The sequence below is a fragment of the Taudactylus pleione genome, unplaced genomic scaffold, assembly GCF_031769625.1.
Source record: "Taudactylus pleione unplaced genomic scaffold, aTauple2 ptg000512l, whole genome shotgun sequence".
Taxonomy (NCBI): domain Eukaryota; kingdom Metazoa; phylum Chordata; class Amphibia; order Anura; family Myobatrachidae; genus Taudactylus; species Taudactylus pleione.
In genome coordinates, this window is record NW_028284914.1 from 2,222,546 (window position 1) to 2,294,634 (window position 72,089).

At 46.0% G+C, this 72,089-nt stretch overlaps 2 protein-coding genes across 2 annotated transcripts in view; one reads left to right on the top strand and one right to left on the bottom strand.

Annotated features, from left to right (window-relative positions):
• Positions 1 to 24,133: 24,133 nt before the first annotated feature.
• On the top strand, positions 24,134 to 57,389 carry CFAP100 (cilia and flagella associated protein 100). Its single transcript, XM_088450208.1, has 16 exons — positions 24,134 to 24,221; positions 26,476 to 26,618; positions 26,890 to 26,976; positions 27,062 to 27,162; positions 33,989 to 34,172; positions 37,250 to 37,317; positions 38,330 to 38,493; positions 39,938 to 40,018; positions 41,038 to 41,237; positions 42,403 to 42,508; positions 43,696 to 43,765; positions 45,337 to 45,488; positions 47,191 to 47,326; positions 47,818 to 48,020; positions 55,638 to 55,731; positions 57,265 to 57,389. The coding sequence occupies exons 2-16, from the start codon at positions 26,552 to 26,554 to the stop codon at positions 57,376 to 57,378; spliced, it is 1,827 nt and encodes a 608-aa protein (XP_088306334.1). The 5' UTR covers positions 24,134 to 24,221; positions 26,476 to 26,551; the 3' UTR covers positions 57,379 to 57,389.
• Positions 57,390 to 70,200: 12,811 nt separating this feature from the next.
• Positions 70,201 to 72,089, bottom strand: part of LOC148501602 (zinc finger protein ZXDC-like) — a 15,484-nt gene continuing 13,595 nt past the window's right edge. Inside the window, exon 10 of the mRNA XM_088450231.1 lies at positions 70,201 to 71,082. Within this exon, the coding sequence (XP_088306357.1) occupies positions 70,996 to 71,082 (87 nt within the window). The 3' untranslated portion in view covers positions 70,201 to 70,995. The remainder of the gene's footprint in view (positions 71,083 to 72,089) is intronic.

Sequence of the window (72,089 nt, forward strand, 5' to 3'; positions counted from 1 at the left end):
CTGGGCAGCTTATAAGGGCATATTACTGGGCATCACTGCTGGCATATTAATTGGACAAACATCTATTAGCATATAAGAACTATCGCTGGCATATTACTGGGCATTGCAGCTAGTATATTACTAGGCAGTTACTACTGGTATATTACTAGGCAGCTACTACTGGCATATTATCCGGCATTACAGCTGGTATATTACTAGACAGCTACTACTGGTATATTACTGGGCATTACAGCTGGCATATTAATTGGGCAAACATCTATTAGCATATAAGAAGTATCTCTGGCATATTACTGGGCTTTGCAGCTGGTATATTACTAGGCAGCTACAACTGGTATATTACTGGGCATTACAGCTGGTATATTACTAGTCAGCTACTACTGGCATATTACTGGGCATTACAGCTGGTATATTACTAGGCAGCTATGTACAGGCATATTACTGGGCATTACAGCTGGTATATTACTAGGCAGCTACTACTGGTATATTACAGGGCATTACAGCTGGTATATTACTAGGCAGCTACGTACAGGCATATTACTGGGCATTACAGCTGGTATATTACTAGGCAGCTACTACTGGTATATTACTGGGCATTACAGCTGGTATATTATTAGGCAGCTACTACTGGTATATTACTGGGCATTACAGCTGGTATATTACTAGGCAGCTACTACTGGTATATTACTGGGCATTACAGCTGGTATATTAGTAGGCAGCTACTACAGGCATATAACTGGGCATTACAGCTGGTATGTTACTAGACAGCTACTACAGGCATATTACTGGGCATTACAGCTGGTATATTACTAGGCAGCTACTACTGGTATATTACTGGGCATTACAGCTGGTATATTACTAGGCAGCTACTACTGGTATATTACTGGGCATTACAGCTGGTATATTACTAGGCAGCTACTACAGGCATGTTACTGGGCATTACTGCTGGTATGTTACTATGTAGCTACTACTAGTATATTACTGGGCATTACAGCTGGTAAATTACTAGGCAGCTACTACTGGCATATTACTGGGCATTACAGCTGGTATATTACTAGGCAGCTACTACTGGTATATTACTGGGCATTACAGCTGGTATATTACTAGGCAGCTACTACTGGTATATTACTGGGCATTACAGCTGGTATATTACTAGGCAGCTACTACTGGTATATTACAGGGCATTACAGCTGGTAAATTACTAGGCAGCTACAACTGGTATATTACTGGGCATTGCTGCTGGTATATTACTAGGCAGCGACTACTGGCATATTACTGGGCATTACAGCTGGTATGTTACTAGGCAGCTACTACTGGTATATTACTGGGCATTACAGCTGGTATATTACTAGGCAGCTACTTCTGGTATATTACTGGGCATTACAGCTGGTATATTACTAGACAGCTATTACTGGTATATTAATGGGCATTACAGCTGGTATATTACTAGGCAGCTACTTCTGGTATATTACTGGGCATTACAGCTGGTATATTACTAGGCAGCTACTACAGGCATGTTACTGGGCATTACAGCTGGTATGTTACTAGGCAGCTACTTCTGGTATATTACTGGGCATTACAGCTGGTATATTACTAGGCAGCTACTTCTGGTATATTACTGGGCATTACAGCTGGTATATTACTAGACAGCTATTACTGGTATATTACTGGGCATTACAGCTGGTATATTACTAGGCAGCTACTACTGGTATATTAATGGGCATTACAGCTGGTAAATTACTAGGCAGCTACTACAGGCATATAACTGGGCATTACAGCTGGTATATTACTGGGCATTACTGATGGCATATTGCTGGGCATTACTGATGGCATATTGCTGGGCATTACTGCTGGCATATTACTGGGCATTACTGCTGGTATATTACTGAGCATTACTGCTGGTATATTACTGAGCATTACTGATGGCATATTGCTGGGCATTACTGATGGCATATTGCTGGGCATTACTGATGGCATATTGCTGGGCACTACTGCTGGCATATTACTGAGCATTACTGATGGCATATTACTGGGCATTACTGCTGGCATATTACTGAGCATTACTGCTGGCATATTACTGAGAATTAGTGATGGCATATTACTGGGCATTACTGCTGGCATATTACTGAGCATTACTGATGGCATATTGCTGGACAACTACTACTGACAATAATGGGCATCACTGCTGGCTTATTACTGGGAAATTACTACTGATATATTACTGGGCATAACAGCTGGCATTTTACTGGGCATTACTGTTGGCATATTACTGGGCAGCTTATAAGGGCATATTACTGGGCATCACTGCTGGCATATTAATTGGACAAACATCTATTAGCATATAAGAACTATCGCTGGCATATTACTGGGCATTGCAGCTAGTATATTACTAGGCAGTTACTACTGGTATATTACTAGGCAGCTACTACTGGCATATTATCCGGCATTACAGCTGGTATATTACTAGACAGCTACTACTGGTATATTACTGGGCATTACAGCTGGCATATTAATTGGGCAAACATCTATTAGCATATAAGAAGTATCTCTGGCATATTACTGGGCTTTGCAGCTGGTATATTACTAGGCAGCTACAACTGGTATATTACTGGGCATTACAGCTGGTATATTACTAGTCAGCTACTACTGGCATATTACTGGGCATTACAGCTGGTATATTACTAGGCAGCTATGTACAGGCATATTACTGGGCATTACAGCTGGTATATTACTAGGCAGCTACTACTGGTATATTACAGGGCATTACAGCTGGTATATTACTAGGCAGCTACGTACAGGCATATTACTGGGCATTACAGCTGGTATATTACTAGGCAGCTACTACTGGTATATTACTGGGCATTACAGCTGGTATATTATTAGGCAGCTACTACTGGTATATTACTGGGCATTACAGCTGGTATATTACTAGGCAGCTACTACTGGTATATTACTGGGCATTACAGCTGGTATATTAGTAGGCAGCTACTACAGGCATATAACTGGGCATTACAGCTGGTATGTTACTAGACAGCTACTACAGGCATATTACTGGGCATTACAGCTGGTATATTACTAGGCAGCTACTACTGGTATATTACTGGGCATTACAGCTGGTATATTACTAGGCAGCTACTACTGGTATATTACTGGGCATTACAGCTGGTATATTACTAGGCAGCTACTACAGGCATGTTACTGGGCATTACTGCTGGTATGTTACTATGTAGCTACTACTAGTATATTACTGGGCATTACAGCTGGTAAATTACTAGGCAGCTACTACTGGCATATTACTGGGCATTACAGCTGGTATATTACTAGGCAGCTACTACTGGTATATTACTGGGCATTACAGCTGGTATATTACTAGGCAGCTACTACTGGTATATTACTGGGCATTACAGCTGGTATATTACTAGGCAGCTACTACTGGTATATTACAGGGCATTACAGCTGGTAAATTACTAGGCAGCTACAACTGGTATATTACTGGGCATTGCTGCTGGTATATTACTAGGCAGCTACTACTGGCATATTACTGGGCATTACAGCTGGTATGTTACTAGGCAGCTACTACTGGTATATTACTGGGCATTACAGCTGGTATATTACTAGGCAGCTACTTCTGGTATATTACTGGGCATTACAGCTGGTATATTACTAGACAGCTATTACTGGTATATTAATGGGCATTACAGCTGGTATATTACTAGGCAGCTACTTCTGGTATATTACTGGGCATTACAGCTGGTATATTACTAGACAGCTACTACAGGTATATTACTGGGCATTACAGCTGGTATATTACTAGGCAGCTACTACTGGTATATTACTGGGCATTACAGCTGGTATATTACTAGGCAGCTACTACTGGTATATTACAGGGCATTACAGCTGGTAAATTACTAGGCAGCTACAACTGGTATATTACTGGGCATTGCTGCTGGTATATTACTAGGCAGCTACTACTGGTATATTACTGGGCATTACAGCTGGTAAATTGCTAGGCAGCTACTACTGGTATATTACTCGGAATTACAGCTGGTATATTACTAGACAGCTACTATTGGTATATTACTGGGCATTACAGCTGGTATATTACTAGACAGCTACTACTGGTGTATTACTGGGCATTACAGCTGGTATATTACAAGGCAGCTACTACTGGTATATTACTGGGCATTACAGCTGGTATATTACTAGGCAGCTACTACTGGTATATTACTGGGCATTACAGCTGGTATATTACTAGGCAGCTACTACTGGTATATTACAGGGCATTACAGCTGGTAAATTACTAGGCAGCTACTACTTGTATATTACTGGGCATTGCTGCTGGTATATTACTAGGCAGCTACTACTGGTATATTACTGGGCATTACAGCTGGTAAATTGCTAGGCAGCTACTACTGGTATGATACTCGGCATTACAGCTGGTATATTACTAGACAGCTACTACTGGTATATTAATGGGCATTACAGCTGGTATATTATTAGGCAGCTACTACAGGCATATTACTGGGCATTACAGCTGGTATATTACTAGGCAGCTACTACTGGTATATTACTGGGCATTACAGCTGGTATATTACTAGGCAGCTACTACTGGTATATTACTGGACGTTACAGCTGGTATATTACTAGACATCTACTACTGGCATATTCCTGGGCATTACAGCTGGTATATTACTAGGCAGCTACTACTGGTATATTACAGGGCATTACAGCTGGTATATTACTAGGCAGCTACTACAGGCATATTACTGGCATTACAGCTGGTATATTAGTAGGCAGCTAATACTGGTATATTAATGGGCATTACAGCTGGTATATTACTAGGCAGCTACTACTGATATATTACTGGGCAATACAGCTGGTATGTTACTATGCAGCTACTACTGGTATATTACTGGGCATTACAGCTGGTATATTACTAGGCAGCTACTACTGGTATATTACTGGGCATTACAGCTGGTATATTACCAGGCAGCTACTACAGGCATATTACTGGGCATTACAGCAGGTATATTACTAGGCAGCTACTACAGGCATATTACTGGGCATTACAGCTGGTATTTTAATAGGCAGCTACTTCTGGTATATTACTGGGCATTACAGCTGGTAAATTACTAGGCAGCTACTACTGGTATATTACTGGGCATTACAGCTGGTAAATTACTAGGCAGCTACTACTGGTATATTACTGGGCATTACAGCTGGTATATTACTAGGCAGCTACTACAGGCATATTACTGGGCATTACAGCTGGTATGTTACTAGGCAGCTACTACTGGTATATTACTGGGCATTACAGCTTGTATATTACTAGGCAGCTACTTCTGGTATATTTCTGGGCATTACAGCTGGTATATTACTAGACAGCTACTACTGGTATATTACTGGGCATTACAGCTGGTATATTACAATGCAACTACTACTGGTATATTAATAGGCATTACAGCTGGTATATTACTAGGCAGCTACTACAGGCATATTACTGGGCATTACAGCTGGTATATTACTAGACAGCCACTACTGGTATTTTACTGGGCATTACAACTGGTATATTACTAGGCAGCTACTTCTGGTATATTACTGGGCATTACAGCTGGTATGTTACTAGGCAGCTACTACTGGAATATCACTGGGCATTACAGCTGGCATATTACTAGGCAGCTACTACTGGTATATTACTGGCATTACAGCTGGTATATTACTAGGCAGCTACTACAGGTATATTACTGGGCATTACAGCTGGTATATTACTAGGCAGCTACTACAGGCATATTACTGGGCATTACAGCTGGTATATTACTAGGCAGCTACTACAGGCATATTACTGGGCATTACAGCTGGTATATTACTAGGCAGCTACTACTGGTATATTACTGGGCATTACAGCTGGTATATTACTAGACAGCTATTACTGGTATATTAATGGGCATTACAGCTGGTATATTACTGGGCAGCTAATACTGGTATATTACTGGGCATTACAGCTGGTATATTACTAGGCAGCTACTACTGGTATATTACTGGGCATTACAGCTGGTAAATTACTAGGCAGCTACTACTGGTATGTTACTGGGCATTGCTGCTGGTATATTACTAGGCAGCTACTACAGCCATATTACTGGGCATTACAGCTGGTATATTACTAGGCAGCTACTACTGGTATATTACTGGGCATTGCTGCTGGTACATTACTAGGCAGCTACTACAGGCATATTACTGGGCATTACAGCTGGTATATTACTAGGCGGCTACTACTGGTATATTACTGGGCATTACAGCTGGTATATTACTAGGCAGCTACTACTGGTATATTACTGGGCATAACAGCTGGTATATTACTAGGCAGCTACTACTGGTATATTACTGGGCATTGCTGCTGGTATATTACTAGGCAGCTACTACTGGCATATTACTGGGCATTACAGCTGGTATATTACTAGGCAGCTACTACTGGTATATTACTGGGCATTACAGCTGGTATATTACAAGGCAGCTACTACTGGTATATTAATGGGCATTACAGCTGGTAAATTACTAGGCAGCTACTACTGGTATATTACTCGGCATTACAGCTGGTATATTACTAGACAGCTACTACTGGTATATTAATGGGCATTACAGCTGGTATATTACTTGGCAGCTACTACAGGCATATTACTGGGCATTACAGCTGGTATATTACTAGGCAGCTACTACTGGTATATTACTGGGCATTACAGCTGGTATATTACTAGGCAGCTACTACGGGTATATTACTGGGCATTGCTGCTGGTACATTACTAGGCAGCTACTACTGGCATATTACTGGGCGGGGGCATTACAGCTGGTATATTACTAGGCAGCTACTACTGGCATATTACTGGCATTACAGCTGGTATATTACTAGGCAGCTAATACTGCTATATTACTGGGCATTACAGCTGGTATATTATTAGGCAGCTACTACTGGTATATTACTGGGCATTGCTACTGGTACATTACTAGGCAGCTACTACTGGCTTATTACTGGGCATTACAGCTGGTATATTACTAGGCAGCTACTACTGGTATATTACTGGGCATTACAGCTGGTATATTACTAGGCCGCTACTACAGGCATATTACTGGCATTACCGCTGGTATATTACTAGGCAGCTAATACTGGTATATTACTGGGCATTACAGCTGGTATATTACTAGGCAGCTACTACTGGTATATTACTTGGCATTACAGCTGGTATGTTTCTATGAGCTACTACTGGTATATTAATGGGCATTACAGCTGGTATATTACTAGGCAGCTACTACTGGTATATTACTGGGCATTACAGCTGCTATATTACTAGGCAGCTACTACTGGTATATTACTGGGCATTACAGCTGCTATATTACTAGGCAGCTACTACTGGTATATTACTGGGCATGACAGCTGGTAAATTACTAGGCAGCTACTACTGGTATATTACTGGGCATTAAAGCTGGTATATTACTAGGCAGCTACTACTGGTATATTACTGGGCTTTGCAGCTAGTATAGTACTAGACAGCTACTACTGGTATATTATTGGGCATTACAGCTGGTATATTACTAGGCAGCTACTACAGGCATATTACTGTGCATTACAGCTGGTATATTACGAGGCAGCTACTACTGGTATATTACTGGGCATTACAGCTGGTATGTTACTAGGCAGCTACTACTGGTATATTAATGGGCATTACAGCTGGTATATTTCTAGGCAGCTACTACTGGTATATTACTGGGCATTACAGCTGGTATATTATTAGACAGCTATTACTGGTATAATAATGGGCATTACAGCTGGTATATTACTAGGCAGCTACTACTGGTATATTACTGGGCATTGCTGCTGGTATATTACTAGGCAGCTACTACTGGTATATTACTGGGCATTACAGCTGGTATATTACTAGGCAGCTACTACTGGTATATTACTGGGCATTGCTGCTGGTACATTACTAGGCAGCTACTACTGGCATTTTACTGGGCATTACAGCTGGTATATTACTAGGCAGCTACTACAGGCATATTACTGGGCATTACAGCTGGTATGTTACTAGGCAGCTACTATTGGTATATTACTGGGCATTACAGCTGGTATATTACTAGACAGCTATTACTGGTATATTAATGGGCATTACAGCTGGTATATTACTAGGCAGCTACTACTGGTATATTACTGGGCATTACAGCTGGTATATTACTAGACAGCTACTACAGGTATATTACTGGGCATTGCTGCTGGTATATTACTATGGAGCTACTACTGGTATATTACTGGGCATTACAGCTGGTATATTACTAGGCAGCTACTACTGGTATATTACTGGGTATTACAGCTGGTAAAGTACTAGGCAGCTACTACTGCTATATAACTGGGCATTACAGCTGGTAAATTACTAGGCAGCTACTACTGGTATATTACTCGGCATTACAGCTGGTATATTACTAGGCAGCTACTACTGGTATATTAATGGGCATTACAGCTGGTATATTACTAGGCAGCTACTACAGGCATATTACTGGGCATTACAGCTGGTATATTACTAGGCAGCTACTACTGGTATATTACTGGGCATTACAGCTGGTATATTACTAGGCAGCTACTACTGGTATATTACTGGACCTTGTTGCTGGTACATTACTAGGCAGCTACTACTGGCATATTACTGGGCATTACAGCTGGTATATTAATAGGCATCTACTACTGGCAAATTACTGGGCATTACAGCTGATATATTACTAGGCAGCTACTACTGGTATATTACTGGGCATTACAGCTGGTATATTACTAGGCAGCTACTACAGGCATATTACTGGCATTACAGCTGGTATATTACTAGGCAGCTAATACTGGTATATTAATGGGCATTACAGCTGGTATATTACTAGGCAGCTACTACTGATATATTACTGGGCATTACAGCTGGTATGTTACTATGCAGCTACTACTGGTATATTAATGGGCATTACTGCTGGTATATTACTAGGCAGCTACTACTGGTATATTACTGGGCATTACAGCTGGTATATTACTAGGCAGCTACTACAGGCATATTACTGGGCATTACAGCTGGTATATCACTAGGCAGCTACTAGAGTCATATTACTGGGCATTATAGCTGCTATATTACTAGGCAGCTACTACAGGCATATTACTGGGCATTACACCTGGTATATTACTAGACAGCCACTACTGGTATTTTACTGGGCATTACAGCTGGTATATTACTAGGCAGCTACTACTGGTATATTAATGGGCATTACAGCTGGTGTTTTACTAGGCAGCTACTACAGGCATATTACTGGGCATTACAGCTGGTATATTACTAGGCAGCTATTACTGGCATATTACTGGGCATTACAGCTGGTATATTACTAGGCAGCTTCTACTGGTATATTACTGGGCATTACAGCTGGTATATTACTAGGCAGCTACTACAGGCATATTACTGTCATTACAGCTGGTATATTACTAGGCAGCTAATACTGGTATATTACTGGGCATTACAGCTGGTATATTACTAGGCAGCTACTACTGGTATATTACTGGGCATTACAGCTGGTATATTACTAGGCAGCTACTACTGGTATATTACTGGGCATTACAGCTGGTATGTTACTAGGCAGCTACTACTGGAATATCACTGGGCATTACAGCTGGCATATTACTAGGCAGCTACTACTGGTATATTACTGGCATTACAGCTGGTATATTACTAGGCAGCTACTACAGGCATATTACTGGGCATTACAGCTGGTATATTACTAGGCAGCTACTACAGGCATATTACTGGGCATTACAGCTGGTATATTACTAGGCAGCTACTACAGGCATATTACTGGGCATTACAGCTGGTATATTACTAGGCAGCTACTACTGGTATATTACTGCATTACAGCTGGTATATTACTAGACAGCTATTACTGGTATATTAATGGGCATTACAGCTGGTATATTACTAGGCAGCTACTACTGGTATATTACTGGGCATTACAGCTGGTATATTACTAGGCAGCTACTACTGGTATATTACTGGGCATTACAGCTGGTAAATTCCTAGGCAGCTACTACTGGTATATTACTGGGCATTGCTGCTGGTATATTACTAGGCAGCTACTACAGCCATATTACTGGGCATTACAGCTGGTATATTACTAGGCGGCTACTACTGGTATATTACTGGGCATTGCTGCTGGTACATTTCTAGGCAGCTACTACTGGCATATTACTGGGCATTACAGCTGGTATATTACTAGGCGGCTACTACTGGTATATTACTGGGCATTACAGCTGGTATATTACTAGGCGGCTACTACTGGTATATTACTGGGCATTACAGCTGGTATATTACTAGGCAGCTACTACTGGTATATTACTGGGCATTACAGCTGGTATATTACTAGGCAGCTACTACTGGTATATTACTGGGCATTACAGCTGGTATATTACTAGGCAGCTACAACTGGTATATTACTGGTCATAACAGCTGGTATATTACTAGGCAGCTACTACTGGTATATTACTGGGCATTACAGCTGGTATATTACTAGGCAGCTACTACTGGCATATCACTGGGCATTACAGCTGGTATATTACTAGGCAGCTACTACTGTTATATCACTGGGCATTACAGCTGGAATATTACTAGGCAGCTACTACAGGCATATTACTGGGCATTACAGCTGGTATATTACTAGGCAGCTACTACAGGCATATTACTGGGCATTACAGCTGGTATATTACTAGGCAGCTACTGCTGGTATATTACTGGGCATTACAGCTGGTATATTACTAGGCAGCTACTACTGGTATATTACTGGTCATAACAGCTGGTATATTAATAGGCAGCTACTACTGGTATATTACTGGGCATTACAGCTGGTATATTACTAGGCAGCTACTACTGGTATATTACTGGGCATTACAGCTAGTATATTACTAGGCAGCTACTACTGGTATATTACTGGTCATAACAGATGGTATATTACTAGGCAGCTACTACTGGTATATTACTGGGCATTACAGCTGGTATATTACTAGGCAGCTACTACTGGCATATCACTGGGCATTACAGCTGGTATATTACTATACAGCTACTACTGGTATATTACTTGGCATTACAGCTGGAATATTACTAGGAAGCTACTACAGGCATATTACTGGGCATTACAGCTGGTATATTACTAGGCAGCTACTACAGGCATATTACTGGGCATTACAGCTGGTATATTACTAGGCAGCTACTGCTGGTATATTACTGGGCATTACAGCTGGTATATTACTAGGCAGCTTCTACTGGTATATTACTGGGCATTGCTGCTGGTATATTACTAGGCAGCTACTACTGGTTTATTACTGGGCATTACAGCTGGTATATTACTAGGCAGCTACTACTGGTATATTACTGGGCATTACAGCTGGTATATTATTAGGCAGCTACTACTGGTATATTACTGGGCATTACAGCTGGTAAATTACTAGGCAGCTACTACTGGTATATTACTCGGCATTACAGCTGGTATATTACTAGACAGCTACTACTGGTATATTAATGGGCATTACAGCTAGTATATTACTAGGCATCTACTACAGGCATATTACTGGGCATTACAGCTAGTATATTACTAGGCAGCTACTACAGGCATATTACTGGGCATTACAGCTGGTATATTACTAGACAGCCACTACTGGTATTTTACTGGGCATTACAGCTGGTATATTACTAGGCAGCTACTACTGGTATATTACTGGGCTTTACAGCTGGTATGTTACTAGGCAGCTACTACTGGTATATTAATGGGCATTACAGCTGGTATATTTCTAGGCAGCTACTACTGGTATATTACTGGGCATTACAGCTGGTATATTACTAGACAGCTATTACTGGTATATTAAAGGGCATTTCAGCTGGTATATTACTAGGCAGCTACTGCTGGTATATTACTGGGCATTGCTGCTGGTATATTACTAGGCAGCTACTACTGGTATATTACTGGGCATTACAGCTGGTATATTACTAGGCAGCTACTACTGGCATATTACTGGTCATTACAGCTGGTATATTACTAGGCAGCTACTACTGGTATATTACTGGGCATTACAGCTGGTATATTACTAGACAGCTACTACAGGCATATTACTTGGCATTACAGCTGGTATATTACTAGGCAGCTACTACTGGTATATTACTGGGCATTACAGCTGGTATATTACTAGGCAGCTACTACTGGTATAATACTGGGCATTACAGCTGGTGTATTACTAGGCTGCTACTATAGCCATATTACTGGGTATTACAGCTGGTATATTACTAGGCAGCTACTACTGGTATATTATTGAGAATTACAGCTGGTATATTACTAGGCAGCTACTACTGGTATATTACTGGGCATTGCTGCTTGTACATTACTAGGCAGCTACTACTGGCATTTTACTGGGCATTACAGCTGGTATATTACTAGGCAGCTACTACTGGTATATTACTGGGCATTACAGCTGGTATATTACTAGGCGGCTACTACTGGTATATTACTGGGCATTACAGCTGGTATATTACTAGACAGCTACTACTGGTATTTTACTGGGCATTACAGCTGGTATGTTACTAGGCAGCTACTACTGGTATATTACTGGGCATTGCTGCTGGTATATTACTAGGCAGCTACTACAGGCATATTACTGGGCATTACAGCTGGTATATTACTATGCAGCTACTACTGGTATATTAATGGGCATTACAGCTGGTATATTACTAGGCAGCTACTACTGGTATATTACTGGGCATTACAGCTGGTATATTACTAGGCAGCTACTGCAGCCATATTACTGGGCATTACAGCTGGTATATTACTAGGCAGCTACTACAGGCATATTACTGGGCATTACTGCTGGTATGTTACTAGGCAGCTACTACTGGTATATTAATGGGCATTACAGCTGGTATATTACTAGGCAGCTACTACTGGTATATTACTGGGCAATACAGCTGGTATATTACTAGACAGCTATTACTGGTATATTAATGGGCATTACAGCTGGTATATTACTAGGCAGCTACTACAGGTATATTACTGGGCATTACAGCTGGTATATTACTAGACAGCTACTACTGGTATATTACTGGGCATTACAGCTGGTATATTACTAGGCAGCTACTACTGGTATATTACTGGGTATTACAGCTGGTAAATTACTAGGCAGCTACTTCTGGTATATTACTGGGCATTGCTGCTGGTATATTACTCGGCAGCTACTACTGGTTTATTACTGGGCATTACAGCTGGTATATTACTAGGCAGCTACTACTGGTATATTACTGGGCATTACAGCTGGTATAATACTAGGCAGCTACTACTGGTATATTACTGGGCATTACAGCTGGTAAATTACTAGACAGCTACTACTGGTATATTACTCGGCATTACAGCTGGTATATTACTAGACAGCTACTACTGGTATATTAATAGGCATTACAGCTGGTATATTTCTAGGCAGCTACTACTGGCATATCACTGGGCATTACAGCTAGTATTTTACTAGGCAGCTACTACTGGTATATCACTGGGCATTACAGCTGGTATATTACTAGGCAGCTACTACTGGTATATTACTGGGCATTACAGCTGGTATATTACTAGGCAGCTACTACTGGTATATTACTGGGCATTACAGCTGGTATATTACTAGGCAGCTACTACTGGTATATTACTGGGCATTACATCTGGTATATTACTAGGCAGCTACTACTGGTATATTACTGGACCTTGCTGCTGGTACATTACTAAGCAGCTACTACTGGCATTTTACTGGGCATTACAGCTGGTATATTACTAGGCAGCTACTACTGGCATATTACTGGGCATTACAGTTGGTATATTACTAGGCAGCTACTACTGGTATATTACTGGGCATTGCAGCTGGTATGTTACTATGCAGCTACTACTGGTATATTAATGGGCATTACAGCTGGTATATTACTAGGCAGCTACTACTGGTATATTACTGGGCATTACAGCTGGTATATTACTAGGCAGCTACTACTGGTATATTACTGGGCATTACAACTGGTATATTACTAGGCAGCTACTACTGGTATATTACTGGGCATTACAGCTGGTATATTACTAGGCAGCTACTACTGGTATATTACTGGGCATTACAGCTGGTATTTTACTAGGCAGCTGCTACTGGTATATTACTGGGCATTACAGCTGGTATATTACTAGGCAGCTAATACTGGTATTTTACTGGGCATTACAGCTGGTATGTTACTAGGCAGCTACTACTGGTATATTAATGGGCATTACAGCTGGTATATTACTAGGCAGCTACTACTGGTGTATTACTGGGCATTACAGCTGGTATATTACTAGGCAGCTACTACAGGCATATTACTGGGCATTACAGCTGGTATATTACTAGGCAGCTACTACAGGCATATTACTGGGCATTACAGCTGGTATGTTACTAGACAGCCACTACTGGTATTTTACTGGGCATTACAGCTGGTATATTACTAGGCAGCCACTACTGGTATATTACTGGGCATTACAGCTGGTATGTTACTAGGCAGCTACTACTGGTATATTACTGGGCATTACAGCTGGTATATTACTAGGCAGCTACTACTGGTATATTACTGGGCATTACAGCTGGTATATTACTAGGCAGCTACTACTGGTATATTACTGGGCATTACAGCTGGTATATTACTAGGCAGCTACTACTGGTATATTACTGGGCATTACAGCTGGTATATTACTAGGCAGCTACTACAGGCATATTACTGGGCATTACAGCTGGTATATTACTAGGCAGCAACTACTGGTATATTACTGGGCATCACAGCTGGTATATTACTAGGCGGCTACTACTGGTATATTACTGGGCATTACAGCTGGTATATTATTAGGCGGCTACTACTGGTATATTACTGGGCATTACAGCTGGTATATTACTAGGCGGCTACTACTGGTATATTACTGGGCATTACAGCTGGTATATTACTAGGCAGCTACTACAGCCATTTTACTGGGCATTACAGCTGGTAAATTACTCGGCAGCTACTACAGCCATATTACTGGGCATTACAGCTGGTATATTACTAGGCAGCTACTACTGGTATATTACTGGGCATTACAGCTGGTATATTACTAGGCAGCTACTACTGGTATATTACTGGGCATTACAGCTGGTAAATTACTAGGCAGCTACTACTGGTATATTACTGGGCATTACAGCTGGTAAATTACTAGGCAGCTACTACAGCCATATTACTGGGCATTACAGCTGGTATATTACTAGGCAGCTACTACTGGTATATTACTGGGCATAACAGCTGGTATATTACTAGGCAGCTACTACTGGTATATTACTGGGCATTACAGCTGGTATATTACTAGGCAACTACTACTGGCATATTACTGGGCATTACAGCTGGTATATTACTAGGCAGCTACTACTGGTATATTACTGGGCATTACAGCTGGTATATTACTAGACAGCTACTACTGGTATATTACTGGGCATTACAGCTGGTATATTACTAGGCAGCTACTACTGGTATATTACTGGTCATAACAGCTGGTATATTACTAGGCAGCTACTACTGGTATATTACTGGGCATTACAGCTGGTATATTACTAGGCAACTACTACTGGCATATTACTGGGCATTACAGCTGGTATATTACTAGGCAGCTACTACTGGTATATTACTGGGCATTACAGCTGGTATATTACTAGACAGCTACTACTGGTATATTACTGGGCATTACAGCTGGTATATTACTAGGCAGCTACTACTGGCATATTACTGGGCATTACAGCTGGTATGTTACTAGGCAGCTACTACTGGTATATTACTGGGCATTACAGCTGGTATGTTACTAGGCAGCTACTACTGGTATATTAATGGGCATTACAGCTGGTATGTTACTAGGCAGCTACTACTGGTATATTAATGGGCATTACAGCTGGTATATTACTAGGCAGCTACTACTGGTATATTACTGGGCATTACAGCTGGTATATTACTAGGCAGCTACTACTGGTATATTACAGGGCATTACAGCTGGTATATTACTAGGCAGCTACTACTGGTATATTACTGGGCATTACAGCTGGTATATTTGTAGGCAGCTACTACTGGCATATTACTAGGCATTACAGCTGGTATATTACTAGGCAGCTACTACTGGTATATTACTGGGCATTACAGCTGGTATATTACTAGACAGCTACTACTGGTATATTACTGGGCATTACAGCTGGTATATTACTAGGCAGCTACTACTGGCATATTACTGGGCATTACAGCTGGTATATTACTGGGCATTACAGCTGGTATATTACTAGGCAGCTACTACTGGTATATTACTGGGCATTACAGCTGGTATGTTACTATGCAGCTACTACTGGTATATTACTGGGCATTACAGCTGGTATATTACTAGGCACCTACTACTGGTATATTACTGGGCATTACAGCTGGTATATTACTAGGCAGCTACTACTGGTATATTACTGGGCATTATAGCTGGTATATTACTAGGCAGCTACTACAGCCATATTACTGGGCATTACAGCTGGTATATTACTAGGCAGCTACTACAGGCATATTACTGGGCATTACAGCTGGTATATTACTAGGCAGCTACTACAGGCATGTTACTGGGCATTACAGCTGGTATATTACTAGACAGCTATTACTGGTATATTAATGGGCATTACAGCTGGTATATTACTAGGCAGCTACTACTGGTATATTACTGGGCATTACAGCTGGTATATTACTAGGCAGCTACTACTGGTATATTACTGGGCATTACAGCTGGTATATTACTAGGCAGCTACTACTGGCATATTACTGGGCATTACAGCTGGTATATTACTAGGCAGCTACTACTGGCATATTACTGGGCATTACAGCTGGTATATTACTAGGCAGCTACTACTGGTATATTACTGGGCATTACAGCTGGTATGTTACTATGCAGCTACTACTGGTATATTACTGGGCATTACAGCTGGTATATTACTAGGCAGCTACTACTGGTATATTACTGGGCATTACAGCTGGTATATTACTAGGCAGCTACTACTGGTATATTACTGGGCATTATAGCTGGTATATTACTAGGCAGCTACTACAGGCATATTACTGGGCATTACAGCTGGTATATTACTAGGCAGCTACTACAGGCATATTACTGGGCATTACATCTGGTATATTACTAGGCAGCTACTCAGTGGCGGGTTGGGCCGGGGTGCAGGGTGCCATGTGCCCCCCGGGCCGCAGCGTCATGCGGGCCACGGGCAGTCTGTGTCACTGTGACACAGACTGCACCGCGTGTGTAGCGCTGACCGGACGGAGTTCGGTCAGCGCTACACAAGTGAGAAACACACAACCGCCGACACCGGCAGCTGTGCATTAGTTTTGATCAGCAGCCAATGAGAGTCTGTCAGACTCTCATTAGCTGCAGCTGCACCCACTGCAGGAGCCGCTCCATCTTGCGGCTCCCGCAGTGGGCAATGCGAGAGATGTCATGATGTCATATGACTTCTCTCCCATAATGCAGAGCGGCCCGGCCCGGGAGGACAGACGGAGGAGCAGATAGCGGCGGCGGGAGCGGGGATTCAGGTAAGTGGTTTTTTTTATTTTGTTTTTTATATTACGTGTGTCTACGGTGGGGGGGGGTCTGGCACTACAATGAGGAGACCACTACTGGGAGCACTACAAAGGGGGGCATTACTACTAGTGGGGGCACTACAAGGGGGGCATTACTACTAATGGGGGCACTACAAAGGGGGTCATTACTACTACTGGGGGCACTACAAAGGGGGGCATTACTACTAGTGGGGGCTCTACAAGGGGGGCATTACTACTACTGGGGGCACTACAAAGGGGGGCATTACTACTATTGGGGGCACTACAAGGGGGGTGGGTGCCTACTACTCCTGCGGGGCACTACAATGAGGAAACCACTACTGATGGCACTACAAAGGGGGGGACTACTACTACTGGGGGCACTTCAAGCGGAGGGGACTACTACTACTGGGGACACTACAAGGGGGGGACTACTACTGGGGGCACTTCAAGGGGAGGGGACTACTACTAGGGGCACTGCATAGAGGGGAGGGGACTACTACTAGGGGCACTGCATAGGGGGGAGGGGACTACTACTAGGGGCACTGTATAGGGGGAGGGGACTACGACTGGGGCACTGCATCGAGGGACCACTGCTGGGGGCTCTATATAAAGGGCAATACTGGGTGTACTGCATAGGGGGGAGACTACAACTGGGGGCACTATTTAAGGGGCATTGCATAAGGGTTACCACTATTCTGGGCACTGCATGGGGGGTGGACTGCTACTGGGGGCACTATATAAGGGGCACTGCATAGGGGGTACCACTATTGGGGGCACTATATAAGGGGCTTACTACTGGGGGCACAAGGGGCACTGCACAGGAGGGACCACTACTGGGGGCACTATATAAGGGGCTTACTACTGGGGGCACAAGGGGCACTGCATAGGGGGGATCACTATGGGGGCACTACTGGAGGCCTGCATAAGGGTGTTCTCTCCTGTGGCACACGGGGGCACTGCATATGGGCACTACGACAGGGGGCTGCCCCATATCTTTATTTTTACCTTACATTAATCCCATATGGACCCGCCCCCTCACTGGAACACTTGAGGGGGGGGCGGCGCCGTAGCACGTACGTTTTTCGGGCACCCTGGCTACACGCTACTCCTCTGCCAGGGCCGCCTGCATGCATTTGCCCCCCAGGCTAAAAGTTGCCAGCCAGCCCCTGCAGCTACTACTGGTATATTCCTGGGCATTACAGCTGGTATATTACTAGGCAGCTACTACTGGTATATTACTGCTGGCATATAAATGACCACCTACTAATAGCACATTACTATCCTTTACTGCTGGCATATTACTGGGCATTGTAGTTGGCATTACTGGGCATTGCTGTTGGCATTACTGGGCAAATTCTTATGGCACATATCTACAGCTAGAAGATTACTGGCCTTTACTATAATTCATTCTAACACATTATTTGGCATTAATATTAATGCTGCTGGCATATTACTTGCCAACTACTAATAGCATATTACCCTGCATTGCTCCTGGCATACTGTTGGGCATTACTAATGCTTATGGCATATGACAAAGCTGCTGATGTTGGGTGGGGTGTGAGAACATATAATCTGCACGCCCTTCACCCTTTTCCATGGCAGAGAAAAACTGGAGGCATTTATTTCCCAGCACAAATCTGTTTTATTTTATTTATGTTGTCAGCGATGTTTATGCTTATGTGTGGGGGCCACAAGAGTGTGGAGGGGCAGGTAATATGTATGTGGGGGGCCACAAGAGTGTGGACAGGCAGGTAATATGTATGTGGGGGGGCACAAGAGTGTGGAGGGGCAGGTAATATGTATGTGTGGGGGCACAAGAGTGTGGAGAGGCAGGTAATATGAATGTGGTGGGGCCACAAGAGTATGGAGAGGCAGGTAACATATATGTGTGGGGGCCACAAGAGTGTGGAGAGGCAGGTAATATGTATGTGTGGGGCCACAAGAGTGTGGAGGGGCAGGTAATATGTATATGTGGGGCCACAAGAGTGTGGAGAGGCAGGTAATATGTATATGTGGGGCCACAAGAGTGTGGAGGGGCAGGTAATATGTATGTGTGGGGCCACAAGAGTGTGGAGAGGCAGGTAATATGTATATGTGGGGCCACAAGAGTAGGGAGAGGCAGGTAATATGTATGTGTGGGGGCCACAAGAGTGTGGAGAGGCAGGTAATATGTATATGTGGGGCCACAAGAGTGTGGAGGGGCAGGTAATATGTATGTGTGGGGCCACAAGAGTGTGGAGAGGCAGGTAATATGTATATGTGGGGCCACAAGAGTATGGAGAGGCAGGTAATATGTATGTGTGGGGCCACAAGAGTGTGGAGAGGCAGGTAATATGTATGTGTGGGGGCCACAAGAGTGTGGAGGGGCAGGTAATATGTATGTGTGGGGGCCACAAGAGTGTGGAGGGGCAGGTAATATGTATGTGTGGGGGCCACAAGAGTGTGGAGGGGCAGGTAATATGTATGTGGGGGGCCACAAGAGTGTGGAGGGGCAGGTAATATGTATGTGTGGGGGCCACAAGAGTGTGGAGGGGCAGGTAATATGTATTTGAGGGGCCACAAGAGTGTGGAGGGGCAGGTAATATGTATGTGGGGGGCCACAAGAGTGTGGAGGGGCAGGTAATATGTATGTGTGGGGCCACAAGATTGTGGAGGGGCAGGTAATATGTATGTGGGGGGCCACAAGAGTGTATAGGGGCAGGTAATATGTATGTGTGGGGCCACAAGAGTGTTGAGAGGCAGGTAATATGTATGTGTGGGGCCACAAGAGTGTGGAGGGGCAGGTAATATGTATGTGGGGGCCACAAGAGTGTGGAGGGGCAGGTAATATGTATGTGGGGGGCCACAAGAGTGTGGAGGGGCAGGTAATATGTATGTGGGGGCCACAAGAGTGTGGAGGGGCAGGTAATATGTATGTGGGGGCCACAAGAGTGTGGGGGGGCAGGTAATATGTATGTGGGGGGCCACAAGAGTGTGGAGGGGCAGGTAATATGTATGTGGGGGGCCACAAGAGTGTGGAGGGGCAGGTAATATGTATGTGTGCCTCCCAATATAAAGACACAGAGAGAAGACAGAAATATATATGTACTGTATTCCTGTAAAGAGTGTAAATCCCCTTTCATCCCCATGTAACCCTTGGATGCTGTCAATCAGCTCATGTGACCTTAAAAAGAAGCCCGTTACTTTCCCAGAGGTTGCGCAGCCATATTTTATTACCTTTCCTCCAAGCAGCGCCATCATACCGTGAAGCGGCTAATTAAATACAGACCGTCATGGCTGTAATTCCCCCATCACCCAGCTAATCTGTATCTTGTTTTGCATCTTGGAGAGCCCCTATTACTGAGTCTGACTTGTTAATGTGTTATTACATTGCCATTTATTGAGTAAGATGCATATAGGGATTATAAAATCAATGACTCCTCGTGGATTGCAAGAATGGTTCACAAACTCTGATTAATTGTAAGAATTAAGCTAACATCAGACTTAATAATGAATTATGCAGAACAGCTGGGAATGATTTGTACTGTGAGATATGGGTCACACAGAGAGAACTTATGTTATTACAATATCAAACACAGTGATATCACATTGTGGTATCAGCAAAATGTCATTCTTAAATATATTGTGATGAATGTCTAATAATTGAACTTTTCAGTTTACTCCAGTCCAGGTTTTAAGGATATACATGCTTGGACACAGATTACCTAATTAGTACCTCAGTCAATTTGATTCAACCACCTGTGCTCAACCATAGAAATCTCTAAAACCTGGAATGTAATGGCGGAGTTTGGAAAACTCAGCATTCGGAATCCTGGCGCCAGAAGCCCAACTGCCGGTAAGTATTAGGGTTAGGGGGAGGGTTAGGTTTAGGGGTTGGCCACTAGGGATAGGGTTAGGATTAGGCTACGGGAGGGGGATCAGTATGAAATATCAAATCTCGACACTGGAAGACCGGCAGTGAAGATCCCGACAGGTGAGTATTTTAACTATTTACTAACCTAACCCCCCCCTAACCCTCCCTTAGAGGTACTAACCCTAACTTCCGCACGAATGCCTAAACCTAACCCCCCTTCCCCGTAGCCTAAACCTAAGTCTCCCGGGGGGGGTGCCTAACCCTTTCCTCCCCCCCGAGGGTGCCTAACCATAACCCCCCTTTCCCCTAGCCTTGCCCTAACCCTCCTGGGGGTGTGCCTAACCCTAAGTCCCCCCCCCGGAGCCCCTAACCTAACCCTCCCCCCCAGCGGCTGTCTGCGCCCGCCACTCTAGCTTTGATTGGCATGCCGGGCATCGGGCTCCCGGCGTAGGAAAAATGACAGGCGTCAGGATTTCGACACATGTCATTAGACCCTTGTCGGGATTAGACAGTCAGGAAGCTGGCGGGCGGCATTTCGACCGTCGACTTCCTGACTGCATCCTGTGTGAGGGGAGGGTTAGGGTTAAGGCCAGGGGTAGCCAACCTCGGTCCTCGAGAGCTATTAGCAGAGGACCAGCCGCAGGTTTCTTTATAGCAGTGTTTCCCAAACTCGCTCCTTAAGAAATCCTAGCAGTCCAGGTTTTATGGTGCCTACACACGGTCAGATATGTCAGATGAACGATTGAATGATTTTACCAACGATTTGAACGATCAAATGATTTCAGACAGTATTAAAATGAATGGAATCGTCCAAATCTGACTGCAAACACATCAGATGTCAGATATCGATATCTGACAAACGGGAACGCGCATCGTTGCAGTCACACATGTCAGATTTTCTTTCAGAACAATATCGTTCAGCTCTGACAGAAAATCTGACCGTGTGTATGCACCATAAGGGATATCCATACTTCAGCAAGGTTGGGTAAATCAAATTGACTGAGGTGCTAATTAAGCCACCTGCGCTGAAGCATGGGTCTCCTTAAAACCTTGACAGTTATGGTGCCCACAGATATAGCGATGTGCTCACAATCCGACATCGTACACGATTTCCCCTGAATTCTCCCCAGGCACCTCCCAGGCTGTCGTGGTCACGATTTGTAGTAAAAAATGTCCAGTCTGACTTCAGAACTATCGTGCATCCAGAGCATCGTGTCCCAGATTGGCAAATCTGCCCTACAGCGCGGCAGATCTGAAGATGCGATGTACGACGAGCGGGGACACGCATTGGCATCGTGATCGTGAATAGAAACTCACGATTTGGGCATATTTTACACGATTTGTCTTCACGATTCGTAGAAATCGGGCACTTCAGGTATCGCTGTGTATGTGGGCAGCTTTAGGGTGCTTAAGGACCGAGTTTGGGAACCTCTGCTATATAGCAGCTCTAAACTTAGATTTCTCCCACACAACAAGCAGCAGCCTGTACAAGTGTACATGATCCAGTATGTGTAATATCAGCCATGGGGATGGCAGCCTGGAGCATGCCTCTTACCCCACCTTGTGGCACCATGGGTGTCTTTACAACTGTTTGATTACTTGCAAAATGTAGTAATATTACATGTAAGAGCCGTATTCAATTTGAGCCGAGCCGCGATACTTTTTCGCGGCCCGGACTTTCCACCTACTTCGCCTGTTTTGTAGGTGGAAAAGTATCACACGGGTGCCCGCTTTACCCCGTATTCAATTAAAGTATGCGAAAACGGGACCCGGCGAAACTTTAACAAGCAGAAAGTCCTGTCAGTTTTGGGGAAATCAGCCTGACACCCCCCAAAAGATGCTCTGACATGGGGGGTTCCCTATGGTCCCCCCCGATTTGGCTTGTTGAAGGTATTTGGTGTTTTTAAACGGGCTCAATAGCTGCTAAATAGCGTTTTTGTATAAGTGGTGCAGAATAGTATTCAGGAGTATTTTTTCCAGAAAATAAATTTGGGGTACTTGAAAATGGGGGTCAGCATATTTAAAAGTTGCTAAAGTGAATTTGAATAAATCGTGAAAAATCCACCTTCCGCAAGCACCTGCAATCAAAAAAACACCTGGGCCATACTTGGGGACCCCCCCAAAGTCAAGTTTGCTAGTTTTTAACTTTGTCCCCCAACATTTATTTTTTTCGCCCCCAAAATGAAAGTGATCTTTTTGAGGTGTTCGTAAGTGTTTTTGAAAAAAAATTTTTACACAGTTTATCTTTGGGGGACTGTCTGAAGGCTGCAGGGGGGTTCTCGCAACGTTGCACCCCAAAACCCTAATTCTGCACTTTTTTCCGCCTGCTATAATTGTGCATAAAGTAATAAAATCCCTTCCTAAATGTATACCCCATAAGAGCATATGCTTACTACTGTACTTCTGTACTTCTGTGTACATAGAAACAGGGCTCACATAGATGAACTATTAATGCACCAGCCACGAGATGCTCTGGCCCTGTGCCCCCTGCTGGGCAATGTCAGGAGCTGCAGGAGGGGATGTGAGCTGTCCTGTGGCTGATGTTACCGTTGCTATAGAGACAGTAAGACTCATCTCCTAGGTGATGTACACAATGGAGGCTCCCTCCCCCCCACATGTCCAGGGCTCTGTGCAGAGTAACATGGGAGTCTGGGAATGGTTTATGCACGGGGGGGATGTGAGCAGCCATTGTAGCTAAGGTGAGTCCCGACATATAAATCAGGATAAGAGGGGTTTCAGGGTACTCTGCTGGTGACACATTGTATAATTATTACTTGTTGTGTAACCTGTGTTTAGTTTCATGTGAGTATCCCTTCAGTGTTGGGCAGGCTGTTGCATTCCACTTTTTGTGGAACCACAAGTTCCAGCATGCCCACTGGAGAAGCAGACAGGTGGAGTGGCAATGGTGGTACACATTGCTGCTGTGTGGCCATCAGTCATAGGAATATATACAATGGTCAGTGTAATGTTAATGTCCCCAGTATGTCATGCTGGTGTGGTCAGACTGGTGTTACAGGGGAGCTGTGCATGGGGGTGCCCAGGGCTGGTACGTGTGGCACAGGACAATTAGTGAATTAAGTTGGATTGTGGGTATTTGGTAGCTCTGTCAGGCGCAAATATGCCCCACACTATGCAAGGTTGGTGCTGGGATGTTTGGCATCCTCCTAAAACAATTTTGTGGAGGAGTTGGTCATGCTGGTGTACCCACACGAGGACCCCAGTCTGCCCTATCGGGGCTGGTACATGTGTAGTAATGACCTGAATAGAGCGTGGCTCCCTCCTGCCACACTTACATCACTTGACAAATTAAGCCAAGGTGCAACTACACTATGGGTCTCATTCAGAGCCGGACGCTCTGACAGAGCGCTCGCTCTGAATCAGGGCCATCCTTCTTGTTTTTTAGAGCGGCCAGGAAGATGGTCGCGATGGTCAAGACCATCGCGACCATCGGGCTTGCAACGAGACCCTTGTGGTAGGGTCTCGTTGCCACAAGTCCCAGAGAGATTTCGGCTCTGACAGAGTCTAAATCTCTCCCACTGACATCACTCGTGATGGGAACACATGGGAACGCCTCCGTTTGGGCAGCCACCCCCGGCCCGCCCACCAAAGGGGGCGTCATGTCACTCAACATCGACAGCACGCCCCCTTTCGTACGAGACCTGGAGCGACGGTTTGCCCGCCGCTATCCGGGTCTTGCAAATGCGTACGACGGACGTCGTGCGCATGCGCTCTGGCCCACCATCGACCCGCTTGTGAGCGCATAGCGCACGCGAGCGGGTCTGAATCAGGCCCTATGTACAATGATTGAGGGTTGTACGCTGCTGCGTCCTTGGACACACTAGAGATGATAATGCAGCAGGAGGCATCTGGTGTCATCCGCAGCTGCTTCCGAGGACGCAGCCATCGGATCACTTGTGAGGCCATCTGAGTACCCATTAGGTGCCAAACTATGTAACTGTTCTGGGACTCATTTACCGTTGGGAGTAAGTCTATTCTATGACCTGTGTCCCAGGCAGTACACGCCCTCTTCAGCGCCGCGCAAAAAGGTGTTGGTCGCTTTCACACTCTCCCTGAAATGCTTTTTTCAAAAATAGATATTTCAACAAGTATGGTTTGGTACCACCTATTGCTTTGCTCCCTGCTCTAGGAATGGCCATCGACCATCGATGGTTATCAACGATCGATGGTCTGTGTCCGATGGAAAGTGATTTTACCACCAATGCCACACCATGGAAGCATATGCCCGATGTTGGCCGATGGCGGAGGTCTGCAGATGCGCAGCCTTCGATGGCCATCACTACCCTGCTCCCCTCTATGGTGCCTACAGTCAGAGCCATAACTAGACTTTTTGGTGCCCTGTGCCAGAAAGAGCATTGGCGCCCCCCTCATTTTTCAAAGGGACATAATGCACCCAAAAAAGGGCCATGGCTTCATGGGGAAGGGCCAGGGAAGATATAGGAGAGGCCAGGAGATGCTGGGGATGAAATAAGAGGAAGCTACAAGCAAGAATGATAATAAACAGAAATTTGACAGGCCCAAACAGTGCCCCCTGACCTGTGGTGCCCTGTGCGATGGCACCGGCCGCACTACCCAAGCTACGGCCCTGCCTACAGTGAGTAACCCTGTCCTGCAATCATGTTTCCATCCACTCGGATCAGGAAGTACAGAGGGAGGCTGACATTAGGTGCCCCTTGAAACTTTGAGTTCTTCAAAATCCTGCTCTTGGGCCCACATGGTTTTCTAGTCAAGCCCCTCCTGATGACACCTACTCATTTAGATTTATATGCATAGCAATGTTATTATTGTTATGGCTGATAGTATCCATGTGTATTATGGGTGTTCCATATTGCTTGTCTGCACAGTGCCCCAATAACTACCTTTTTATTAACGTATTTCCATGTGGGCTTTGTAGAGATCCCGGTATTTAGAGATCACCATTATTCTCCTTTGTAGAGATCTCCACTACTCCACGTCTTTGTAGAGATTCCACAACTCCTCGTCTACATCTCCAGACTTTCAACCGCTGAGAATGTCGTCCATGACCCTAGAACGTTCCACTACATCACGGCAAAGCACGGCATCTGGTGCAGGATCGAGTGAGTGGTCAAATAACACAAATTGTGTATTGTCCTAAACTTGTATATTTCCTTTTTACCAGTTTATAGCGACCTACTTTATCTACTTATAATGTTGTGTGACTCCAACACCAGTCAATCTGCAATAAACAGAAATGTGCTCTTTTAATGGTGGACTCCCATATATTGTGTGTGGGCGGCGCGGTGACTGTGAATGTTCCTGGTTCTGGGGTCGGGGTCTTTTGAGAACCTATGGTGAGATAGCATTGTGTTTCTGCGTCCTTTGCTACAGGAGGTGCTCGCTCAACGTCACATTCTGCGCAGAGGTCCATACTAAGCTCGGCCAAGTCTGGGGTGAACCCAAAGTCTGCTGCTTCAGGTAATTTGGGCTGCAGGAGGGGTGAGTTGTGGTGTATCCTTTCTGCAGTCCATGTGACGCTACTGTCCATCTCTCCTCACTACAGATAATGCTAAAAAGAAGAGGAAGGAACCGAACCCATTCAAACTCCCACCAGACGGGGACTTCTTCCTCATTAGGGACCAGGAAAGAGAAAAAAAACAAATGGTGGGTTCCGAATGCACCCAAACTCACACCCAGACACATATTGGCTGATTGGGGGGAGAAAAAACCCAGTAACTCTGCACCTTGGTAAAACCATGTTGCACTGCAGGTGGGAGAATGTAAAGGGAGAGTTAGATATGAGAGGGGCATGTACATGGGCACCAAGGAGGGGAAGAGGAGGTGCACTACTTACCTGGGCCTGTGGCGGTTGGTGGGGCCCCGGTCAGCTGTCTCCCTTTGCAGCACTGCTGAGGTCGGGGCAGATCCAGTGGGTGGGCAATCAGTGCCGTCGCCCCACCTCTAAAACTTCTCATCTGACCTCTACTATTGTCCGCAATGGGTAGTGGGCAGAGTTTTACAGGTCGGGGGCAATCGCACTGATCTGCTGAGCCACACCCCAGTACTGAGCCCACTGGAGCCCTCGATGGCCCTGGGCGTGTCTAAACTGAAATCTAAATTGCAGTGTGAAAATAAAGCTGTCCAGTACTTACCCCGCATGTTAAAAAAGAATGTATTTGCCCCCTTGCGTTGTAACATGGTTTGCCCAGGTGCCACACCCACATACACATAAACACTCACACAAATAATCCTGAACTCACACACAAAAATAAAATTGCACACAAGCGTACAAAATACACCTGGACAAACGCAAATACACCCAAACTCATATCCACACACATAATATAGACACATACATAGAACCAAACTCATGCCCATACGTTTCATATAGACATACACATATAGGATCTCATTCAGACCCGGTCGCAAGCGCTGAGCGCTCGCAACCGGGTCGATGTTTAGGCCCTGCGCACGCGGAGGGGCTGCACTGCGCGTGCGCAAGCCCCGGAGCGAGAGAGAAATTCTCTCGCTCCGGAGCTCACTACAAAAGGGCCGGCTGTCGATGGTGATCGACAGCTCGACCCATTTTGTAGGCGTGGCGGGGGGGTGGTTTCACAAACTGAGGCGTTCCTTAAGGAACGCCTGCCGTTTTGTGGGCGGCCGCACTGACATCAGCAGTGATGTCAGTGGGGAGCTTCCTGCTCAATTTCCTCCCGATGGTCGCGATGGTCTTGACCATCGTGACCATCAACCTGGTCGGTCGCTAAAGCTGTGGGTGGTAACCCACAGCTTAGCTAGCAACCAGGAGGCCGCACTTGAAAAGGCAAGCGGCCGCCCTCATTCAGAGCGAGCGCTCACTTCTTGCGACCGCCTCTAAATGAGGGCCATAGACCCAAACTCATGCAGACATGTATAATACAGTATTAACACACAAATACATCCAAACTAATACCCACATACACAGGGCCGTAGCAGGGCTAAAAATTTGCCCAGTGCCGCCTCTGCCCCCAAACACATGATGTCCCATGGAGGCAGCGGGGCCATTGGGATTAGCAAAAAGAAGACTGTACAGAGTCAAACCGTCCTAAGGACCCTCCCCAGGCAGCACTACAAGCTGCAAGGTGAGTGCCTACAAGCTGCAGGGTGCTGTTAAGTTATGGGAGGCATCCTCTAGACGATTTTATCCCTGTCCAACCTCTTAACGATTTTCCCTTGAAGTTTCTCTTGAAATTTGATCTTCCACTCTGAACGATTTGCAAAAGATCTAACGATAAACTATGTTGTTTCAATCTGTGATTGAGAGCTTTCACCTATAGTGGGCAGATAGTGGTTCATCGTTTGATCGTTCAGCTTGAACGATGTGTAAACGATGTGTAAGCAATCAAGTGAAATTGACCTGCATGTTCAGTCGATGGAGGAGACGATCAAACGACCAGCGGGAGCGCGCATCGTACATCGTTAGAAACAATTACTGCACGATTTGCAAACGATGTTCAAACGATGTTTGAACGATTATCAAATGATTATCGAACGATTTTATCATTATCGTTCAATCGTTCGACTTTATCGTCTAGTGGATACCCCCCTTTAAAAGACACCCTGCATGCCAGTGCAGGAGCCATGATGCAGCAACAGTGCTGCCCCCTGGGCCCTGCGCACCACCTGCCCACCCGTAGTTATAGCACTGCACACTCATAATAAGGACACACAAACTCACACACAAAACACACACAGACACGTACAAATACACCCACATTAACACACAAATACATGCAAGCTCATTCCTCACTCGCACAATACACATAAACGCACACAAATACATGGAAGCTCATTCCTCACTCGCACAATACACATAAACGCACACAAATACATGGAAGCTCATAGCCACTCACAAAACACACACAGACACACAGCACAAACTCATACCATAAAAAGTAAACCAGAATTTGCAGCCAAATAAGGGCAGTTTGTATGGCTGCAAACTCAAAAAAAGACCCAAAACACATTCAGGGGCCTATTCATCAACCGATAAATGGCCTGGTAACCATGCGCATATTAAAGTTACCAGGCCATTCATCATTAGGGGCCCTATCGGACCCTCCCGGTGTTCAGCAAACTCAGAAAACTAAAAGTTTTCGGAGTTTGCTTGCGAGAACAAGAGCCATCTTCAGATGGCGCTTGTTCTCGGATCCCTGCTCCTTCCTATGGGAAGAAGTCCCGGGGGTGCGAGCGGATCCCTCCGCCGCCTCCTCACCAGCTCCCTGGAGGCTGTGTGCATGCGTGACTGCTTTTCGGAGCAGTTGTCCCCTCACCGGAGCAATGATGAATTGCTCCGGTGTGATGCTTCCCCCTCTGCGAGTCGGATACTAAAGTATCCCTCGCGTCAAGTTCTAAACTTCATCATCGGAGGCCAGATGGCCTTCAATGTTGAATAGTCCCCTCAGTAACACACAAATGCACAGAGACACAGTTAAACAATGGTAAGTAACACGCACAACTGAACACACTCACAAAGTTAAACACTGACTACCTCCACCGAGGAACTCTGTGTACAGGATCACAGATGTAGGCAGACACACGCCCAGAAAACAGTTACAGCACGCCTGCTTTTTTGCCCCCACTTCCCAGCATAGCAAAGGTACCTTGGCACGTGCGCAGTGCAACCATGACGCACGTGCAGTCGACCGATAATTGTTTAAAAGTGTAAATGAAAAGGAATAATACAGTACACCCAGAGCCTGATACGTTATTTTTTTTTAAATTGAGTATTCTCTTACTGGTTTACATAAACAACATATACATACTCCTAAAAAATAAATGACAATAATTAAAAAAAAAAAAAAATCTAAACATCAAAAATACAATTGAGCAGAAAATCAGCACACTATACATAAATTAGGTACCGTTAAACGAAAAAAACAGACGTATTCATATAGTCGTAATATAACCATTTATACAAAAATCTTGCATATTGAAATACTAAAGCACAATAGAAATCACCGTGACACCCACATTTAGGATAAATGAAGGATCATAAAAAATATGACCACATTATGGCCCTCATTCAGAGGCGGTCGGAGGATGAAAGCGGTCGCTCAGAAACTGGGCGGCCGCTTGCCTCCTGACCGGCCGCCTCTGTTTCGGTCGTTAGGCTGTGGGTTTACAGCTCTAACGACCGCTAGGGTGATGGTCGCCATGGTCATAGACCATCGCGACCATCGGGGCTTACGACGAGACCCTAGGGTAGGGTCTCACTTGTCGTAAGCCCCGGAGAGCTTCTGGCTCTGTCAGAGCCAGAAGCTCTCCACGGACATCACTAGTGATGTCAGTGGGGCCTCCCCCAAACGGCAGGCTGCCACCCCCCCAGCCCGCCTTCCAAAACGGGGCGATCTGTCAATCAACATCGACAGCTCGCCCCCTTTGGAAAGAGACCCGCTACGACCGGCGCTGTCGGTCGTAGTGGGTCTCACGCATGCGCACGAAGGAGCCAACTCCCTGGACAAACATTGAGGCGGCCGTGCGGTCGTAGACCGTACGGCCACCTCTGAATAAAGCCCTATGTCACTATTCACTAATCATCCATATTATTTAGTAGTCAGAATATGTGACCGTCGGACCAGTCCTCTGATATTTTAGCATACCTGGATTTTAGCCACTTCTCCCAAATATGATTCATCCTTGCGGGCAATATATAGGTATCGTTCATGGGACACCGTGGGCATTTACTAGGGACATCCATTCCCGAAATTCAGGACCTGCGGTAGCCATCCATGTACGCGCTATGCAGACCTGATACGTTATAATTAATGTGTATGTGGTTCAGAAGTCATTTAGGCAGGTCATACTGACAGCATATGGAACATATAAGGCCTGAGCAGTGCCAGTGGACTGCTCAGGCCTTATATTCACTAACCTAACCCCCCCCCCCACTAACCCCAACCCTCCCTTAGGGGTGCCAGCGGACTGCTCAGGCCTTATATTCACTAACCTAACCCCCCCCCCACTAAACCCAACCCTCCCTTAGGGGTGCCAGCGGACTGCGGCCGGATCATTATTGTGTAGATAGAAAACATTTCCTCTGTTTTCAAGAATTCTGCCTGTCTGTGCGGGATGCCGTCAGGAAGGCGACGGTCAAAATGCTGACCGCCGGGCTTACCAAGTGTCTAATCCCGGCAGCGGTCTAATGACAGGCGTCAAAATCCTGACACCTGTCATTTTACCTACGCCGGGAACCCGACGCCCGACATACGTATCGAAGGTAAGCCGTGCAGCGGGCACGGACAGCTTGGGGGGAGGGTTAAGTTAGGGTCTCCCTGGGGTTAGGCACCCCCCTGGGAGTGTTAGGGTTAGGCTAGGGGAAGGGGGGTTAAGGTTAGGCACCCCCGGGGGGAGGTTAGGGTGAGGCCCCCCCCCAGGAGACTTGGGTTTAGGCTGTGAGGAAGAGGAGGTTAGGTTTAGGCACTTACAGGGGGGTTAGGGTTAGACACTTGGGGGGAGGTTAGGATTAGGCACCCCTAAGGGAGGGTTAGGGTTAGGCTAGGGGAAGGGGGGGGTTAGGGTTAGGCCCCCCCCCGGGAGACTTGGGTTTAGGCGGCGGAGAAGGGGGGGGTTAGGGTTAGGCACTTGGGGGGGGTTATGGTTAAGCCCCCCAAGGGAGGGTTAAAGTTAGGGGGGTTAAGTTAGTGAATACTTAAAACACTTACCTGTCTGCACTGCCGGTCTTCCAGCGTCGGGATTTGATGTCCGGTGGTATTTCATACCGATCCCGTCTGTGCATAGGTCCTCAATAACCTGCTCCACACACGCAGTAGCGGCCCCTGTCTGTACTTTAGTTACCGGGACATTATTAGAGCAGCGGAGGGAGATATGTCAATTCACACCTCACCTCTATCTCTCCCCCGTGCCCCCCTTTCCAGCCTAACGCTATCTCCCTGTGTTCTTTAATGCACTAACTCTCAGGGTTATCTTATGTTTCAGTTTCCCAGAACAGTCCTGATCATTCCCACTAAAATCTACATGACTGGGAATAGCTTATTGTATTGGTATTACAGTACCCGGCAATGACAAACCGATGGTACCCAATACCCCCCCTTAAAATCATACAGAAATACTGCACACATACTATCTGGCATTAAATGAATGACACGGGACAAGTGCACTGTGATGCGAATGGCAGTGCTTCTATTACCAGCGCTAAGTTCCTTTTATAAGTGTGGTGCCACAGGTCACCCCAGGAAACCCCACTCCTTTCCCCAGTAATCCCGCCACTGCGCAGTGTCTCAGGCGTCAAAGGCGAGTAACATTTCCTACGCTTCCTGTTTTATAGCTTTGGCGCCTTACTGAACGTCACTGTTGTAGCAGATTTCTTTACACAGTAGTTTTTACAAATGCCCGGGATTGCAGGGAGGGTGTATCCAGACTCCCCCTTTAATGCCGCAATCATGCCCTCCGAAACGTAACTTATACAATGAGGGGTCTTGGCTGCGCCTTCTCCATCAGCCTCGCTCCAGCAGACAGAAATACCTTGTGTATATAGGAAAGGTTCCTGGACTGCACACCCTAAATATATATATATAATGGGAGGTGCTACCTGATGAGACTAATTGCAGGCAGAGAAACAGACAAATCTCAGGTGCTCAACTCCAAATTACTAATAATATATAAATACAATAACATTTTGCAATCAATAGAGATTTTTAGCATAATCATGGCCAAGGTTATGGGCCTACCCACCATATCCAGGTAACCTCTTTAGGGTAGGTCCCTAACATACTAGGGTTCAAATCCAGAGCGCAGGACCCCCCAAACTGGCCCAGCTAAGCCGCCCCAGGGCACCGCCATAGTAAGAAAAGTGCAGTGTGAAAGAGATAGTTAGGAGCAGCTACTGCTGCATATAAAGAATGAAAATAAAAAAGTAAAGTACATATATAATAAACACACAGTGAAGGGTTAAAATGTGTTATAAAAGAAAAATGTGTTATAATGCGGTGCCCTTAGACAGATCAACCAAAGCAATCCAGGGGGACCCACGCCCCAAAAATGAACCAAAGTTGCACTACAGTATATAACTTGTAGGACTTACCTAGAATTGTGCCTAATACCAGTGTGCATATACATTACCAGACTCCATGCTTTTAAACCAATAAGATAGGGGTGCTAATCCAGACTGAGGGCGTCTCCTTTCCCTCAGATGTGCAATAAAGCACATTAAATTAAGTATATGGGAAAGATTCCTGGACTGCACACCCTGATTATATATATAATTTTATTGCATTTATATATTATCAGTAATTTGGAGTTGTGCACCTGAGATTTGTCTGTTTCTGTGCCAAAAATACCTTGTGACCCTGGCTTTAAGTGACCCGAAGACGACCCAGGTTGCCTATCGGTGATAATAACCAATTTCCGATGTTGAAACCATAAATAAAGATATTTCTAAGCCGGGTCAGCAGTCACATTAATGTCTCATCGCCTCTTATTCTCTGCGCAGGAAAAAGAGCTGAACAAAAACTTGAAGGTCCACCAGCGGGGCACAAACAACACGAAAATTAAAGCGAAGATCGCCGGACTGCGCAGAGAGATTGAAGAGGAGGAGATGGAAGAGAGCGCCAGGGATTCTGGGAAAGCGGTGACTGTGCGAGACAGCTCTACATGGAAACCTGCTGTGACCAGAGGTCTGAGCTGTGATCAGCTGGGGAAGTGACCAGTGTAATACAGAGAAATGATATACGTAGTTATATAGTCTCCTCTACTTTTATTGGTTCCCTTGCATTTTCACTTGTGAGGTCACAGTCTGTACCCCCAATGACATCATACCCCGCCACTAATGATGTCACATGCATCTCTCACTGCTAGACCACAGCACCAAGCTATTATATTGTAACAGTAAGAAGGGGGGAAAAAAAAACATGGTTAGAATGTCTTTACCGCAGGGGTTCTCAGGACCTCATTCAGAGGCGGTCGCTCGGGAGCGATCGGTCGCACCCAAAGTGGTCGAGAATATGCAAAGCGCGCGCTCAATCGCAACGCACATCGTAAGCGCGGAAACACCCACAACAATGAAAGCACACCTCCTATCTGTACAGGCTAATTCAGAGTCGGTCGCAGGTGGCAACCTACGTCAGCACGATTAACACCTGTTACATTGTTAATTGCCTACAGACATTGGTTGCGGCAGAAACCATCGCCTGCACTCGCAATGCTTAGGGTAGACCCTGGGCTACCTTTAGCACTGCGAGCAGTAGCATCGTTATTGCAACGAGATGACGTGTGATGACTCGCTCAGTAATATATGCACGCCCTTAAAACGCCTTTTTTAAGGTCAACCATGCCTGCGTCTGCACCACCACACCCCCGTTCACAAGCACCTTCCCCTGTAACCACCCACAAACGGCACGAAATGTCAATCACAGCTACGACCTCATAGTGACTAATGAACAAGAGGATTGCGGTCGGAAAAACAGGCTTGCGCACGCGCACTGCCATGTACACGCATGCGCAGTTGAAAAAAACATCGCTCGCTACGTCCAATCGCTCCGTGCGACCGCCTCTGAATGAGGTCCTCAGTCCTAATGACTGCTTAACAGTCCAGGTTTTAAGGATATCTATGCTTGAGCACATGTGGTTGAATTCACACGACAGAGGCACTAATTAAGTGACCCGCACTCAAGTATAGAGATCCTTACAACCTGGACCTTGGGTTGGGTTTGAGAAAAGGAGTTGGGTAACATAGGACTGTACAATGGTACGAAAGATATGTATCAATAAAATGGCATAATAACAAATAAGTGTGGAGTTTATATTCCATAGCTTCAGCTCTATTAAAGTGCTATAAAGCATATACGTAGCTCCGTACAGTATATTATATAATTGTTTTTAACCCTAATAGGTTCCCCTGCTGTCTACTATTAAGCTGGGTACATACTGACAGATATATCGGGCGTTCGGTTGAACTGAAAAATTTATCTGTACTGCATCAGTGGGTATATACCCCCCGATATATCTGTGAATGACGTCGATCACAGACAGATCACATCGGCTGTGACGCACAGCCGATATATCAGCAGATACACTGGTGCATCTGGATGTGTGTGCGGGCGACTCGCAGAACGCTCCATACACTGGCTACAGGGATCCGGCCGGTGATTGACATTTCGACTGGGTGGACAAATTCATATGCCCGGCCAGTTGTGATGTCAGCGCTAACAGCGCAGACACATTGGCGGAACAGTCGGTAAGTGTGTTTGCCAAGTGTCTACCCAGCTTTAGGCTCTGTGGGATTTAGGGGTCTATGTACTAAAGCCTTGGCGAGAGATAAAGTGGATGAAGATAAAGGGCCCGATTCAGACCCGCTCGCGAGCGCATATCGCTCGCAAGCGGGTCGATGGCGGCCCAGCGTGCACGCGCGAGCCCCGTAGCGAGTGAGACCTTCACTCGCTCCGGAGCTCGCAGCAAAACGGGGCGGCTGTCGGTGTTGATCGACAGCTCGCCCCGTTTTGTAGGCGGGTAGGGGAGGGGGGGTGGCTGAACAAACGGAGGCGTTCCCTTAGGAATGCCTGCCATTTGTGGGCGGCCCTACTGACATCACGAGTGGTGTCTCCCTATTAGAGCTGGAAGTCCAATTGGCATTGCGAGAGCTGAGACCCTACCACAGGGTCTCGTCGCAAGCCCAATGGTCACCCACAGCGATCGGCCTGGAGGCCGGAATAAAAAAAAATAGGGACGCCCTGATTCGGAGCGAGCGCACGCAAATAGCATGCGCCTCTGAATAAGGCCCAAAGTACCAACCAATCAACTGTCATTTTTCAAACACAGCCTGTAACATAACAGGTGCTGATTGGTTGGTACTTTATCTCTCTCCACGGCTTAGTACATAGACCCCCCCCCAGGTAGAAACTGGCTGAGGAATCCGTTTCTCCACTTTTACCCTGACCATCTGGGCAGAGTCGTAACTAGACTTTTTGGTGCCCTGTGCCAGAAAGAGCGCCCCCCTCATTTTTCAAAGGGACATGATGCACCCAAAAAAGGGGAATGGTCTCATGGGGAAAGGGCCAGGGAAGGGATAGGAGATGCTTGGGGTGAAATAAGAGGAAGCTTCAAGCAAGAATGATAATAAACAGAAAAGTGACAGGCCCAAACAGCGCCCCCTGACCTGTGGTGCCCTGTGCCATGGCACCGGCCGCACTACCCTAGCTACCGCCCTGCATCTGGGGCTCATCAGACAGAAAGGTCTCGCTCGCACAGCTGGCAATCTCCATGGACCACCCCTCGGAAAGAGGGAATAACGTGGAGTGGGATGTGTGCGGGTCTCCTCTCCTGATGTAACAGCAGCTGGTGTGGTGTATTATGTCCACATTCAGACTGTTGACAATGGAATTATGCGTTAATCCTAATTGCAGCCTAACCCTAGCTCTAAGTGCATCTTAACCCTAAAATCATGTCTACATTATATACATTCAGACCATGTCAACATTATGCTGTCGACATTTTAATGCATTCGGAATATCCATATAATGACTACCTACCATACCAGCTGCCACACAAACCTACTTCTTACATTTGCAAAGTAGTATTATAATTATTAAGAATTTTCCTGTCTTTACCAAAAGATGCTACGATTAGTCCAAAGTGCATCAATATGTGGGGAAAAGGTTTAATGACCACTTTAATACAGGGAGGTGTCACAATACTGAGCTACTGTTACTGTATGTGACATATTATCTGATGTAATAATAACAATTTTCCCCGTTAGATAATCAGGTACAGAGGGAGAGTCTACATGACTATATCGATAAGAAGAGGGAAATGTTTCTCCTGCAGGTAAGAGAGAGCGAAATGCGTTAGTATGTGGCATTATTATGGTTGTATAGCTGTTTTGTACGTGTTATGTACCTTTTACTCATGGCACAGATCTGAACATTGTAATAATGAGTTGAGCACAGGATGCCGGCGCTCGGGGTCCCGGCGGTCAGTATCCTGATGCCGGGATCCCACCAGGGTTAGGATACTGACACGCAGGGCCAGCTCATGGCATGTGGACCAGTGCGGTTGAACAGGGGCGCCACCCCATAGAGGACGCACCCCTCCCAACATCCCGATTTCAGCGGGACAGTTCCACTTTTCAGGCACTGTCCCGCTGTTCCACTCATGGGTCAAAGCGTCCCGCGGGAGGTTGGGCACCCCCACCATCGCTGCTGTGCAGCGGTGCCGGACCCCGGAGAAACTGAATGGATGCTGCACACAGGCGCGGCATCCATTCAGTGCAGGGAGAGGGCTGGGGGAAGCCCAGCTAGTGACATTACAGGAGAGGTGTGCCATGCAGGCACTCCCCCAAATAACGGCATTTACGGGGGGTGGCCTATGGTAATTAGGCCACACCTCCATTTTTGGTCACGGGCGACTATTGCCCATCCTGCACAGGGCGCTGCTACCCCTAGAGCCGGCCCTGCCGACACCTGATGGTAAGTATCCTGACACTCTCCGCTACCCCTAACCCTCCCTTCCCGCAGCCTAAATCTAACAGTTCCCCCCCCAGTGCCCAACCCTAACTTTCCCCCTAACCCACTACTTACTGTTGGGATTATGACTACATGCCATAATAACTGATTATTCGTAACAATCCATTTAATCCCTGCTGTTATGTTATTAAGGGTATTGGAGTTGTCCTATTGAACGGTAAAGTGGTTTTAGGATGTAATAGGCACCATTATTATAGCTGTGTTGAAATGGGGTCAGGCAGGTAGTATACTATAGTTTAGACCCAATGCTCCACACTGTAGGAAACCGCCCCCTGCTTTGCTGTTTGAGTTCTAACTGTAGCTCTCGTCCCCAGTACTCCCTGACGGTAAAACGAGACGAGATCCAGAAGCTGGAAGAAATGGCAGCTGCGGAGGAGATGAAGCTGGAGAAGGCCGAGCAGTACCTGGAGGAAGATGCTGTGAGATTCGATGAGTTTCTAAAGCAGAATGACCGGAATTCAGTGGAGGCTCTGAAACAGTGAGTATACATGATAAAGCAGAGGTCTGGTACAGAGATAGAGGATGTGTGCAGGGGAGGAACTACAGTGTGTGCATGGGAGGGGCTACAATGAGTGCAAGGGAGGAACTTCAGTGTGTTCAGGGGAGGAGTAACTGCAGTGTGTGCAGGGGAGGGGCTACAATGAGTGCAAGAGTGGAACTTCAATGTGTGCAAGGGAAGAGGAACTGCAGGGTGTGCAGGGGAGGGGCTACAATGAGTGCAAGGGAGGAACTGCAGTGTGTGCAGGGGAGGAACTGCGATGTGTGCATGGGAGGGGCTACAATGAGTGCAAGGGAGGAACTTCAGTGTGTTCAGGGGAGGAGGAACTGCAGTGTGTGCAGGGGAGGGGCTAGAATGAGTGCAAGAGAGGAACTTCAATGTGTACAAGGGAAGAGGAACTGCAGGGTGTGGAGGGTAGGGGCTACAATGAGTGCAAGGGAGGAACTTCAGTGTGTGCAAGGGAAGAGGAACTGCAGTGTGTGCAGGGGAGTGGCTACAATGAGTGCAAGGGAGATACTTCAGTGTGTTCAGGGGAGGAGGAACTACAGTGTGTGCATGCATGGGAGGGGCTACAATGAGTGCAGAGGAGAAACTGCAGTGTGTGCATGGGAGTGGCTACAATGAGTGCAAGGGAGGAACTGCAGTGTGTGCATGGGAGGGGCTACAATGAGTGCAAGGGAGGAACTGCAGTGTGCATGGGAGGGGCTACAATGAGTGCAAGGGAGGAACTGCAGTGTGTGCATGGGAGGGGCTACAATGAGTGCAAGGGAGGAACTGCAGTGTGTGCAGTGGAGGAACTGCAGTGTGTGCATGGGAGGCGCTACAATGAGTGCAAGGGAGAAACTACAGTGTGTGCAGGGGAGGAACTGCAGTGTGTGCAGGGGAGTGGCTACAATGAGTGCAAGGGAGATACTTCAGTGTGTTCAGGGGAGGAGGAACTACAGTGTGTGCATGCATGGGAGGGGCTACAATGAGTGCAGAGGAGAAACTGCAGTGTGTGCATGGGAGTGGCTACAATGAGTGCAAGGGAGGAACTGCAGTGTGTGCATGGGAGGGGCTACAATGAGTGCAAGGGAGGAACTGCAGTGTGTGCAGTGGAGAAACTGCAGTGTGTGCATGGGAGGGGCTACAATGAGTACAAGGGAGAAACTACAGTGTGTGCAGGGGAGGAACTGCAGTGTGTGCAGTGGTGTAGGATGTTGCCGTGGTTTGGGCAGATGTAGGGGTAGGTGGCCATTTTGTCCTGAATTTTGGGAATGCTGGCAGGTACGCTGTTGCCGTGATACAGAGTAGCATCATGTAGTCACATGCATGGTGTGTGTTTCACTATGGATGGTACTCCCAGGAGAAGGGATCCAGGGAGATGCCTGTTCATGTAGCCGCTGATATATCCCCCATCTGTAATACGTATTATCTGTCTCAGGGCTGACAAGGAAACAAAGCTGAAAATGGAGCGAGTTGCGCAAATCAAGAGCCAGACGGCGCTAACGATGAATATTAAAAGGTACGAAGCGAACGCGGCTCTTTTCCTGAGCTACATATTACTAAGCAGGAATGTTCCTACAATGAGGCAATGTGGGGTGACTGACTATGGGGGGTTGCACAATGTGCTGAATGAATTAGTAGGAGATGTTAAATGTAATTGTTTTAAATATTTAATCACAATGTAATAGTACATCTCAATGTTTATCTTACGTAGTGTATACAGTATATACAAATGTTATGCTCATTTTTACAGAGCAGGACTAGAGAACCTGCATCTCTACAAAAAGTCCTTATATGTTTTTCTAGTTTTAGAATGCTGGGACTTCTAGTTCCACAAGACCTAGCCTAGTGTAAGGAATTAGAAGGGCGACCTTTTACCTAGAACGAAAGCATAAAGGCCCTCATTCAGAGGCGCTCGCAAAAAGGCGAGCGGTCGCTGTGAATGTGGGCGGCCTTCTGGTCGCTAGCTAAGCTGTGGGTTACCACCCACAGCTTTAGCAACCGACCAGGTTGATGGTCGCGATGGTCAAGACGAGACCCTTGAGGATGGGTCTCGGCAACCGCAAGCCCCAGGGAGCTTCCTGCTCTTATCGAGCAGGAAGCTCCCCACTGACATCACTGCTGATGTCAGTGCGGCCACCCACAAAACGGCACGCGTTCCTTAAGGAACGCCTCCGTTTGTGAAACCACCCTCCCTCCCCGCCTACAAAACGGGGCGAGCTGTCGATCAACATCGACATCCACCCCATTGGTAGCGAGCCCCGGAGTGAGAGAATTTTTCTCTCGCTCCGGGGCTTGCGCACGCGCAGTGCGGCCGCTGCGTGTGCGCAGGGCCTAGACATCGACCCGCTTGCAAGCGGGTCTGAATGAGGTCCAAAGTGCTCCTGGCCGCCTGTTGATAGAGACTGTTAGTGCTCATAGAGGACCAGGTCAGAGACCCTAAGCACTAAGTACATGGACTACTATGTATAAATAACAATAAAGCCTAAATACTGATAGCCTGAATTGCTTTGTCTGTGTCTCTGTTCCGTCCCTCAGCGACATCTCTAAGTGCGAGGAAGTTCTACGAGAATATCTGATGTATAAGGAATTCCTCTTCCGACTCTCTCCTAAGGAATGGAAAGAGGAAATGTTACAGAAGAAGGCAGACAGGAGGAAATCGCACCCTCCCATCTCCCGGGAGAAGGAGAAAAGGGGCTCTGAGGCTAAGGTGTCTGTTTCCCCAACCATAGAGAAGAGTAAGTGTATCAGTAATTCTGGGTTTGTTAAAGGAGGGGCGAGAGAATGCAGGAGAAAATAATCCACCCATATCAAGAAATACAGGGTCTCACTCAGAGCCGCTCGTAAGCGGCCGTTTGCTCGTTCCGAGCGATGTTCGCACATCTGCGCATGCGTACGGTTTGTAATACGCATGCGCGAACCAGTCAGTGCGGCCGAAAATCATTTGTTCGCTAAATAGCGAATGCCTGCTATTTTGAGTGACAGGATAAGGCGTTTGTGGGTGGTAACAGGGGAAGGTGCTTGAAAAGGGGGAGTGGAATTCAGAACGCAGGCGTGCTTAAAGGTCAAAACGGGCATTTTAAGGGTGTGCATAATTAAAACAGCAGCGTCATTGACCACGTCACTTGGTTTTTTTATAGTCAGAACTGCTCGCAAAATAGCAGTAGGAAAAACCAACCACAAGAATAGCGAGCAGTTCATACGCTGTTCGATGTACTCGATTAATCTAATAAATAGCGGACATGACGTATGGTGCGAGCGGCCAGGGGGCGTCTTTTTAAAAATTACGACCACAAGTTATGTTCGCTCGTTCAGACATAGAGGCGTGAACAGACCGCAAAGTGCGAACGGTTCATTTGAATAGCCACCCCCTTTTTTGTGAACGAACGACCGCAAATAGCGTCCGGCTCTGAATGAGGGCCACAGTCCAACAATTTTATACCCCCAAAAAAAAGAAGTTACAGTTCTACTTACAACCACGTGGTGGCAGTACAGAGAAGCGTGTAGTAGACTATTCTAGGGAAGGATTCTAATATACCGTTATTTTTGTTATTGGGACAACATAAAAGTATTAAAAAAAAAAAATCTATTTTGGAAAATTATTATTCATTGAAAATAAAAGGTTTAGCATACTACGTAAGGTAAGTTGTCCCCAAGAATATGATAATACAAGTTGTTCTATTTCTTCGTGATACTTCAGTCATGTTATGGCACTGTCCCGCACAACTTTACTCCAACAAAGCATAATATATATATATTGTATATACAGATATTCACACACAAAAAGTGAAGAATGACTTATCTTTTATAGGTCTGCTACAGTGATACATATCTTCAGTTATAGGGTGTCTTATGTCTTGTATCCATATAACAGTACAGAGCTTGATGTTCTTTGTCTTTCAGAGTCAGAGAGTCGGTCGTCTGGGCCTGGCGTCCTCAGCCGTGACTCCGCGCGGGACGTTCGCCAGCCATCTAGGCTGAGTCTGAAAACCGTGGCCTCCAAGAAGATGTTGGTAACCCTGTCTTGTGTCTGTATAAATGTTCTGGTTTCATTTGCTGAACCTCTATATAGTGTAGATAACATAGTAAGTACGGAGTACGGTGTCTTCAGGAATCTCTACTACTCAGTAATCAACAACAAGTGGTGAAGTTGCCTCTAGCAACCAATCAGGTTATAGCTGTCCTTTATCTAGTACATTCTATTAAATATAGACAGTAGCAGATTGGTTGCTATGGGAAAACTCTTCCCATGGCCCCCGCTGACTATGTTGCCCTTGGGACCTGCAAGCAGGTCCAACGGGCGATGTCGCTGACGACATGCAGAAGCGCACATCATCAGCGACATAGCGAGTACACACTCGCCGATGTGGACGATATGGCACCCGGCGTTAGATACTGTAATGTAACGTAACCCTAACTTGTATCATAGTCATTGTACTTGGTACATGTGAAACTAGAATTTCCTTTTTTGTTGTCTGTATATTGTAATTTACAATAGATACATAATTACTGGGCTAAGGAGCTCATTCAGACCCGCTCGCAAGATGTCATCGCTCGCTGGCAAAAAGGGGCCGGATATTTAAATTAAGCGCTCGCACTGCGTCGTGTAAGGACGCCCACTGTGTGTTAGCGAGCTACGGCAAAGTGCGTGAAGACGCCCCCTTGCCTCTCGCGACACACGTCATCTCCGGGAAATGTAGGATTAATCGGTACCATCGTGAGCCATCAGAGCACATTGCAGCCCTTGGAGTAGCCTTTCCCTGCCGCAAGCACTGCGATCAATGCGGGCTGAAATACATGCAGGTGACGTGTTCAATGACGCTACTTTGCTAATTATGCACGCCCTTTAAACTGCGTTTTGGCGGCCTGACACGCCTGCGTTCGCAACACCAAACCGCTGTTCACAAGCACCTTCCCCTGTTACCACCCACAAACGGCGCTATCTGTCACTCAAAGCAGCGACCTGATAGTGGCTTACGAGCAACCAAAATCAGATCGCAAAGCATGGCTTGCGCACTCGCACTGCGATTTATACGATTTATACGCATTCATGAAAATAATTGCACTCGCTGATAGATGCGTCTCGGATACTTAATGCCAAGTCTGAGCCAGATCAGATTCTGTTTGTCTAATTGAGAGCAGCTCATAGTGACCCAGTGTTTTCAGGACACCGTGACCTATACATTCTCTTTCCAGGAGCGTTGCATCCTTCCAGGGGGAAGATAAGAGCACGACCGAAACCTTGATGTCCTCAGACAGCGAGGAGGTGGGTGAGATTCGTTTCGTGTACCAGTGTTAGCGACAGCGGCTTAACCCTTCCCCTGCCAAAGATTGCAGTTTATGAAGGGTTTAGGTTATCTGCACTGACGTGAACTTGTACAAATCGCACCGTGGGTCTGATACGGAGACGCCGATGTTTTCGCAAATCGGCAATGTATTGTAAACTGCGCATGCGTCGGTGTCGCTCTGCACATGTGGGGCGAGGGTCTTGCGACAGCGGTGGCAGCGAGGATTTATTTGTAAATTGATCGACAGCCAGGGTCCGTTTCAACCATCAACCTGCTCACTCACAGGTCACCCACAGCTTAGCGAGCGGCCAGGAGGCCGGATTTCAAATGTGAAGCGGCCGCCCTCATTCAGAGCGAGCGCTCGCATTTTGCGAGCGGCTCTGAATGAGGTCCTTTGTACGGAGACGCTTGGATTTGCGAAGCCGCCAGTGGGCGTCTCAATATAAATCCCGGCGACTGTGACCTTTCTATTTTTGCAGTCGCTGCGTACAAGAACGCGGTCGTGAGGGGATTTGCGTCTGAAACAGACTCTGTGCTTGTCTCTGTAGAGCATGATGTAATGAGAATAGCACGGAGTACTGTACTTGCTGTTCAGTGCAACCCCGCACAAGGTCAGGAGCAACAGTTTTTGCTACAGTTTTCTCTGGGGTGAGCTTAAGGAACCCGTAACTGCTGGCAGGACATAGGGGGACATTCAGACCCGGTCGCAAGCGCTGAGCACTCGCAACCGGGTCAATGTTCCCCCACTGGGCATGCGCACGTCGGAGTCAGCTCTGACGTGTGCATGCGCGAGACCCGGCTAGCGACGGGCGCTCCGTCGCTAGGGGTCTCGCACCAAGGGGGACGAGCTGTCGATGGTGAGTGACAGCTCGCCCCGTTTGGGAGGCGAGCAGGGGGCGTGGCCGGCCAAACAGAGGCGTTCCCGAAGGAACGTTTGCCGTTTGGGGGCGGCCCCACTGACATCAGCAGTGATGTCAGTGGGGAGCTTCCTGCTCGATCAGAACAGGAAGCTCCCTGGGGCTTGCGAGTGCCGAGACCCAACCTTAGGGTCTCGTTGCAAGCCCCGATGGTCTTCTTGACCATCGCGACCATCACCCTGGTCAGTCGCTAGAGCTGTGGGTGGTAACCCACAGCTTAGCGATCGACCAAGAGGCGGCACTACAAGATGCAAGCGGCCGTCCTCATTCAGAGCGACCGCTTGCATCTAACGACCGCCTCTGAATGAGGTCCATACTGAGCCTTGGGGCTATGTTTACTAAAGTGCAGGTTTTTGGAAATGGAGATGTTGCCCATAGCAACCAATGAGATTCTACTTAACATTTATCTAGCACCTTCTAGAGGATAATAGCTAGAATCTTATTGGTTGCTATGGGCAACATCTCCACTTTTAAAAATCTGCACTTTAGTAAATATAGCCCTTGTAGTTGTGACTAACACTGACGGATGTCCTGTCTCAGCTCTGTAGTATCTCAGATAGACATCAGAATGTGGTTACTGGCAGAGTAAAGCAGGACTGACATAGTGACCTTGGTGTTTGACCTCTACCCAGGAGCCGGAGTTATACTTCACTGACCCACAGCAGCTGCTGGACATCTTCTCCGAGCTGGAGGAACAGAACCTCTCTCTGATCCAAAACTCGCAGGATACAGAAGAGGCCTTGGAGGAGATCAAGCATAACATCTCCATCACCGAGGAGAAAGTGTAAGTCCCTGTCTGACACCGCTGGGGGCAAACCTGTTAAAGAGAAATGATGCTAAATTAAAATTAAATAAAAACAATGCGGACGCACAGAGTTATCTTTGGCAGACTGCGCAACGTGATTCTGAGTCGTCCGCATCTCCTTCGCTTCTCACTCGCGGCTGGGCGGCAACGGGGCATTCGCACGTACTGTAGAATCATGTTTAGATGGATTAGAGGAGAGTTGCTGGAGCAGACCCTCGGCTACCGCAAATGTCGATGTTGCGCCGATGTTGGAGTGTTTTACAGTCTCCATCGCAGATGAACAGACCGCGCAGATGGAAAGTGGGCGTCTCAGCGCTCGCATACTTCATCACCTGGTAAAGCACAAAGGAAATTCTGAGATCGCTATTGCGAGAGCGGCTGCGAGCACGGCGTATTACCGACCATCTATAAATCAGGCCTATTCAGGAAGTTCTCCCCAGCACTGTTGCTGAAGTTCCAAAAATGTGCTGCACCTGTAGGTGGCTTTGCTTTCACCCTTCTGTCCAGTTCATCCCACACCAGCTGGATAGTCCGGAGACTGTGCGGACAGTCCATGAATTGGGACCTACAGTAGCGTCTTAGAGCCAAATTTATCGACGAGTTTTATCATTCACAACCAGTGATAAAACCTGTTGCGTAGGATAATGGTGCTCCAGCCAATCAGCTCCCAACTGTCATCTGCTTGAAAAAGACAGGAGCTGATTGGCTGGAGCATCATTTATCATACGCGATGAGTTTTATCACTGGTTGTGAATGATAAAACTTGTTGATATATGAGGCCGCTATTCTTTTCCTAGACGATAGTTCTGTCGTGGCCTGGTCTGTGCTAGGACATTGGGCTCTATTCAGAGGCGGCCGTACGGTCTACGACCGCACGGCTGCCTCGATGCTTTGCCAGTGCGCATGCGTGAGACCCGCTACGACCGACTGCGCTGGTCGTAGCGGGTCTCTTTCCAAAGGGGGCGAGCTGTCGATGTTGATTGACAGCTCGTCCCGTTTGGAAGGCGGGCCGGGGGGGGTGGCAGCCCAAAAGGAGGCTTTCCTGTAGGAACGCCTACCGTTTGGGGGCGGCCCCACTGACATCACTAGTGATGTCAGTGGAGAGCTTCCGGCTCAGACAGAGCCAGAAGTTCTCCGGGGCTTACGACAAGTGAGACCCTACCCTAGGGTCTCGTCGTAAGCCCCGATGGTCGCGATGGTCTCTGACCATCGCGACCATCACCCGAGCGGTCGTTAGAGCTGTGGGTGTTAACCCACAGCCTAACGACCGCAACAGAGGCGGGCGGTCAGGATGCAAGTGGCCGCCCAGTTTCTGAGCGACCGCTTGCATCCTCCGACCGCCTGTGAATGAGGCCCATTATCTGGCTGTAGGATGAACCCTTGAACAACTAGGTGTAGACCAGGGGGTATTTCAGCTGGAGTTTCTTATAGGTCCTGCTCCATCCACCCGCTCTGTAACTTCAGTCATCCTGATCCCTGTATCCTTACTGCAATATTAAGTACATTTTCTTTCAATACTTTTTTTTTTTTTTATTTATTTTTGGTTTAGCTTTTCGCCTTTTCCCCCCTTTGGTTTCTGTCTTTAAAACAAAACTATTAGTCGAAGAAACAGAAAAAAAAAAAGAACATTCTCCCCGCTGATTATTTTATTGTACGTTTCTTGTGTTTCATTTCATTCCAGGGAAAATGAGACCCAGCAGCTGAAGGATCATATTGCGCAACTGAAAGCCAGTATAGCGCGGGAGGAGGAGAGAGCGCTGGACCTTGAGCTGAAGTCTCGCGTATTTTCGTTCGGCGACTACAAGTCTGAGGACCAGGTAACGTTTCAGTCGTTAATTCCAAATAACGTCAAAAGTAACAAGAATTGGTTTCTGATTTGCTATACATTGTGTTTTCTCTGTGACGAGAAGTTCCCTCTCCTCACCCTCCTAAGGTGGCAGAGTGACTGGCAAACCTGTGGATTGCTAGGTTCATACCCAGGGGTAGGGCCAGTGATCTTGCAGTTTTAGCTTTTGGACATGTATAAGACCCTGTATAAATATGTGGGAAGGGTACTATAACTTGGAGGCTATACTTTGTAACAAAAGCTGTAGTTGAAAATCAGGGTAACACTGAACAGTGTATTTTCTTCATTGTTATATCAGCAGAAGTGGCATGTGTATGGAGGAATCCAGACATACTGTGTAGGTTCATTGGTAAAATCTAGGCTACAGAAAAATGGTGGACGGGGGATTAGCGGCATTGGTCATGTGACTTGTTGTAAGGTCGCTGCTGACAGGTCCCTGATAATTACCCGTTGGCTTCACAGGAAAAGATGCTGGCGGCTCTGAGCACGAAAGTGGAAGAAGTGTACCAGGCCTGTATAGGGGAGAACCGGGCAAACCTCAACGCTCTGCAGATGCTGATGATGATCGAGCACCAGCTGGAAGATCTGCTGGACAACATCGAAGTGGTCCCTAAGGATAGAATAGAGATTGCAGAGAAGGCCAAGGAGAAGGAGCGCAGGCTGAGGTGTGGTCAGGCAATGGAATTACTTCCTACATTTCCCATTCTCAGCGTACAGTACTGTAATAATACACGCATTGCCATCTGTATGTGACATACAGTACTGTAATACACGCATTGCCATCTGTATGTGACATACAGTACTGTAATACACGCATTGCCATCTGTATGTGACATACAGTACTGTAATACACGCATTGCCATATGTATGTGACATACAGTACTGTAATAATACACGCATTGCCATCTGTATGTGACATACAGTACTGTAATACACGCATTGCCATCTGTATGTGACATACAGTACTGTAATAATACACGCATTGCCATATGTATGTGACATACTGTACTGTAATAATACACGCATTGCCATCTGTATGTGACATACAGTACTGTAATAATACACGCATTGCCATCTGTATGTGACATACAGTACTGTAATACACGCATTGCCATCTGTATGTGACATACAGTACTGTAATACACGCATTGCCATATGTATGTGACATACAGTACTGTAATAATACACGCATTGCCATCTGTATGTGACATACAGTACTGTAATACACGCATTGCCATCTGTATGTGACATACAGTACTGTAATAATACACGCATTGCCATATGTATGTGACATACAGTACTGTAATAATACACGCATTGCCATCTGTATGTGACATACAGTACTGTAATAATACACGCATTGCCATCTGTATGTGACATACAGTACTGTAATACACGCATTGCCATCTGTATGTGACATACAGTACTGTAATAATACACGCATTGCCATCTGTATGTGACATACAGTACTGTAATAATACACGCATTGCCATCTGTATGTGACATACAGTACTGTAATAATACACGCATTGCCATATGTATATGACATACATTACTGTAATACACGCATTGCCATCTGTATGTGACATACAGTACTGTAATACACGCATTGCCATCTGTATGTGACATACATTACTGTAATACACGCATTGCCATCTGTATGTGACATACAGTACTGTAATACACGCATTGCCATCTGTATGTGATATACAGTACTGTAATAATACACGCATTGCCATATGTATGTGACATACATTACTGTAATACACGCATTGCCATCTGTATGTGACATACAGTACTGTAATACACGCATTGCCATCTGTATGTGACATACATTACTGTAATACACGCATTGCCATCTGTATGTGACATACAGTACTGTAATACACGCATTGCCATCTGTATGTGACATACATTACTGTAATACACGCATTGCCATCTGTATGTGACGTACAGTACTGTAATACACGCATTGCCATCTGTATGTGATGTACAGTACTGTAATACACGCATTGCCATCTGTATGTGACATACAGTACTGTAATACACGCATTGCCATCTGTATGTGACATACATTACTGTAATACACGCACTGCCATCTGTATGTGACATACAGTACTGTAATACACGCATTGCCATCTGTATGTGACATACAGTACTGTAATACACGCATTGCCATCTGTATATGATATACAGTACTGTAATACACACATTGCCATCTGTATATGATATACAGTACTGTAATACACGCATTGCCATCTGTATATGACATACAGTACTGTAATACACGCATTGCCATCTGTATGTGACATACAGTACTGTAATACACGCATTGCCACCTGTATGTGACGTACAGTACTGTAATACACGCATTGCCACCTGTATGTGACGTACAGTACTGTAATACACGCATTGCCACCTGTATGTGACATACAGTAATGTAATACACACATTGCCATCTGTATATGACATACAGTACTGTAATACACACATTGCCATCTGTATATGATATACAGTACTGTAATACACGCATTGCCATCTGTATATGATATACAGTACTGTAATACACGCATTGCCATCTGTATGTGATATACAGTACTGTAATACACACATTGCCATCTGTATGTGACATACAGTACTGTAATACACGCATTGCCATCTGTATGTGACATACAGTACTGTAATACACGCATTGCCATCTGTATGTGACATACAGTACTGTAATACACGCATTGCCATCTGTATGTGACATACAGTACTGTAATACACGCATTGCCATCTGTATGTGACATACAGTACTGTAATACACGCATTGCCATCTGTATGTGACATACAGTATGTAATACACGCATTGCCATCTGTATGTGACATACAGTACTGTAATACACGCATTGCCATCTGTATGTGACATACATTACTGTAATACACGCATTGCCATCTGTATGTGACATACAGTATGTAATACACGCATTGCCATCTGTATGTGACATACAGTACTGTAATACACACATTGCCATCTGTATGTGACATACAGTATGTAATACACGCATTGCCATCTGTATGTGACATACAGTACTGTAATACACGCATTGCCATCTGTATGTGACATACAGTACTGTAATACACGCATTGCCATCTGTATGTGACATACAGTACTGTAATACACGCATTGCCATCTGCATGTGACATACAGTACTGTAATACACGCATTGCCATCTGTATATGATATACAGTACTGTAATACACGCATTGCCATCTGTGTGACATACAGTACTGTAATACACGCATTGCCATCTGTATGTGACATACAGTAATGTAATACATGCATTGCCATCTGTATGTGACATACAGTAATGTAATACACGCATTGCCATCTGTATGTGACATACAGTACTGTAATACACGCATTGCCATCTGTATGTGATGTACAGTACTGTAATACACGCATTGCCATCTGTATGTGACGTACATTACTGTAATACACGCATTGCCATCTGTATGTGACGTACATTACTGTAATACACGCATTGCCATCTGTGTGACATACAGTACTGTAATACACGCATTGCCATCTGTATGTGACATACAGTAATGTAATACACGCATTGCCATCTGTATGTGACATACAGTACTGTAATACACGCATTGCCATCTGTATGTGACATACATTACTGTAATACACGCATTGCCATCTGTGTGACATACAGTACTGCAATACACGCATTGCCATCTGTATGTGACATACAGTAATGTAATACACGCATTGCCATCTGTATGTGACATACAGTACTGTAATACACGCATTGCCATCTGTATGTGACATACAGTACTGTAATACACGCATTGCCATCTGTATATGATATACAGTACTGTAATACACGCATTGCCATCTGTATGTGACATACAGTACTGTAATACACGCATTGCCACCTGTATGTGACGTACAGTACTGTAATACACGCATTGCCACCTGTATGTGACGTACAGTACTGTAATACACGCATTGCCACCTGTATGTGACATACAGTAATGTAATACACGCATTGCCATCTGTATGTGACATACAGTAATGTAATACACGCATTGCCATCTGTATGTGACATACAGTACTGTAATACACGCATTGCCATCTGTATGTGACATACAGTACTGTAATACACACATTGCCATCTGTATGTGACGTACAGTACTGTAATACACGCATTGCCATCTGTATGTGACATACAGTACTGTAATACACGCATTGCCATCTGTATGTGATATACAGTACTGTAATACACGCATTGCCATCTGTATGTGACGTACAGTACTGTAATACACGCATTGCCATCTGTATGTGACATACTGTACTGTAATACACGCATTGCCATCTGTATGTGACATACAGTACTGTAATACACGCATTGCCATCTGTATGTGACATACAGTACTGTAATACACGCATTGCCATCTGTATGTGACATACAGTACTGTAATACACGCATTGCCATCTGTATGTGACGTACAGTACTGTAATACTCGCATTGCCACCTGTATGTGACGTACAGTACTGTAATACACGCATTGCCATCTGTATGTGACATACAGTACTGTAATACACGCATTGCCATCTGTATGTGACATACAGTACTGTAATACACGCATTGCCATCTGTATGTGACATACAGTACTGTAATACACGCATTGCCATCTGTATGTGACATACAGTACTGTAATACACGCATTGCCATCTGTATGTGACATACATTACTGTAATACACGCATTGCCATCTGTATGTGACATACAGTACTGTAATACACGCATTGCCATCTGTATGTGACATACAGTACTGTAATACACGCATTGCCATCTGTATGTGACATACTGTACTGTAATACACGCATTGCCATCTGTATGTGACATACTGTACTGTAATACACGCATTGCCATCTGTATGTGACATACAGTAATGTAATACACGCATTGCCATCTGTATGTGACATACAGTACTGTAATACACGCATTGCCATCTGTATATGACATACAGTACTGTAATACACGCATTGCCATCTGTATATGACATACAGTACTGTAATACACGCATTGCCATCTGTATGTGACATACATTACTGTAATACACGCATTGCCATCTGTATGTGACATACAGTACTGTAATACACGCATTGCCATCTGTATGTGACATACAGTACTGTAATACACGCATTGCCATCTGTATGTGACATACAGTACTGTAATACACGCATTGCCATCTGTATATGACATACAGTACTGTAATAAACGCATTGCCATCTGTATGTGACATACAGTACTGTAATACACGCATTGCCATCTGTATGTGACATACAGTACTGTAATACACGCATTGCCATCTGTATGTGACATACAGTACTGTAATACACGCATTGCCATCTGTATGTGACATACAGTACTGTAATACACGCATTGCAGAGCTTATCTTGTAGGAGGTATAATATGCAGAGCTTATCTGGTAGGAGGTATACTATGCAGGACCATATGCGGTATGAGGTTGTACTATGCAGCCATATACATTGAGTTGTCTTATGAAGAGCCATATCTGACGTGAGGCATACTATGCAGAGCCATATACATTATGATGTGTACGGTGAATAGCTATATTTGATGTTAAATATACTATGCAGAGCCATATCTGGTATGAGGTGTACTATGTAGACATATATATTATGAGGTGGACTGTGCAGAGCCATATCTGGTATGAGGTGTACTATGAAGAGCCATATACATTGAGGTTTACTATAAAGAGCCATATTTCTGATGTGAAGTATGCTATGCAGAGCCTTGTCTGGTATGAAGTGTACTATGCAGAGCCATATCTGGTATGAGGTATACTATACAGAGCCTTGTCTGGTATGAGGTATACTATACAGAGCCTTATCTGGTATGAAGTGTACTATGCAAAGCCATATCTGGTATGAGGTATACTATACAGAGCCATATCTAATGTGAGGTATACTATGCAGAACCATAGCTGGTGCGAGGTATACTATTCATAGCCATATCTGGTGCCAAAACTTCTATGCAGAACCTTATCTAGCAGCAAAGCTGGAGTGGAGACCTCTCTAATGCCAAACCCACTGTGCCAACCTCTCCCGCTCTCCGTGCACAAGCGGTGATTCTAGACCGACTACCGCTCCTGACAATATCACTGCTCTGCGGCTGGCGATCACAGTTCTGTATAGGACATTAGGAAGCAATTTGTAACACTAACAATCCAATCTTTGGTGTGGTCTGAAGCCTGATTGTGAACGGGGGGCTCCTCTCTGGATGGTTTGAGTGAAGATTAACAGCCTGTTCTTACTCAAATCTGTCTGCTCTATGGGCGAGGGGTCCAGGGCGTCTATTATTAATATAGATCGTCCAGTCTTTATTCTATAGCAAATTCACCGAGCTGCTTGTTGGGGACCAGTATTATGTCAGCACTTATTGGCACAGAACTCAGTATAACGTTACGGGCCTGTTACTGGGCCACACACAAGTCTGATTCAAGAGTCATACGCACCTCAGTAGTTATTCACTGGCTGCATGGACGAGAGACGTCCCATGGGCATGCATTCAGAGGTGCTAGCTTTCTGAGTTATGCGTATGCACCTAGTATGGGGTAGGTAGAAGTGCGGTCACAGCCAAAGGTGCGATCACATAGATGCCTAAGACTCACAATCCTGCGAATAGTCAATTAGGTTTACGCAAACTCAAGCCCAAGGTTACCTGTCATTGTGCACAGCATGCTTAGTACATACTGCTTCCTGTGTTCCAATCGGGTGTGATATGTATTGCCGCCGGCCCTTTAGGGTGCCTAACCCTAACCACCCCCCCACTGTGCCTAACCCTAATCCCCCCTCTAAGTGCCTAAACCTAACCCCCCCTTCCCCGCCGCCTAGACCTAAGTCCCCTGGGGGGGTGCCTAACCCTAAGTCCCCGCTGGGGGTGCCTAACCCTAACCCTCCCTCCCCCTAGCCTAACCCTAACCTCCCGGGGGGGTGCCTAACCCTAAGTCCCCCCCGGGAGCCCTAAATCTAACCCTCCCCCCCCCCGCAGCTGTCCGCTGCGGCGCCCGGCATCCGCTCGATCGGAATGCCAGGCGCCGGTCTCCCAACGTCGGTCAAATGAACGGCGTCTAGATTTAGACGCCTGTCATTCGTCCCTAGTCGGGATAACAATGTCTGGAAGCCGGCTGTCAGTATTTAGACCGTCGGCTTCCGGACTACGTCCCGTTCCAATCCACGCTCCAGAGACAACAGTATTGCCTTCTAACAAAATGGTGTAAAATGGTAAAGCGCTTGTTGGCATCACTGACAGTGGCTACACACAGGTGCTTCTTGCTCAGAGAAAGTGCCCATATTTACTAGCTGAGCCACAGGAACCACAGAAAAGATATACTCTGGGAAATAATGTATAGGGGGAAATTCAATTGTTTTGCGCTGACGCAGCTGGAGGTCTATAGTGACCGGGAGCTTTTCAATTGGGGGCTGCTGACAGGTAAGGGGCACGGTGGTAGGTGGGTACTGGGGGCAGCGGCGCTGGATTTGGGCCCCTCCAACACAAGCCCGGGCTCAGGTAATTCCCCTCTCAGTGCTCTTTGCAGGAGCTCAGCAGGCTCGAAAAAAGTCAGTTCAAGCATTATAATCCCATTTTATTCAGCCAAACAATATCAGGTCTAATGGAATTCCCCCCTATATCTGGCCATGAGATGCAATTAAGACATTAAGAATTTAGACGATTGAGGGGTCTATTTACTAAGCAGTGTTAGGAGACAGAGTGAAAAGTGATAAGGTACCAGCCAATCAGCTCCCAACTGTCATCTCACAGGCTGTGTTTGAAAAATGACAGTTAGGGGCTGATTGGCTGGCACCTTATCACTTTCTTATCACTTTTCACTCTGTCTCCTAACACTGCTTAGTAAATAGACCCTTTTAATTTTAGTTATTACTTATTCATAGCGATCCCTCTGCTCGTATTATGACCGTCAGCGAGTGATATAAAGTTACACAGATCTGGTTTCAGTACACAATGGCCGAGGCTTTAGTAGAGACCACTCAGATGACTGCACTGCTAAGCGAGCGATGTCATTTAGATTTGCAGGTTGTAGACTGTCAGCTCCCATGAGCAGAGACTCCCTGTCTGCACCTCCGTCGTCTGTGCTCGCTCTGTTTTATGTGCGATTTGTAACCCTGAACTTTTGTGGTGCCTCCTAAATAAACGATTAAGAGATCTGATTAATTCCATATTACATCTCCTTCCTTAGACTTAGAGAGGAAAAAATTAAACAGCAGAAGCTTCACCAAGAGGAGAGACTCCGCCGAGCATTGGAGAGGGCGCAAGCTGATCCCAAGAAAACTGTAAGTACATACACACACACACACACACACACACACATATACATTATACAGAGAGAGAGATTGATTTAGCCAGGACTCTAGGGGCTGGCTCACTTTACAGACATACAGTATATGTAACAGTACAGTGTCCCGTCTGTTACTGTGTAATCGCACCTGAATCACTGTGACCTATGTTCATTTTTAATACACAAGTGATTACCATGGACTATTTAAAAATGTGTACACAATAAGTAAGACACTCACGTGCCTTAATAGTGGTAATCCTAAACAGGCTCCACAAAAAGCAATAAAACAGTGCCACCTACTGGCCAAAACAGCATTACCGCATAATACTCAGATACAGGACGGTTAACACATTAAGAGGGGTATTCAATATGGGAGCGAAAAGTCCGTGCTGGACTTTTCGCTCCACATCGGAGATTTTTCTGGGATAAAGTATCGGGCGCGCGCCCGCTTTATCCCCGTATTCAATATAAAATCTACGAAAACGGGACCTGGCGAAGTGGGATTTGCGATAAACTACGAAATTTAACTGAAAAAAATTGTAGGACCCCCCTAAAGCTGTAAAAACATGGGGGATCACTATGGGTACCCCCCGTTTTAGCCTGCAAATGAAAGTCGGGGATTTAAATAGCTGCGGCAGGTGCTTTTTTCCCGATATTGAAGAAGTGATGCAGAAGAGCACTTAGGTTATTTTTTTCATTTTTTTAAGTGGTCCCATCAAATTTGGGGTACATGAAAATGGGCACTAGCATATTTTTATGTCCCTAAAGTAATTTTTTTAAAATTCTGCAACTGTGCACCTGACGCTATTATTCTATTCTAGGATACACCTGCCGCATACTTGCAGAATAGCCCTGAACCTATTTCCCTATTGTTAAACAATTTTTTCCCTTTTTTTTTTTTCACCCCAATTTTTAAATTAATTTTTTGGGGTGTCCCTATTTTTTTTTTTTTTTTTTTCCTTTGACACAGTTATTTTTAAAATGTCATTCCCAGGGGTGCAGGCTATTTTTTTTTAAGCCTGCACCCCTAAACCCCAATTCTGCACTTTTTTTCGCCACCTATTCAGTGGTGAAAAGTTATCCCCGTTTTTTTTCAAAGACTTTTCGAACCTGTGAAAAGTCTTTGAAATTGAATACGGTGTAAAACCAAAACCTGTGATAATGACGTCATAGGTGCGAAATTAACGCAAAAACTGAGTTTTCGCTCCCATATTGAATACCCCTATAAAAATGGCTGATTTAGGAGGGGGGAAAAAAAAACATAGCAACAGATTTCCAACCTTGTACCTATTATCAAGAGCTGTAGGGCATGTTGGGACTTGTAGTTCTACAGCAGCTGGAAGGCAATTGCTTGCTTAAGCCTGCTACACCCACTGTAATTTTTGGTTGAGGCTACAGAACATTATTGTACAATAATAAAACCGTACTTAGAGCGGAAACGCCATGTTACCATCACCCATTTGCTATGTTACATAAAGAACTTGTGACCGTTCACAGTGTAATGTGAGGTTTGTCCGATCATTTACAGACGGGCAGGAAACTCATGGCACGTTCCGACCCACCAGCTCTGAAGCTCAAGGTAGACAAAGACCAGGACAAAATCGACAAGGAGAAGGAGGAAGCCATCTTGTTTTTCAGTTAATGTCTAATAAATATGTGACAGAAAAGGATATTCTGCATGTTCTTAGTGCGGCGTAATGTAATCACAATGTATGGGCTTATTCTCTACACACGTGTACGATTGCAATGGATCAGCTATATAAGCTTTTATAGTCAGACCACCGACCATAAAGCACAGAAACTGCGCAGCCCCCAGTTTTTCAGACCGTGGTCCTGATTCGGAGACTCACGCAAAGCCGATATTTTTGCAGATCGAGCGTTTGCAAATACGCATACTTAATAGCCAAACTGCAAAGCAAATACGCTCATACAGAGGAACCACTGGCAAAGTGAGGTACAGGCAGTGTTTGGGGGTGGTAACAGGTCGGGGATTAGTTATAAATAAAAAGCAGGCGTGTCGGACCGTTTAAACGCCATTTCATGGTCGTACATAAATGAGCCATTGCGATTTCCTGCGCTGCATAAGACCTGTGTCAGGAGAGCTGCGGTTTTTGCGGCTGGTCGCACATAACTTACATGCTGCGTAAAGAAAAAACCCCAAGGAGCTGATACCTGTGAAAATAACAGGGGCCTGCTATGTAACACACTTCACCTATTAAACAGCTAGCCCTACGAATATGGGAAAAACTGGATAATTCCCAAGGAAGAGATACCAGGAAAGGAAAATCGTTAGGGCGCTAGTCAATAGGTGGTATATGTAATAACGCATAATCATGACACATGTAATGATCAAATCATCACTAAAAATCAGGAGACATCACAATAAAAAATGAAAATAAAAGGTACCTAAATAATAACTGAAATAATAAATAATATATAAAAACAGAGTATGGATGTAGACTACCTAATAAATAGACACAAAAATCAGTATGCACCACACAGAATAAATATAATGTTACATGTCCTAGAGAATATGTTACCTCCTATAGAGCATAGTTCTGTGCTGCTTGGTAACATAGAAACAGGAGAAAATAAAATTGTCACAATTGTGATTCCATTCCGAGAAAATACTTTGTATTCTATTTTTAGTAGCTCAGTATTTGGTAGCACAGTTCCCAGAAATATAATCAATGTATGTAAAGTCTCCTGTTCTGCTGATAAATAGCCGTTCCACTTCAGGACATAAAGATAAAAAGAGACTGTGAGTACGTCCAGTTAAAACACTGTTTATAGTGAGGCTGTGGAGTCTCAATATGGGTTTCCGATGGCAATTTTAAACAACATGAATGTTTGGTGAGTGTTTTTATCCCACTCTAATTTCAACCACAGTGGTATCCCTTGTGCCCATCACGATGCTGCATGGCAGGTGCAAAAGCCAGCAGTATTATTTACCATTCGCCGTTTCTCTTTCCAATACAGCAGGGAACCACAGTCGGGGGAGACCCGTAGCCTCATCAACAGGTGAGCACTCGTGACGCGTTTCTCCGCCTCAAGCTCATCGGCGGTTTCCGTTGTGACGCGTTTCTCCGCCTCAAGCTCATCGGTGGATTCCGTCGTGACACGTTTCTCCGCCTCAAGCTCATCGGCGGTTTCCGTCGTGACGCGTTTCTCCGCCTCAAGCTCATCGGCGGTTTCCGTCGTGACGCGTTTCTCCGCCTCAAGCTCATCAGCAGTTTTCGTCGTGACACGTTTCTCCGCCTCAAGCTCATCGGTGGTTTCCATCTGAGGAAACCGCCGATGAGCTTGAGGCGGAGAAACGCGTCACGAGTGCTCACCTGTTGATAAGGCTACGGGTCTCTGGGCTGTCGCTTCCCCCGACTGTGGTTCCCTGCTGTATTGGAAAAGAGAAACGGCGAATGGTAAATAGTACTGCTGGCTTTTGCACCTGCCATGCAGCATCGCGATGGACACAAGGGATACCACTGTGGTTGAAATTAGAGTGGGATAAAACCACTCGCCAAACATGCATGTTGTTTAAAATTGCCATCGGAAACCCATATTGAGACTCCACAGCCTCACTATAAACAGTGTTTTAACTGGACGTACTCACAGTCTCTTTTTATCTTTATGTCCTGAAGTGGAACGGCTATTTCTCAGCAGAACAGGAGACTTTACATACATTGATTATATTTCTGGGAACTGTGCTAACAAATACTGAGCTACTTATAATAGAATACAAAGTATTTTCTCGGAATGGAATCACAATTGTGACAATTTTATTTTCTCCTGTTTCTATGTTACCAAGCAGCACAGAACTATGCTCTATAGGAGGTAACATATTCTCTAGGACATGTAACATTAAATTTATTCTGTGTGGTGCATACTGATTTTTGTGTCTATTTATTAGGTAGTCTACATCCATACTCTGTTTTTATATATTATTTATTATTTCAGTTATTATTTAGGTACCTTTTATGTTCATTTTTTATTGTGTGATGTCTCCTGATTTTTAGTGATGATTTGATCATTACATGTGTCATGATTATGCGTTATTACATATACCACCTGTTGACTGGCGCCCTAACGGTTTTCCTTTCCTTACATGCTGCGTGACTGCCCGCTGTGCACTGATGTTATCAATGTTTATGCTGTCATCGGATGGATGTGAGTAAGCAGCAGTGGGCATCCCTATGCTGGGGGGGGGGGGGCATTAGCATATTTTAGCAACAGCGATCCGTGAGAGAATGCCGTTGCGATTGCATTAGCGTAAATCTCTAGATCAGGCCCTATGTAAAAAAAAAAAATAAATAAATGGAGTCTAGTCACTTGAGCTGCTGTGACATCACTGGTCCCGCCCCTGTGTATGAACCAATGAATGCAAATGGTTATTTTTCTCCCAAGCCTGTCTGCTGAGCTGCCCATTGCTATCTGCTGTTTAGCAAGGGAAAAGACCCAAACCTTATGTACCAACAGCTGCAGAGCAGTGAAAGTGCGCGGTCTAGTTAGTGCAGCTACGTCTTATGTAGTATAAGTCAGATAGATAGATACAGTAGATCTAACTATCTACACTCTACACACACACTAAAAGTCTGCGTTTAAGAGGCATTTACATATTGCATTTTAACATGCATGTAGACAAAACCCCACCAATGCACATATCAGCAAGCACGAACATTCCCCCGCGGCAACACTAACTGCTCAGAGAGCCTCACCGGGGATTTGAACACAGAGTGGACCAGTGGGGATGTTGCCCATAGCAACCAAACAGCTTTGAGGTAGCAATTATAAAGTATATTCTGTAAAATGATAGGTAGGAGCGGATTGGTTACTATGGGTAACTTTTCCATTCTTTTCACTACTTGATGCATCAACTGCAATGTACCATATAAATCAGTCTAAAACCACTTCTCTTAAGCTGGGTACACACTACACGATATGCTCCCTGAGCGATATCATGTAGTGTGTCCCCGGCAGGCTGTGCTCAGTGTCGTTCATGACATTGAGTGCAGCCGCTGAACGATATCATTAACGATATCGTTCAGCGCCGGGCTCTCTCCCCCATTCCCTGACATGCAGCAACCTGACGAGATAGTCAGGTTGGCCTGCATGTCAGCCCGAAGAACGATGATGACGAACGACCCGCGGTAACGCGCGTCGTCGTTATCGTTCATCGTTTTGGGGTTAAAAATGGACGATAAAGTGGACGACTGAACGATAACGATATCGTTCAGTCGTCCACTTTATCGCCCAGTGTGTACGCACCTTTAGTGTAGAGGCAGCCAACTGTGAGACTGGTAGGACACATAACTGGGGGCTGGTGATAATGATGTATGGTACATATATCTGTCACATGGTTGTACTGGTGAGGAGGCACTTTTCTTATTGGCTGCCGACTCCCATGGTGCCCATATGGCTGTGATCATGTACATATAGCTGCGCTAAGCAGTAATGTTAATGGCATTACAGACATAGAGCTGTATTCAATGAGCCGAGCCGCGATACTTTTTTCGCGGCCCTGGACTTTCCGGCTACTTCGCCTGTTCTGCAGGCGGAAAAGTATCGCGGCCGTCCTTGTTTTACCCCGTATTCAATATGGAAGTAGGCGAAAACGGGACCCGGCGAAACTGAAACAAGCGGAAAGTACTGTCATTTTAGGGGAAATCAGCCTGACACCCCCCAAAAAATGCTCTGACATGGGGGTTCACTATTTTACCCCCGATTTAGCTTGCTGAAGGTATTTGGTGTTTTAAAACGGGCTCAATAGCTGTTAAATAGCGTTTTTCTATACGTGATGCAGAATAGTATTCAGGAATATTTTTTCCAGAAAATAACTATTCCCAGCAAATTTGGGGTACTTGAAAATGGGGGTCAGCATATTTTAAAGTTGCTAAAGTGAAGTTGAAAAATCATGAAAAAACCACCTGCCGCAAACACCTGCAATCAAAAAACACCTGGGGCGTACTTGGGGACCCCCCCAGAGTCAAGTTTGCTAGTTTTTAACTTTGAAAAAGGGGGTCGAAAAAAAAAATTGTTGGGGTACAAAGTAATTTTTTGGGGTGTCCTTAAGTATTTATTTTTTTTATAATTTTTTTGACACAGATTAACTTTGGGGGATTGTCTGAAGGCTGCACGGGGGTTCCTGCAACGTTGCACCCAAAACCCCAATTCTGCACTTTTTTCCGCCTCCCATTCATAGGCGAAACTTTTTCGCCTATTACATTGCATTGACTTAACGCCTAGGCGGAAAGTCTTTCAAATTGAATACGCAAAACAGGCGAAAATTCCGTCACCGGCGAAAAGTTTCCGCCAAAAACACACGGAAACTGACTTTTCGCCTCAAATTGAATACGGCCCATAGTTGTACAACACCTACACCCCCCAAGGTCTCCCTATGGAGCCCTATGGACCCTGAAGAAGAAAGCAACATTTATAGAAACAGATGCTGATAGCCGCACGGAAAGGGTATTTGCTTTCATGGACAACAGTTGCTACAGGTTACATCACCCTATCCCCTTAGGGCCTCATTTGCATAAAGGCTCCCTTTCTTTACACCAGCACGTGCCTCATACGCACTAGCTCTTGGTAAATAGATAAGCTACAGTCGCAGAATAAGAGTTCAGCCAACAAAATGGCCGATACCATGGTGTCTATAGTGACGGGCCCACTTTGTAATGTTCCCCCAATGGGATTTAGTCATCATCCTGGCGTTGGGATGCCATCGCGTAGAATACCAGCACACCAACGGTATTCGGGTTAGGCTACTTACCTTCAGGCGTCGAGATTCTGACTTCCGGGATCTTCCGGGACTTCCGGGATCCAGTTCCCAACCTCCCCATATACTCAGGTGGCTCTTTACCAACATTGAGAAGCAACAGTTCATAACATACACAATTCTCTATTTAGGCCGAGGCTGCAGTCTCATCTGCCAAGTGCCACCGTAGGTGAGGATCCCGCAGATGCAGGGGGTTACTGTGGCTATGGAGTTACACACAGGTAACAGGTACAGTATATACTGGAGGGACAAGAGACTTGGGGACATCCATCTGCAGACACCAGCAATCGCTGTACATGTTTGTCAGAGGATTTTATAGGAAACGACTCACCTGGATCTGGACGTTGCCGTCGGCACCGAAATAGCCACAGGTAAAATTAGTCTCTGCCTGGAATCATTTCGTCGGGGATGCCATTGGTTGTACATGCGACAATGAGACGGAGCTTTTCCCTATATCAGCCATCACTTCCTACCTGTAATTTACAGTTGTGTAACCAGCCCACCCACTGCCTGTAACAAACACTAGACCGGGAGTTCTCAACCTCAACCCTTAAGATTTCTACTTCAGGGTCCATAGGGGTCCACAGGGTGACCTTGGGGTATAGGTGATGCAGAGTCATCCGGGTACCTTACGCCAGGCTTGCCTACCATCCCGATTTGGCCGGGAGCCTCCCGATTATCGGGTGCCGCTCCCGGCCCCCCGGGAAGGCAGGCAAGCCTCCCGCAAGCCGCCATCCCTCCCTACCCCCCTGCAGAGTTACTAGGAAAACCCCCGCAGCGGGGAGGCCCGGTGACGTGATTCGCGCTGAATCGCATCATCGTGGCCCCGCCCCCCGCTTTACAATGCCGTTTACTCCGGCATTGTGATGAGGGGGTGGAGCCACAATGACGCGATATTGCGGCCCGCACTGGCCACGCCCCCACAACAGCGTTATCGTGCGGCCAGGCCCCCCGCTGTAAGCTGATATTCAGCCCCCTCCCGGAAAGAGGGAGCTGAAGGTCGGCAAGTATGCCTTACACAGTAAATGTTTCTCCCAGGATACACTTGGGTCTCCCTCCATACCCCACCCCCAACTCAGAGGCACCTCAGTTTCGTTGGGTGTCTGGCCAGTCGGGTCACTGAACGCAGTGAGGCTGTCAACAGCCCCTTAAGATTTTTTTATTTTAAAGAAGACACTTCGCTTCTATAAGCGGACAGTCCAGTCACTGCCGCTCCGTCACCTCGCTAGTGCCGGTACTGATCCGGGGATTGCGGCGGGAGCCGGGGTCTGTGCTAGCCAGACCCCGGAGGACTCCCAGGACTGCAGCCGGATTTACGGGGACATCGGGTAAGCTGCGGATCACCGATTGCGGTGATCCGATTTTGCAGTCCTTTCCCCCCAGGTCTCTGGGGACGGACCGGGTGATGGCGGTGGTGGAGCCAGGCCATAAACACATGCGCTTCCACTGAAGACCTGCCTGGGGACATGCAGGGCGCAGTGCTTGGGAAACATTGCGCTTCCAGTGCCCCAGGGGTTACTCACCAGCTAAGGGAGGCTGCCTTCCCGGTTTACAGCCGGCTCCTCCCCTCTGCACAGCGCGCCTTCCACTGCGGTCTGGCTTAGCTGTAGCAGCACTCCTCCCAGAGGAACGTCTCTTCCTGGATCTCTGGCGGTCATTTTCTCCTAGGCAAGGGCACAGATCTCTGAAGAGCGCAGAGCCGGGGTTCCCCTACATACCTCTCCCCAGTGTGTGGTCCGTGTATGTAGCACTATATCCTGCCAGACACTAATGGTGCATACACACGGTCAGATTTTTCCTTCAGATATGAACTATAACGATTTAAAAATCGTTCAGTCGTTCATATCTGAAGGAAAATCTGACATACCTGAACGATGGACGATCAACGATGCGCGTTCCCGTTTGTCAGATAACGATATCTGATGTGTTTGCAGTCAGACTTGGACGATTCCATTCATTTTAATGCAGTCAAAAATCGTTCAATCGTTCATCTGACAAATCTGACCGTGTGTATGCTCCATTAGTCTGTGTAGTTGATTGGTAGTGCCATTAAGTGCAGGTGTTATTTATTCTGCATTGTATGTGACTTTAAGCCAGCGCTGTCTGTCTGAGTTACACTTTCTTCTGTCAGCCATTTTACTTTCCGGGTGTCTTTTTCTCACCGAGCCCTAATACAGGTGTTGTCAGGGTGCAGCCTCACAGTCTGTTATTCTGTGTGGGAGGTCACATACAGTATACTGGTATCTTCTCCACCATGTCTGCTAGTGAGAGTGATATGCCAAATTTGGCTCCCGCCCGGCTGTTATGTAAAAAGTGTACAGCAGAATTAGGGGTGGGAGACATGGTCCTTGAGGGATTATGTTTGAGGTGCTACGCTCCTCCTGGTCCCTCTACGGTCTCTGCCACTCCGCAGGAGCCCCCTTGGGCGTGCACTAACGGCCATTGCGGGACGTTTAGCTGTCCCTCCTGTGTTTTCCCCGCTGGGGTCCACACAGCAGCAGCTTATGCCCTCTCCGAGCCGGCTGCACCCACACAGGTGTTAGCCCCGTGGGTCAATAAGATTCCCAATGCATTGCAGAACGTGGCTGAGGTGCGGCAGGGGGAGGCATCCCGTAGTAGACAGGGTAAAAGATTTTTTCCGTTGTCTCAATCTACTCTGTATGATGATGATATGTCATCTGATGATGGGGTGCTCACGTGAGGTAGAGTCCAGGTCAAAATGTATATTCCAGGTCTGATACAAGCTGTCCATGCAGCCTTGGTCATAGAGGAGGTCGAACCTCCAGCACCTGAGTCCAAACATGCATATTTCAAGGACATAAAGGCGACCGCTGCTGTATTTCCTTTGACCAGTTGATGGAACACCTGGAGGTGTCATGGAAAACACCTGGAAAGCGTTACCAGCGGCAGAAGTGTCTGTCCTATGCTTACCCTTTTGCTGAGGATTATTTTACTAAATGGGAAACCTCACCGGCGGTGGATTCCCATGTGACGCGCTTGATTAAAAGCGCGACCCTCCCTATGATTTCCATGTCGTCCCTGAAGGATACTACGGATAGGAAGGTGGGTGTTTGCCTGAAATCCATTTATTCCCTTCCAGGTGCCGCGTGCAGAAGACTGGCCAGGCTATCTGGTGGGTGGCTCGGGCTATGGAATGTTGGGCAAACACCCTGGAAAAGTCCTGCTCTTCGGATGCTACCAGGGAGCAGTTGAATCTTGTGGGCAACCTCAGAGATTCAGCTACCTATATTAACAAGGCTGCCTTGGCTGTTAGCTTATTGAATGCCAGGATCTCCATTGTGGCTCGCCATTCGCTGTGGCTACGCTCTTGGAGGGCAGATGCGGACTCCAAGGGCCATATTCAATTGCCGGCGAAAAGCAGTTATCGGCAATATTTTTATGCCGATTACGTCTTTTCGCCAATCTGAGCTTATCCCCTTATTCAATTCTTCTGACTTTTTGCTGGTGCGGAAAGTCAATGGTTAGAACCCAGCGAAAAAGTATCACCTATGAATAGGTGTTGAATAAAAGTGCAGAATTGGGGTACAAACTTCCCAAAACTACCCAGCACCCCTTGGACTGTCCCCCAAGGGTAAACTGTGTCAATTTTTTTTTTTTTAAAGTTACACAGGACACCCCAAAAAATACTTTCGTTTCAAAGTTGGGGGACAAAGTTTAAAACTAGCGAAATAGACTCTGGGGGGGTCCCTAAGTATACGGCAGGTGTTTTTCTTGTTTGTTTTTTTATTGCAGGTGGTTGCGGTAGGTGGATTTTTTATGTTTTTCAGCCACTTTAAAATATGCTAGCACCCATTTTCATGTACCCCAAATTTGCCAGGACTACTCATTTAAAAAAAAAAAAAAATTGCTAAATGCTATTCTTCACCACCATACAAAGACGCAAAATAACAGTTATTGAGACCATTTCAACACCCCAAATACCTTCAGCAGGGCTATTCGGGGGTACCCATAGTAAACCCCCATGTCACAGCATCTTTTGGGGGGGGGGGGGGTCAGGCTGATTTCCACAGTTCACCCAATGCGCTGGTGTCGGGCTATGACAGACACCTGGGTGAGAGAAGTGGTCTCTCGGGGGTACGCCCTCTCCTTCCGCAGACAGCCTCCCCATCAGTTCTTCTGCACAGGCCTCCTATCAAACAAGTACAAGGGCTTGGCTGTTCAAGAGGCAGTACAGTCCTTGCTTCAGGTAGGGGTAATTGTACCGGTCCAGTTATCCCAGAGGAAATTATTATTCCAGCCTGTTTCTGGTTCAAAAACTGAACGGATCCCACCGACCGATCCTCAATCTCAAGACCCTGAACAAATTCCTCAGGGTAGCTCGGTTCAGGATGGAAACCCTACGCTCAATTACACTAGCTAGGGAACCTGGGATTTTATGGTGTCTCTGGATATACAGAATGCATACCTGCATATTCCGATAGCTTCGGCTACCAGCAGGTTTCTCAGGTATGCTGTGTCACAACCTTTCCAGTTTTGGGCTCTGCCGTTTGGCCTCTCTACTGCACCTCAGGTGTTTACAAAAATTATGGCGGTAATGGCAGCCTATCTGTGGCTGCAGGGGGTCCAGAGGTACTTCACCACCACCTACAACTGACAATATCTGCGCTACAGATGCACAGGTGGTTGGTCAATTGGAAGAAGTCCTCCCTGATCCCATCTCAAAGGATGCTCCATCTGGGAGCTCTGTTGGATTCACAACAGCATAGGATTTTTCTGACCGCAGAAAAAAATCTCCATTTTGCAGACGCGAGTGTGCAGATGCATCCACAGACGCCGAGTGTCCATAATCTCAGTAATGCAGTTACTGGGCTCCATTGTATCGACGTTCGACATGGTGGAATATGCCCAGTTTCCTTCCCGGCCTCTGCAGAGATTGATTCTTTGGGAGGTGGGACGGACCATCGCATAAGGACACAAACGATGGTACTCTCTCTCCGGAGATGCGTCTATCTCTGACTTGGTGGCTGCAGCTGGCCACCTCACCAGGGGGCGCCCCTTTTGGATTCCAGACTAGGTCCTTCTGACGACAGTCTCCAGGGTTGGGGCGCAGCGACAGGTCCACACTCCTTTCAGGGACGGTGAACAGCAGAGGAGTCTGCTCTTCCAATCAACATATTGGAACTTCGGGCAGTCTTCAGGGCCCTACAACAAGCCAGACCCATACTTCACGGAAAGCCAGTGCAAGTTCAGTCAGACAACACAACGACCGTGGCTTACATAAACCATCAAGGAGGGACTCGAAGTCAGGCGGCAATGACCGGTGTCATGCATCCTGACAAGGGCAGAAAGCCATCTACAAGCCATATCAGCCGTGTTCAATCCAGGAGTTTTCAATTGGGAAGAGGACTTCCTCAGCCGTCACAACGTGCATCCCGGGGAATGGTTTCTTCACCTCGAAGTGTTTCAGCTCCTAGTAGACAGGTGGGGCCTTCCAGACGTGGATTTCATGGCCTCTCGACAAAATCAAAAACTGCCACTGTACGGGTCCAGGACGAGACGCCAAGGCTCTCGCGGTAGACACTCTGTCAGTCAAGTGGATCTTCCAGTTGCGTACCTGTTCCCTCCAATCTCCCTTCTTCCTCGAGTACTTCGGAAGTTAAACAAGGAGGCACGGTCCTCCTGGCGGCTCCAGCGTGGCCCAGACGTCACTGGTACTCAGATCTTCAGAGTCTATCGACACTCCGTTGCTGTTGCCTCAACGTCCGGACCTGTTGTCTCAAGGTCCTTGCCTTTACCCGGACCTGGGTCGTCTGTCTTTGACGTCGTGGCTCTTGAACCATCCCTCCAAGAGTTTTTCTGGCTCTGTTGTGAACACCATGCTCAGAGCATGAAAACCTGCCTCGTTCAGGATTTACCACAGGGTGTGGCATACCTACTTTGAATGGTGTCGTCCCAGAGGTTACGACCCCCAAGTGTTTAGGATATCCAGAGTTTTGGACCTTGGCCTCCGCCTTGCTTCCCTGAAGGTGCATGTGTCTGCCCTTTCAGTGTGGTTACAGCGAAGGATCACTCCTCTTCCTGATATCCGCACTTTCCTACAAGGGGTCCTTCGCATTCAGTCTCCCTTTGTCCCTCCTGTGGCGCCTTGGGATTTGGCTGTTGTCCTTAGGGCCCTCCATTTGAACCCCTGGACTCGGTGGATCTCAAATGGCTTACTGCCAAGACAGTTTTTCTTCTGGCTACTGCATCTGCCAGAAGGGTGTCAGATTTGGGCGCTCTCTTGTCATTCCCAATTTCTGGTTTTTCACCAGGACAGGGTAGTGCTTCGGACTCGCCCTGGTTTCCTTCCTAAGATGTTCTCTAGTTTCCACATTAATGAGGAAATTATTGTGCCGGCCTTTAATTCCCCAGACCTCGGCAGGTGAGGCCTCATTGGATGTGGTACGTGGCTTCAGGATTTATGTGGCCCGTACCAAGTCCCTTCGGAAGTCAGACTCCTTGTTTGTACTCTATGGTTTCCACAAGGGTTGGCCAGTCAATAAACAAACTTTGGCTCAATGGCTTCGCATGGCGATCTCTGAGGCTTACACTCATGAGGGTCTTCCAGTGCCGTCCTCTGTTACTGCTCATTCTACTCTGTCTGTGGGTCCTTCGTGGGCAGCTCGCCGTGGCGCCTCGGCTGTTCAGCTTTGTAAGGCGGCCACATGGTTTTCTGTCCAGACTTTTGAGATATTATGCATTTGATACCTTTGCCTCTAAGGATGCTTCCTTTGGGCGGCGGATTCTCCTTTCTGCACGGGAGCGTCCCCACCCTTGAAGGTACTGCTTTGGGACATCCCTAAGGTCACCCTGTGGACCCTGAAGTAGAAAATGAGATCTGGTAAGAAGTTACCTTTGTTATCTCTTTTTCTACGAAGTCCATAGGACACTCACCCTGACGCACCTGTGCTTCAGATGGGCTTCGCTCTGGTCACCGGTTTTCCGTGTCCTTCTGTGTGAGAATGTGATTCTTGAGTGTTCCAGACTTTCTTCTCTCTTATCCTCCTCCGGCTTGCTACGATAAACTGAGGTGCCTCTGGCCCGGGGGCGGGGAATGGAGGGAGACCCAAGTGCATACTGAGAGAAAAATTTACTGCCAGGATGACTCGGCATCACCTATACCCCAAGATCACCCCGTGGACCCTATGGACTGCGTAGAAAGAGAGATAACAAAGAAATAGCAAATTTTTCCAACAGGTCATGGATGGATTTCTGTCTTTGGACACAGGTGGGATAATTACTGACCCAGCATAGTAGTATAAAGCACTTGTTCATTATTAAAGACACCCACAAAATATGACCAGGAAAGGGGATTGAAATGCCATTCCAGCCCCCCCCAACCCTCCCTTAGTGGTGCCTAACCCCCCTTACCGCTCCCTATAAAAAATATAAATGAATAGGCTACTTATGTATGAGTTCAGGCCTCCAAACAGCTGGTCTTCACTGCTGGCGGGCCATGGGGGTACTGGATATGGGAAGGTGGATAATTGGAGTTCTATTTACTAAAGAGCAGGTTTTTAGAAGTGGAGATGTTACCCATAGCAACCAGATTTTAGCTATTATCTCCTAGAAGATGCTAGATACATGTTAAGTAGAATCTGATTGGTTGCTATGAGCAACATCTCCACTTCTAAAAACTCACTTTAGTAAATATAGCCCGTTAGAATCCTTCAGTCCTGGACCCCACACAAGTTTTAAATTTTTTAAATTTATTTTTTAATACTTTTTCCATTCACCAGAATGCACCAGTAAAAAAAAGAATTACAGTGGTGTGGACGATTATACAATAAAAAAAATATTAGGACTACAGAGAATATATAAATATTTGTACACCTTTGTACAAAAAAAAAAAAAAACAGCAAAAAGGAAAAATTTCTGCAAAATACGGCAATAAATATCAGCAATGATACATTTACATCACAGCTGATGCTGGATCGGTTATTAGAAAAGGACTAATCTGTCCAGTGCAAGGTGTCAGACCCCTCGCTGACCACTGCGTGTGCGGGAGGTAGGTGCGCAGTATCTTGCTGACGTTTGTGGATACACATGACAAATACTGAGTGCAATGAGGCACCTGGAGAGCTGCTAATGGGAAACGGGCATCATCACCAGACATCAGAATACTGGTTCCAAACACTAACTCAGCAAGTAGTCCGGACTATTCCCACTGCTTCCCCACCGGTAAAGCAGGAGCAGGACATGTTATACTGAATTTCCAAACCCTCCATGGGATTTAGGGAAGAGCAGGAAAGAGACAGAAGAGTAAAGACCAGCTTTCCATCACTCCGTGAAGAGGTTTATGTAGAAAATACGCCTGGTAAGAGATGAAAAGCATAAAATAATAGTGCAAAATGAAACGCCACGTTCAGGAACAATCCACAGATGGAGAAGCAGCTGCTCAAGGACACCCACGTGGCTCGCTTGAACGGAAAAGACGACGCTGGAAACAATGGCACCTGTCCATGTTTTCCTGTTCACATGTCCAACTTATTCCAGGTCCTGCAGGTTTATTGTACTTCCTGTAAACTGAGAATTATCTGAAGCAGCATCATCTTCTGTTGAGGCAGGAGGATCCTAGAGGAGAAAAATTATATATATTTTAAGAGTGTTTTATATAGTTACATTTCCTAAAAAGCTACAACAATAGCAAACTACTATGAGGTTTCGGACAGAACAAGGTTTCTCCACTTTAGAGATGCTCGATTTGTTAATGGCACTCAGACCCCACTTCAAACCTGTCCCATGTGATCATGATTTGTCAAGTAGGTTTCTAGAGAAAGAACCACTCGCACTACCTGAGGAACAGATGCACGTTCCAGAATGGCAACCTGTATTTATTCAAAGTGCACATAGGTAAGAACTGCAAGTTTCAGCCCATGACACAGGCAATCAGTTTCATCAATAACACCAGACCGGAATGCCACAGGGCCGGATATCAGTCTGGTCACAGTGTACAAACCGCTCGTCACACCTGGCAATGTACGCAGCGGCGGTATGGTCAGAGGAACAATCTTTCATTCTGGGTCTAGAGGAAGAGCACTGACGCATGCGTGCCCGATAAAGGGGGCAAGTCTTTAAGATGCTCACCTTTTCACCTTTTGGGGGGCGTGCCAGGCTGCCCCAAGCTCTCCCGCTCCCGGCATCTATTTACCTGCGGTAATCGCTATACTGCAATTTTCCCCCCACACATGGGACGCTGCGACCCGCAAGTGGTTACGGCACCCGGCAGGCTGTTTTAGCGGGGCACCGCCAAGGGGGGCAGGGCACATTCTGCCCTTTTGAAATAGTGCAGGGAGCGGCGCCCCGCTAAAAACAGCCTAGCAGGATGCTACATGACTATGTTAAGGCCTTTTCATGACCAGATCTGAACCCTGTGTCAGCATTTATGGTGTATTCTACAATGAAACTGCATTTCCAGCACTAACCATGCAGCCACCAATCAAATATGTTAAAGAATAATAAGCCATCCCTTCCTGACACTGGAAGACAGGCTACACATGACAGATCAGTGACTTTATACTGACGTTTACATTTATTCATCCACTACCTGTACTTTACAGTTTGACCACTAAGTGGCACTG

What these genes read in the sequence shown, in the direction of transcription:
- CFAP100 (XM_088450208.1), top strand. Translation starts at nt 26,552, where the DNA reads ATGTCGTCCATGACCCTAGAACGTTCCACTACATCACGGCAAAGCACG. An exon ending in GGCATCTGGTGCAGGATCGA is followed by an intron (nt 26,619 to 26,889) that starts GTGAGTGGTCAA and finishes CCTTTGCTACAG; the next exon opens with GAGGTGCTCGCTCAACGTCA. An exon ending in GAAACCTGCTGTGACCAGAG is followed by an intron (nt 34,173 to 37,249) that starts GTCTGAGCTGTG and finishes TTTCCCCGTTAG; the next exon opens with ATAATCAGGTACAGAGGGAG.